The sequence below is a fragment of the Populus euphratica genome, unplaced genomic scaffold (assembly GCF_000495115.2).
Source record: "Populus euphratica unplaced genomic scaffold, PopEup_1.0 scaffold166.1, whole genome shotgun sequence".
NCBI lineage: Eukaryota > Viridiplantae > Streptophyta > Magnoliopsida > Malpighiales > Salicaceae > Populus > Populus euphratica.
In genome coordinates this window covers 30118-90947 of record NW_011500054.1, presented here as the reverse complement: position 1 = coordinate 90947, position 60830 = coordinate 30118, and the positions used below count along the sequence as shown (strand labels likewise).

Below are 60830 nucleotides of genomic sequence, written 5' to 3'. Positions count from 1 at the left end.
AAAAAAATTATCAATGGTTTTATATACAAAAAATGCATGCCAAAAAAGTTTTCCAGCTGGAAATAGACTGACGGATATATTCCATTAGTGATAGTGGCATATCCAAGGACGACCTTTCAATATAAATTTATTTCTATTTTTTTTTAATCATAACATAATTTATGAACAACTAATCAATATTTTATTAATTTAATTTATTATCAGGTTCACAAACATTAAGGCTACCAGAGTAATATCATTGACGTTTAAATCATTGATGAACTATTATTTCAATGGAGTCAGGTTTCCAGACATTCTGAATGAAGAACTTATATTGATGCATGGTTTGACAAATTTTAGGTTGATGTTAATTTCTAACTTCCAACTTATTTTCAATAAATTTTATTATTATAATAATTTTAAATAAATTTTTATTATTTTTTATTTTAAATAAATTATTTATACACAGGATAAATTTGACTAGGATAGTGCGTTTGACAATGTTGCGAAAAGGGTATGAGAAAATCACGAGGCAACTAAGTAACATAAAAAAAAATATATGATATATATTTTTTAAAAAATTATATTTTAAAATCTAATTTGTCATTATGAAAGAAGGTTGCGTGATTTTTAGTATGAAGCACAAAAAAGGTTAAAAAAACACGAGAGATAACAGTCTTCAAAGCTAGAACAATGTGGCAGGTTGGAGGGATTTCAAACCGCTATACATCCTGAGAGATATATGGTCATAATATATTGAGCATGTGATATCTGAGTGGTTCACACGATGCTCATAGTTCGGCAATGGCAACCAGAATCAGTAAATTTATGGTACGATGACAATGCACATTGATGGTTCTATTCTATTTGTTGTACATGCGAAATGAAAGATAAGATTAATTTAAATGAAATATATCATTAATTAATTTGTTGCTACTTAATTAATTTTTTTACTTACAGGCTACGTCTTTTGGACGTGAGCTGAGCCCAATGAAGTTTACGTCTCTTGGACGTGAGCTGAGCCCAATTAAGTTCTTTATAGAAATGCACAAACGAAGTGAAGACCACCAAAAAAGGGTGCAATAATTTGTTGACAAACTGCGCTCAACACTTTGTGATATGTTTGTTCATCCATTTTATTTTGTAAGTTATTAGTTTTATTAAATTGAATATGATGATTTTTTTTTTTTAGGAGACCTATAATAGCTGGTTGAGGGAGAGATATGAGGATGATTCTTCGACCCAATCCGGATTTGTAGATGGAGGTAGAATCGTCCGATGGACCCGATAAAAATCAAGTATACAATCTCTTCAACATTATGGCCGATAACTTACGGGCGGCCCATAGTATCTCCACCGTTAGGAGCTTTCAATTAGTATCGAGCATCCAATCTAAGGAGTTTGTGGTCTTGTAGCAACACACAGCTCATCTCACTAAAAAATACGAACAACTATTGGAGAATTATGAACAATACATGACTCATCTTACCAAAAAATACAAGCAACTCTTGAAGAATTATGAACAACTTCACCAAATGATCATGAACATCACAGAAGGATGATACATGTGTGCCTTTTTTTTTGCCGTACGATCCTAGGAACAATCAGCCTCCTCCTCCTCCTCCTCCATTATTCTTTTAGTTTAATATTTTTTTGAAAAACACATTAAAATTGTAATGAATATTATTTAACTTTATTTTTTTTATTTTTGATGTTTAATAAAATTTTATTTGTATAATTGGTTTTTTTGCTATTAATTTATATAATTTTATATTATATATTCTAAATAATTTTTACAAAAAATCTTAAAAAACCCCACAAACAGAGTTACAAATGAAATGTTTTTGTTGATATTTTACTAAGAATTAAAAAATATTTACTAAAAATATCATAATCACCGACACCTTCATAAATAAATAAAATCCATTTGCATTTTACTGAGTTGAGAAATATTCATTGACTGTTAGTGTTACTTTCCAATTCACATCCACTTCATCATTTCCTAGTTTATCTTATACTCAAAATTGAACTCACGATTTAACATCATTTTTCTAGTTTCTTGTTTTTTTTTTGGAAAGTAGTGTTCTATAGCAATGAATATCAACAAGAACTAATCTTTCTTGTGTTCTGTCGCTGTAAAGGTTCCAGTCAAGTCTGATTATTATTCCAGTTCATGTCCATCTTGCCATTTCCAGCTCCTCTCCCATTCTTGTAGATACCTGCCAAGTTAAGAACTGATCCACCACCCAGTAAGGTGCCAAGCCCTAACTGTCAGCATTTATGACTTCATAACCGTAACTGGGGTAGCTCTCACTTAGAAGTAGAGGAGACTTGAGTCAAAGCAGGTAATCATATCACGGCAAGACCATACTCCATTCAAGTTCTCTTATGTCAGATAAGTAAGTTAAAGAACATGCAGAGCTGGACCTGTTGGTTTTACAGGTAGAGCAAGAATTAGAGACCCTTACTGCAATGTTTATTGTTTAGTGGTTCTTCACGAAACGACCCTTCATTTTACAGGTAGAGCATGGAAGTATTGCAGATGGCAAACATATCCTTGGTAGAGGTGACTTGGATCTCCTCAACACAAAAAAATTAATCAAATATCAAGCTTTATCTATGTAAAAGGCAAGTAAGAAGCTACGACACTAATCCAGCAGAAAAGAAATCCAATCCAAGACCGACTCCGATCCGCCTAGAGTTGATGGCAGCTGATTTTTCTTCCTCTGGGTGCTCTCCCGGAGCAAATTTTGAATATGAGAGCAAGGAAAAATAATCAATTTCAGCACAACCGAAGAGATGAATTTACCAATACTTAACATATAAAATCAAATAAATTAGACTACCAGCTCAGTCTGAAGCCTACACAATGAGATTGGACATGGTTTGAAGAATGAAATCAAATATTGCTACACGTTGAAAAAGAGAACAAAAAAGTGAAAATCAAAATAAGGTGAGAGACCACTACTAACAACTTGGGCACAAGACCGCAAGATAAAATTGTTATTACCATCTTTGAAGGGGGGAAAGAACAAAGTATTCCCTAACAAAAAACACTTTACCACATGGTTTTCACCCGCAAAAGCAATAGACACTCGAGCTGTTCTGCTTAGGGCCTTAGGCATCATGACCAAGTTGAAAACTGTAGCACCTCAAGTATATTATCTCTCACTTGAAATGGTCTTGTCGGAGAATTGTGATGAAATCAGGAGGTGACCCATCTTCATCCTTCTGTTTCCAATGTTCTCCATTGCCTTGGATGTACCATGAAACTTTTGGAGACAATGGTGTATAAAGATCTGCATGTTCGGTTTTATAAATGCACTACTTTTTTTAAAAAAATAAGGCTCTGCTACCCTAGAAACTAAAATCTATGTAGCACTTGTTTTTAACATAATAGCATGATCAAAAGGTATCCATGCAGTTACTGATATTACAATGAGGTGAAAAAAAGGTACCATCCTAAAGGAACTTGAATCTCATCCCTAGTATGAAAAATTAAAAACACATAAAGGTAGAGCCTACTGTTCATAATCAGCTAGAGCTCACATGTTCCAGCAAAATAAAATTAGATCACATCAGCACTGTTAGAGGTGTGGAAACATGATTCTGTTAATGTGTAAAACATTACACCCTTATAGTTAATAATCTACCCAAATCACTATTTCTAACAATAAACTAGCCAAACCCTGCCTCATAAGGGCATTTCAGCAGAATACAATAGCAATTGCGACGATAAACATGACCAGTAGTGCTAGAGATCAACTCATATTTTTCAAAAACAAAGTAATCTACCTGAACGGTACCTTCTCTTTTCTACAATCTTTACATAGCACTTTGTTTTTATTTATTTCAATTTCCCTTTATTTTCAGATTCATGCCAGTCAAATCCTGTGATTGATTCATGATTTTCGAAGCATTCCCATCCATAAAAGAGGCTTATTCTCCCTAAAACACTTGATTGTCTCTTCCGCAATGAAGCTAACATCTCAGGCCAGTTGCAATAATCTAAAGAGTTTCTACAAAATCATTTCAAAATTGTTCAAGAACCTCAAACCAATATTCAAACCTTTTCTAGTTACCCTCTAATATACTGCACCTACCTACAAATGTTTTTGCATGTTCCTTTCTCCTTTCTTCAATGTCCTCATTACAAACTCTGGCAACTTATAAACACAGTGAGTGACTTTCTCCCCACACTCAGCCAACTAATTTTCTATCACCTCACTGGTTCTCTTTACCTAATTCATCATACTGAAAAACCTTACCAGTTACTCCTAATAACTTATTCCTTTCTATATGTTTGTCTCTAAAAAATGAACATTAATGATTTAGATTTTCAGAATTATGATTCTTACTACTTAAATATGATTTTTTTTTAATTAGAAAAGTAATGAGATGCATGTGCATTAAGGCTCGAACATTTTGCAAACATGAGACACTCAGCAATCAAACATTTAAGTCACAATTTCAATATATAGCAAGAGTCACCAACCTAAGTACAAAAGAAATCTACCTGGTAGGGTTGGTGGATCTGGCTCTCTCGTGCTATGCAATACAGCAGTACCAGATAACACGGTAAGAAACCCACAAAGTTCAGATGCAATGCTGCTTGCACTTTGACCAGAATAATCCTTCAGAGAAGACATGGGAAGAGTTAGAAATGTTCTTTACCCACCCCCCAAACACACGCACATGCAAAAAAACAAAAAAAACATAGCCACAGAGTGCGTGCACTCTCTCTATCTTCCCATGTGCATGTGCACATAACAATACCTTAAACATTATTGCACTGGCAAGAATTGTAAAGGAAGTAAACCCAGCATAGTAAATGGGAGAAACAACTGCTGTGTTGAATGTATCTAATGCCTGCAACCACACCACATTATTAGGAAACAGCTTGTATTGAACCTGAATCACATCAAGGCAATGCAACATCTTGACTCTAAATTTGGAGGAGACTTGGAATCTTCCAAAATGCACAAGAAGAATAGGGAGAGAGAATTGTCTTCTAATGGATCCATTGTCACAGATTTTCCAAGTTTATTCAGCACTTGTCATCAAATAACCACAAACTTTTAAGATGAGGGAATTAAAAGTAAAAAAGAAAAAAAACACCTCCATTCACAGTGCTAATGTGCATCTGCTGTTCTATGACCCTATCACCTACACATTCTCAACGAGACCTCACATTTATCTAGATTGAATTCTTGCAGGTGTATCATGGGAGATCTATGGTGGAGATAAATTGAGGTTCCAAGATCGTCATGGAAAGAAAATATCCGCCTAGAAGTGTACTAGTTGTAGTGCATAATAAATATTGGTTGAAATGTTGCACAAAGTGGTTGAATTTGTTAAAATTAAATGTTATGTGTATATTAAAAACACATTGTCCACGCCTAAGGGTCCAGTCAGCTTCATTCCATGCAAAAAAGCACTGCTACGTTAGTGCAAGTTAAGAAATAAAAACAATTCTTTTATGTATAAGATTGTAAGAAGACAGAATCTGCTATGCATTCCTAATTTTTGACAGATTTGTAAGCATATTCATCCTCAATTAAATGATGTTTTTAGGTCCCTTAAATAATATACACTAATAGTTCTGGTTATAGCTATGTAGGTCCTAGGTAAGACTACAAAGTCACAGGTACTAAATCATTTTAAATCTTTATGGATATCAGATCCCTCAAGATCAGCATGTCTGTGAACACCCCCACCTAGATCCTAAAAACATGCACAACTAATGGCTTAGAGGCAATGGTGATAGTCCTAGTCTCAGGAAGGCCATAGATGCATTCAATTATCAGTAAGAAGATAGGGAAGCAACTCCTTCTAGAGTAGTAAAGTAATTCAGTCTTCATTAGCATAAGTATGTTTGTCACAGGGAAAATGGTTAAATATCACCACCTTACCAGCATGTAGCACTACATGTCAAAAATATATAACCATTCAGATAAACTACATTGTGCTAGAGCTGCAAATTAAGATACTAACCATGTTTAGATAATTTAATTGAGTGATGATGCAAGTAATTGCAACCATTGCAAAAATCCACGTTTGGAAGTATTTGGCTTGGTTTGTGCCCTCTAGCGTTAATTTTATTGCAATGCCAATGGCTTTTATACTCATAACCTGCAAGACAAGACAACATGTAGTTATTATTATAGGAATACATGCAAAATGTTCAATTATGATTATAGTTTCAAAGCTCCTAGACCACATATGCATAAACCAAAGGTGTTAAATTTGTTTAATCTTGGTAAACATTTAGCAAGAGGCCTACAAGAAACTTACAGTCAATGATCCAATTACAGAGCAAATTCCTATATACACCAAAATGTTGGTTTGGCCATAGCGTGGAGAAAAATACAAAATCAGCACCAATGCTATAGCTACCACGGAGGCTGTATACAAGAGAAATGCTGGAAAAGAAAAAAAAATCACATCAAATTGATTGGGAGGAAAGGTAGAAACAAGAAATTAGCACTTATAAGGAAGACGGACTACCTGGCTGAATAGCTAATTCCCAGATTTCTTCTACTGAATTGATGGACCGTTCTTCAGGTGCATGTAAAACAATCACAGTAGAACCAACAATACATAGAAGACAACCCAACGCCCCCATTTTTTGCAGCTTCTCCTTCAACAAGAAATGGGCTAATACAGCACTGCCCATGTTTGCACAAACATAATCAGACACACTAATCATGCAACTGTTGCTTTATAGTAAAAACAACAACAGATCCTAATTGAACTACAAATAAACCTTACCTAACAATGATACTCAAGGCACCAAGTGGTGTCACAAGAACAGCAGGAGCATAAATGTATGCTACAAAATTGGAAATCTCTCCGACAATCACTGTCAATTTCCCCCAAAAAAACATCAATCAGATCAAGATACATCAAACCTAAGCATACAAGAACATTCATTCCTCAAACAAATTCCACCTAAATTCAGAAAGCCTAATTGGGTCAACTCCCACAAAAAATGCCCTAAATCCAATCCTTTCTAAATAAAGACTGTGAATTGAATAGCCACGACCACAACAATAACAACAGCAGCAAAAAGCAGTATAAAAAAATGTAACTTACTAGTAATCATGCCTATCCACCATAGTGGCTCCAACAAATAACCATAGCCTCCAGAACCTTAAACAACCAAAATCAAATTCAATCACATTACAAACTCAACACAAAACCAAAATCCATTTCACAAAAAAAAAAAAAAAAAAAAAAAAAAACTTGATTTACTTGCTCGAGGACCACTAACACCGGCTTTTCTAAGGCCCTTCTTCTTGATTATAAAACTAGAGCCTATAAAGGCACTGGAAACCATTGCCAGTATAAACCCCAATAGATTGCTTGAGTACATCTACACGTATACATACACATACATACATATATACATGGATGAGAAAACAAAATGAAAAAGGGATGATAATTCTATTAAAACAATGAGAAATCCAATCTGGGTTTCTCTAAATACAATAATGTAACGGTCTTGATGATGTTCTTGTTTTGATGATGATGATGTTTGTAGTTGACCAATCCAGCATCTGCAAAGACAGACGAATGTAAAAGTTACAAGTGTTCGTTGAATGTTTTTCTACTTCTGCTGATGTGTAGTTTGCTTTTTTGAGGTTAAATTATCATAAAATAGCCTTTTGTTCTTGTTTTGCTAGAAGGGAAAGATGTCAGCAAGAGTGAAAAAGGACCATAGAGAAGGGATCGTTAAGGGAACCTAGTTTTCCACCTGCCAGTCACTGGTTGTTCAACGATACGATTCTTTAGAAAAAGAACATATTTGTCCTCTAATTATAACATAATTTCCAACTTGATATCTAAACAATTATATTTTCAATTGGATACATTATCTATTAAAAACAAATTGCCCAGTTACTCAAATGTAGACAAATTGTGACGACTTTGTAGCTCGTAAAGTTGATGAATTGATGAAATGTGATGGATATGGAGGTAGTGAAGTTTATGAAGGCTTTTTTTTTTAATAAGAGTTTGTTTATTGAATTTACATAAATATAGGATAAATATAGGAGCTAAATTGGGAGATTGTTATTTATTTGATAAAACCCCTGTTAAGAATACATAATTATTTTAACTAAACAATGGCATTATCGTTAAGGAGTTATGCTATTTTCATGGAGAAATTATACAATTATAAATTTTACTATTTTCTTTTATTGTGACGAGCTAAAATTATAATTTTTTGGTTTTAAAAAAAATAATTTAGAAAAAAAGTTTTTTTATATTTTTTTTCTCTTTATACTTGATATTTTTATCATTTTATATTTTATTTATTTATCACTATTTTTCATACCTTTATTTTTTATAATATTTTTTTAGTTTTTCCTCTTTTTTTTACACTTTCTTTAAAAAAACATTATTTTTTATTTTTTATACTTTGAATATTTATTAATATATCTTTAACCTATTTATACCATTCTTTTTTTTATTATCTTTATTCTTTTGTATTTTTTTAAATTTTTTTCACTACACTTTTTTTAAAAAAACTTATTATACAAATACTAAGAAAATGATGTTTTATTATAGCAATTGCAACCTTGTTTTATTTTTTTGCTATATTAAAAATTAACTTGAGATCTTTTATGTTTTTATTATTGAATATGATCTTTGTTATATTTTATTATATATAAGTATATATTTATTTATTCACGGTTATATTTTTAATCAATGTTAAAAAATTTATTAATAACACTTATATATTAATTTTTTTGCGTTAAAAAAAATTATTTTACCTATAGTGAGAAGAGTTCAATAAACGTGTTAACATATTATTTTTTGTATTTATTGGCTCAAATGATTCCTGATATATTTAATTAAATGAATGCATATGTCTTTTTATTTATAATTAAAATTTAAAAAATATTTAAAAAGCTTACACGTTTTTTTTAGTTGCTAAAAAATATTATTTAACCCACAACAAAACATAGAATAAATAATTAGTTTTAACTAAACAATGGCATATTTGTTAAGAAGTTATGCTATCTTCCTAGACTTTTCAATGTAAAAAATCTTAGAGTATAATGTACAAAGAATTTATTAAATTTATGATGATGGGGAAGTTTTTTTGAAAAAATAAATATTTTATTTATTTATTTTTAGAATTGTTTTCTATTTTTTCTATTAAGCATCAATATAGTTTTCAGTTTATTATATACAAAGGACTATAAAATTCTTTTGGTAAATGCAACTTTGATGAATAAAAATTAAATATTTTAGATATTTACTGATAATTATAATGTTTTTGATTTTTAAGGAATTTAACTTGTGACAAACTTTATTATCCTTTAGAATATGTCAGTTAATATTAGAGATATATAAGTTGATATCAAAACTTAACAATTTCTAATAGTTAATGTTTTCCAATGGAATAACTATGTCTGGAATAAGACACAAAATATAATATGACCATGCAATATATGATTAAGAGTTTTTTCTTAAAAAAAGAAACTTTCAAGAACTAGTGATAGAAAATATAAAGAGACAAGTTATATAATTAACTTAAAAATTAGCACAAGTGAAAATCTTGAAAGATATTATGAATCTTTGGCCAACTTTGAGAACTGGTTTTGAAGGTGGGAGTAAAGAAAATAAACTTTTAATCAAGATGAGTATCATATATATTTATTTTGAAGGTGGGAGTAAAGAAAATAAACTCTTAATCAAGATGAGTGTGTTTCTTATAAGATTTTCTAAATTCGTAGAACCTTATAAACAAAGAAGTTTATAGATTAGTTACAAAAGTAGATAAAAATGTTTTTTTAGTATGAAAAGGTTTTAGAGAGGGTGAAGGTGAAGTTGGTAGCCATTAAATTCATGCTGGAGGAACTTTTTTGGAAAAATAAATATTTTTTTAATTATTTTTATTTTTTATTTTTTTGTTTATGATTTTTTTATTTTATATTATTATAGTTTTTCTATTTGAAGAGAATAGTTTTTTATTTAGTATTATTAGCATTTTAAATTTTTGAAGAGAATAGTTTTTTATTTAGTATTACTAGCATTTTAAATTTTTTTTCTATATAAAGGGTTGTAATAAAGTTTTGATAAGTAAGACTACAATTAATAAAAATTAAGTATTTTGGGTGTCTCTCCATAGTTAGAGTGTTGTATTTAAGGGTTTTGACTTGTAATAAACTCTATTATATCTTGCTCTCGATTGCTTTAGAAAAACTAAACTTAACCTAACTAGAAACAAAAATGAAAATAATTAAGAAAATAAAAAATAAGCATCTTATGAACTTAATTTAAACATGGAAATGACGTAAGCTAGTTACTCTAAACTGCTTTTTAAAAGGAAGAGGGCATGTAAAATGTTTCAATAAAATTTTATTTTGATTAAAAAACTGAATCGAAAGTTATGGTTATTTTTTATATAAAAAAAATTGATTAACACATTCGAACTTGTTCTTTGTGATCCATAAATCTATCTAATGTAGCATTTGTAGTTGTATTTTGAAAAAAATTGGTTTGAAAAGAACACTTTTAGTTGTTATAGTTTGATTAAAATATATGTTTATTTAAAATTGTTGTTAATAATAAAATAACCAAAATAAACATGTAATAATTCCATAACTTCAACTTATATAAGAAAATATGTAGTTATTAATACATAAGAAATATAGCAAAATAACATTAAAGTCTTAGTTTTTTTAAAGAAAATATTAATAATAAATGTACCAATTGCAAAGTTGGTCAAATTATAAATATAAGCATCATTATTATTTATACATGTCCTGAAATATAAACTAATTTTATTATTTTATTAAACTAGTTGTAATCTTATCAGGTACATCATCCATTCAAGATTATTAATGGTTTGCATGATTTTGTAAATGTGATATGACATTGGTTAAAATCTAATTAGAAAAAAAAATATGGATGTTGTCAAATTCTGCAAATGTATTATCATCTTAAGTCTTTATTTTAATGTAATTATGTAGAGCCATTAATATAATTATAACTTGAACTTGTGTTTTACAAAGATAAGTGAGCATATTTTGCAAAAAGTTTTATCTTTTTTTGCACACTTTAAAAGTATATTCAATTACATTATATATCACGATTAAATGCTTCTTCTCGACTTCTTTTGTTTTCTCCACATTCAAAATATGACATATAATATATTTTACCTTTATACTAATTTAAAAATCCATAATCATTTGGATATTAAACATCTACCAAATAATATTTTTCTATGAAAATAAATAATAAATTTATAAGTTATTAGACAAAAAAAAGGTTATTTAGAAAAATAGTAATAATAACATGACATTTTCTTATCAAATTACCTTCAAGTGGTTTTAAAAATTTTATCTATAGATTGTCAATGTCTCTAGAAAAATATATAATGTGCACTATCTTTCCATCATTCCTGAATAAAGTTAAATTGCATGTCAATACTATATGCAGTCATTATGTTTTAAGTTGATGTACTTTTTCTATTGATAAATGAAATTTAATTACTCTTATGTAGTTTTACATCAAATGTAAAAAAGACAAGTTTATAAATTATTGAACAAAATTATCCAAATAATTTATATTTAGTATTACTAATACAAAAGTATATTAATATAACCTAGAAAATAGGCATATATCTTGAAGTTATCTCAATTTTCTATGGAGTGTCTTTAAATTCAGTTCTTTTGGTTTTACAATATCAATTAAGAGTAAAGACATTATTTTAATCACTTCATTAAAATATTTACTAATATTTTTGCTCAATTGTTGAAATCTTTCTTGAACTTTTCTATTTAAAATATCTAATGCTAGTGTATAAAGAAACATGACTACCTTTTTAATAATACTCATTATTCTTGAAGTTTTTTACCCATATTTTAATTCTAAATCAAAGCACAAACTTTGAAATATTGCTACATCCATCTTAAATATATTGAGATATTGTTTCCAATATCTTTTTAAGATTTCATTCAACCATCTCGTACCTATTTCATATGAAATCATACAAGATTTTTTATGCACATAATTAAGATAAATACATAGAGATAGCTGTAATTAGCATAATGCTAGTGTATAATAATCAAGATCTCACTTTCAAAACAATTCATAATCCTCGTCACTATCATCGTCTCTATCATTATCATCACCATTATCTGTATCCCAATCACCACCACCAATGCTATAATTACCATCATTATAATTAATATAATGAACTATATGATTCATTACATCATCATAATCTTCCTCAAAATTATCTTTGAATAAAGCATTAAACCATTTAGTTTCCATACAATGAGAAATGAAAAAATCATTTATCAAAGGTATTGTTTCATTTTTAAAATAAAAGGCTTAACATTTAAATTAGGTAATAATTTTATTACGAAGGACTCATTTTTTACTAATATATTAGTCTAGATAGTGTATTTTATATTTTTATATTTATGAACTAATGAATTAAATATATATATATTTTAGTAGTACTCATCAAGTCCAATAAGTTAACAACTTTTAAAACTAAGCTAACCTATTTGATTTGTCTTGCTTGAACCTATATGCTAGTATTCATATACATGTAAAAGCTCTTAAGCCCTATTCTTAGCTAAGAACCACAAAAATTAGTAATAGTAAAGGAGGAAGTTCTCAAATTCCTATACATCTTTTAAAGTTAGAATATAAACAACATGAAAATAATACTAACATTTATTATTTAAATAATCCAATTACATTATCATAATACTATAAATATTCATCAATCATACTAAATTACGATACTATAATTAAAGTTTTAATTTAGTCATTGAATATTAACATCCATTACAAACATCCTAAATAACTTAATTATAACTAAAGAGTAAAAAATCTATCATCTCGATTCTAATGCCTTAAGCTTCACTCATATATATATGTAGTCATTTTAGCTTGAAATCATGATCTTTACTCTCTTACTCCTTAAACAAAAGAGCTCTAAAGAAAATGAATGAAAGTTATCACATATGGTAATTCCATATATAGAATGAAGGTCTTTTATTATTTCTTTAATGCCATACCCTTTCTTATCTCTACAATAATTCTTGCTCTTTATAACATCTATTAGTCAATTCAAAAGTGACAATAATATAGTTTCAATTCTAGAACCTTTTATACCTTTTTGTCCACTTTGTTATCTAGAACCTTCTTTATGTTTCCTTTTACCATATACTTTAGAATAACAATCAATCAACAATACTGTTTACCATAGGTAAGGTGTATTAAAGGTGATATGTCTTTTCCTTGCACAACTAGTCATTTTGCCTACATTATTATAAATCATTAGGTTTCCTTGTGATTATGATATTAGGTGACAACTCCTTTAAAAATCATAATTTTATGATTAAATCTCAAACCTTTCAATCCAAGAGGCAGTTCATCCATTCGATGTCATGTACACCATGATAAGATGACGACTTCACTGAGAACTTGTCTGGTTGAACTAAGCTTTGTTGATTATTTGTTTAATTATTTGTTGTCTTGTTTATTTTATTGGTTTGTGTAATTTAATTTTACCATAATTCTTTTTTACATATTGCTCATATATAAGTACATCGAATATGGATTCATGCTTTCATGTATTTAAAATTCTGAGAGTATAAACCCTATTATAGTTTAGGTGGGGGAGTATTGGTCTACTTTATGATTTTTAATTGGGGTTCAGATTCGTGAAACATCCAATTATGAGTTGACCATTTGCTTGATAATAGTGGTCAAACTATGCCCCAACTATTCCTTGTAAACCCATATATTATGTTCATAAGAGGTGGTCATTAGGAAGATCATAGACTTTTTTTTATAGTAGTAAGTCTACCTTTTATGTAACGACAAGAACCCACCCTTAGGAAAACTTGGTAAAAAAAAAAAACTGAAACACTACTAGATTTTTTTTGAGCTAATTCCATGACCTTTTCTTAATACAAGCAAAAATATGAGATGATGTAACTAGTTAGGGGGAATTGCCCAATAACCAAGGCTGAAAAATTATCGCATAAAAGAACCACTTGTTTTTTTTAAGAGGCTCAGACCCATCTTTTTATTGTACTTTCCAATGTGTATAAAATTTAATTAAAATGAGGACTTGAAAAAGATATCTTCATATTCATTAGATTACGGGTTCTGCTTGTATTCAATAGATTAAGTCATGGATTAGCTATTTAAACAAGTTAATCCATATTTGATGTATATGTACACACTTTTGCATCCATATAAGCATATGTGCATTTATGCTTTGGGGTTAAATGTCATGTGGTCATAGCCAGGTTGAAATATAGGTCACTACAAAGTTCAAATTCATAAAATCTACAACACTGAACTTCAACAAATAAATATGGAAGATGAGGAATATGCCCATCATGATGCTCACTTTTAAAAGGAGTCAGACTCCTTAAAAATCAATATGGCCCGTATCTCTAGCCTACTCGAGCAAACGCTCAAGAACATATCTAGTGAAGGTCCATTTAATTAGCATGTGACCTTTGCCTAATTTAATAAATCCTACAAGATAAAATACTTCAAAGATGTTAACTATGATAAGATAGTAATGTCAAAAGCAAGAGTAAAAGCTATTAAAGATGTTGACTTGTATGATCTTATCTAAGCCATCAAGATATGTCTAGTTTTGAATATCGTTATACCAAAAAATTTACTTGTATCTAAGTTCATAAAATAAACTGGAACTTAATGCCTTGCCACTCATCTCAAATCTTATTGTCATAAGATGACTGAAATTATGCATGATGAAAAGTTGTCAATGCACTTTTTTTCTAAATAGCTTGAGTGAGGTTGCATTATATTGATACACGAGGCCGGATAACATGTAAATTCAGAGCTAGAAGTATCTTGCATATGCTTTCATTAAGCAATACAAGTTTAACATGGACATTGATTCAGACAGATTTAATCTATTAGTGTTGGAGAAAAGAAGCCACGAATCAGTCTGAAAATATGCTCAACGGTTAAAAGAAAAGGCTGCTTAAGTTAATCCACCCCTACTTGAAAAAGAAATAATCAACTATTTTCTAATACTTTTAAAAACCCTTATTTTGATATTTGATAGGTGCCTCAGCCCAGTAGTTCATTTATATAGTGAAAGTGGATAAGAGAGTTATAGTTATAAGAGCTAGTAAAATTACTACAGAAAGAAAAAAAAAAGACAATAAGGTTTATCAGTTGTGATCTAACCAAAACTAACAAAGGAAATAGTGGAACAATATGTGGATGCTAAGGCAACAGAACCCTATATCTAGTTATCAACATTTATGTTTGCCTCATCCCATCAAAATTAGTTAACAATTGGTTAAAACAATATACAACCTCATTGAAATCCACAACTGAACAAAAAGGCCTTACCATCTTTCTTTTCCTAAAAAACAATGTTTGAGATATTTGTCATTATTGGACAAATCATTTTAATGTTGTAAAAACCATTTCGACCTCTATACTCGAAATGGTATGAGCCTAACCAAACATTCGAATATTATGATAAACTAATGAGGTATAATACTGAAAATTATCATTCTTTTAGGGACAAACTTTTTCAACTTATTTAGGCTAAGTGGATTGTATTTAAAGGTTAGAAAATCTTCAAGAACAATGTGAAGGGATAAAAGAATCGACTATAAAAGCTTTAAGTGTTGAAGAAAAGAAGAGAAGCCAAATTCTTATAGCCAACATGTCTTTTTCATTTTAGCTTTGTAAACAAAGTCTTCAAGACCATGTTTTATTTTCAGATGTTTTCAAAACTCAATCGTATCTTTTAATAAGATTATACCTTTTCATAGTCTAACTTTTGCATTGAAATCAAGAAATATTTTATTATGAAAAAAGTAATGATATCTTTATTCATTATAGAAATGATCAAACCCCCAAGTGTGCCATGCAAGATGCTAAAAGACAATCTTTACCCTTATAAAACTCATAAAATCGACTTTTATAATTGATCTTGTAGCTCTATTCAAAACATTTTGACCAAATAAGTTTTGTAAAAAATCATTTTACCAAAATAATTCTAAAAAATTGATTTTGATTTTTTGTTTTAGAAATAATTTGATGTTTTCTCAAAACAATGTTTAGACACCTTTTTGTAAGGTGAAAAAAGTATTATTCAAGCAATTCTTTTTTGAGGTGACCAAATAATTTTGAACTAAAACATAAAAAATGAAAAATGCATAAAAGGTTTTACCATGTCTTTTGGGTCATATTTTAGTTATATGCATAATCACATGTAGTTCAATTTACTAGTTATCGATTTATAAAAATGTAAGTCTTTATGCAAAATTTTAAAACAATTACACTAAATAATGACAAAACTCATCGATTTTAACCACTTGTACTTCAAATGATAAAAGGTTATCTTTGTTATCCCTTTACATTTTAAAAAGATATCACTTATGGTCCTTATTTGAGCCTAAATATGTTTTTTATTGTGAAAACTCTGACTAGGATCATAACCCATAATAGAAGAAAAATAAAAATTTTAAAGATTAAGAGTTGATCATAAGGATCACACCTCATATTAGAGGGAAGTAAAAAATCAAAAATTAAAAACCGAGAAGATGCTATGAAAAATCCAAAGAGCTCAAAAAATCTAAATGTGGGGAGAGCATGCCCAAATAAAAAGAAAAAAAATGATTAAGTCAAGGTCAAAACAAAAATGCCCTACTTAAGCAATCAAAATAGGTGAACCAAAGAAAAGAAAGACACAATGATAATGATTCTAAGTTTTTAAAATCTTGAAACACTCTTTAAAACTATAAATCCTTTTCTTTCATAACCAAAATTCATAACCTCATTATGTGCCTTTAAAAATCCTTTTTAATCAAGCAAGTAAACTGAAGTGATAAATAGTGCTCTCAAAATAGAGAAGTTTCATAAAAATCATGACATTGCAAACAAAACTATTCTTGATTATTCATATTGATAAAATAAATGCTAAAAAGCAAGAACATTTATTTTCTCATTGATAAAATAAATGCTAAAAAGCAAGAATATTTATTTTCTCAACAAAACCTTGAGTTTTACTTGAACCTCTTGCTTTAAAATCTATAAAAAAACAGGTCACCTCATCATATATATTTGTCAAATCAAATAATTTTTTTCCTAAAAAAATATTAAAACCTTTTTAGAATTGTAAGAGAATTTAAACAAAATTATTTTAAGCTTACATTACATAAATTTCTATTTTTAAAATGAAAAAAAAATTCTATTTAAGCCATGGATAGCCCAACTGTGAGCTAATATTTCTTTTTTAACCATTACCCTATCAATTCTTAGCCATAAACACATATAAGGCTTAGGTAATGAGTCATGTTAACTATTGACCTGGGTCGATATGAGGGTAAGAATAGTTATTATCATAATTTTAAAACCCAACTCGAGGGTTAACTCGGAGTTAGGCTCATATCACAAGTAGGGTTGATTGTTAACTCGAGTCAATATAAAAATAAAATGGTTGTTATTATAATTTTAAAATCTAAATCGAGAGTTAACCCTGGGTGAAGCTCGGGTCATGGGTTTGGAGGGTTGACTTGGGTCAATGTATGAATAAAAATAATTATTATTATTGTTTTAAAACATGACTCAAGAATTACCCAGGTAGCAAGGCCCGAATTATGAGTTGAGAGGGCGGATTAACCTTTTTTTTAAAAAAAAAAAAAGAATCAAAGTAATCTTGTTTTGACCCAAATAATTTCAAAAAATAAGCTAACAAGTTTTTGACCCGTGTTTTATTTTAGGTTGATCGAGTCAATCATCGATCAGATTTTGGACCAAGTCAATCATTCTTTTATTTTTTTCTTAAACTTGAACCAATCTAGATCCTAGATTATCTAAGTTTTAGGTTAATTCATCGGGCCAGTCTAAGTTTTATAATGATAATTATTATAATATTATTAATCTTATCGTTCAATAAAAACTTAAATAATATCTAATTATTTTATAAAATATCTAAGTTTGGCAACAATGCATAATGCATAATAAAGGTAATATATATATATTTTTTATATATATTTTTATTTTATCCACCATAATTAAATACCATACAAAAATAATTATTTGATTTTGTATACTATTACCACCGGATACAATTCTATTTTTATCTCTTTTATCTTTTTTCTTGTTTCATTTACCTTCAGTGTCCTCATCCTTTTTTTGAAAAAAACTAAATCTAAGAATGGTAGCCAAACATTATTTTGAAGATAGATCCACCACTTATTGCTAAAAACTATCTAACTCTTATTATCCACCCACATCATATTAACTTCAACTTTAATTTGATACTGTGGATGTGTGATACACACCCTCCTTGGTTAGATACCTAACTCTTATTTCTGCAACCAAAGCAACAAATATCACCATGATCCAATCCTACTGACATTTTTATTTTTTAGAAGATTTCTACTTCTAACTTCTCCTAGAAAAAGCATAAAGCCCTCGTAAATATAGTTCTATAACCCTGCTTAGCTCTCGGGGCATGAGAATCAATAATTTATATTATTTTTATTTAAAATAATATTATTTTAGAAGAAATAAATAATATTATTTTAAAATAAATTAAAAAAATGGGCCACAACAAGCAAGTAAACTGACAGGCCAGGCGAAGTTTCAAATCTTCCCCATAACTGGCCCGCCCCGACGCAACACAGCCAACTGCCGCCAAGAACGACACCCGCCGGATAAGTGCGAATCAGTGATCAGTTCATACTAGTCAAAGCCCATAGTTTGACTATATTAAAATAAGAAGCAGACGCCTGCTGCTGTCTTTCTATGACAGCATTACTTTTTTCTTTTTTTTATCTGTCTGACTATTGGACACCATTAAAAACAGCACACCAAACTTAATGTCTAAGAATCACCATATGGTCCCTTTAGTTTTCACGTTTATCAATTCAAATACTCAATCAACTACTCTATCTTAAATAAAAGTCAATTTGACATCTTTCATGTGACCTTCATTTAGCTTTTAATTTAAATTTTTTTTACCTTAACAATAAATAAATCCTTATACCCTTTTATTGTTCCATAAAATTATTTATTTCTCATTGAGTTTTAAGTAAATCATCTATTTTTGAAATTATATATTAATAAAAAATTATTTTTTTATGTTAATAATACGGAGTTGCTTGTCAACCATGCTAGATCTCCAATGGTTTTTGGCTACCATTTAACTAGTGATAAAGTTGGATAAAGAGGGTTAAATCACCTTTGATTGAAAAAAAGGATCAAAATGATTTAAATAAAAATATAGAATTTGATTTGATAAAGGTAAAAAGTGATTTTGTTGGAAAGTGAATTCCTGAAAAATAAATTATTTTTTTAATATTTGATAGTGTCATGGAAAATAAGTTGAAAAATATTTTCTAATATTTGGTTATATTATGAAAAATAGGTTAAAAAATAATTTATTAATATTTTTTTTCAAGCTTATTTAAATAATGAGTAACAAATTTTATAAATAAAAAAATTAAACGAGAATGAAATTGAATAAAAAATTAATTTTATAAATTTTATCAAATAAAAAAAATTAAAATTAAAATAATAGAGATCAAATCTAACAAATGAAAAAAATTGAAAGATAATGAAATTAAAATAATAGTAATTATAATTTCATAAATTATTTCAAGTAAAATAAATAATACTCAAAAGAATGAAACACAAATTTGATAGGTATAACATTTTAATTAAAAAATAATAAGAAAAAAAAATAAACAACAATCATAAAAATAAGGATCAAAATTAATATAAAAATCAAATTAAATCATATTTGAAGGAGTGAAATTAAAGAAAAAAAGGTTCAAAATAAAATATATAGCAATCAAAATTTTGAGGATCAAATTTATTATAATCAATAAATAATATAATATTTTTAAATTTTTAATAACTTCTAGAAAGTGTTTTTAGTTAAAAAAAAAAAAAAGCACTTTCCTAGACATCAAGTTATTTTTATAAATTAAAAAGTGTTTTTTATTAACTAATTTTTCTAATAATAAATAAATACAGTAAAATTTTAAAAATCAATTTCCGCCAAACAAATGAGGCCTCAATTAGCTTTGATTTAAAAAAAAGGATCAAAATGATTTAAATTAAAGTACAGAATTTGATTTGATAAAAGTGAAAAGAAGGAGGATCACATGTGATTGTTTAACAGCATTATAGAATTCTCATTAATGGTTTAGGCGGGATGGCTCTGTCGGGTGGACTTTTACACCGTCTAGCTCCCCCCCCCCCCCCCCCCCCCCGGGAAAATCCACTTATTTTATTTATCTGGTATAGCAGTTGTAAAGCTTCAATCTTTGATTTGGGTTTTTGCTATTTTTGGATTCACAATTTGTGTTAGTGTTGATTGATCACTAGACAATAGCCATGGGGGGGACTTGTTCAAAGAAATCCAGTGCCAGTAACAAAAAATCCAATCCATATGCAAAGTCTAAGGGGAATGGTGTTGATTCTTATTGCAACAAGCCACATATTTCAAGTACTCAACAATTGAAGGAAAGAATAGAGAAAAAGAAATTGCAAGAGGCAAATATAAAGCAGCGGACAAAGGAGTCATTTTTATATGCTAAAAATGATGTTGGAGACGAGTTTTATGATGGGATTCCTAGATATCCATCATCATCAATAAAATCAAGATCAATTCGCAGACAAGCAGCTGTTGCCAAGGTAAAGTTTACAATTTTTTTGGTTTGGTCAACTAAAGTTTTCATATTTTTTTTCTTGCAAGAGTAGCTAGTTTGGGCTATTTTTCAAGACTAGTTCTTTTATGTTTTGTTGGTAAATAAGGTAAGCTTGTTGATGATTTAAAAGTGTCGGATGGTGTAGATGGAAAGTTTGATGTGGTGAAACTTGGATTGGAGTCAAACATAGAAAAAAGTAGTTTAAATTGAGTAAACAAGTAGCATCAGTCCTTAATCCCAGCTATCGAATCCTTAACCACCAAAATTGTCCATCCTTAAATCAATTTATTTTTCATCTAATTGTGAAAATTTTGGCGAGGCGAATGGATATCAAGTATATGGCATGCTAGAGTAAGTAGGAATAGTCTCCTATATACGATGTTGGATTGGAGGAAAGTTCTTGTTTTCTGAACAAACCAGACCAGAAGCATGATGAGATTGCATTAGTGATTTTAACTGGAATATTTACGAAAGCTTATATGTGTAATCAGCATTGTTGGATGGCTGACGACCCAGATGAATAATCTAGGCTATAACCTACTACAATTCTGCAGTGGCCTGCTAATTTGATATGCATTGAAAATATTTAAATGAAATGCTACAATCTGCAGGTTTCGGAGGTTAGTTCCCGTATAAGTAGAGCTGGCACTCTTGGACTAGGGAAAGCAGTGGAGGTCCTGGACACACTAGGGAGTAGCATGACAAATTTAAACCCTAACATTTTTGCTTCTAGTGCAGCAACCAAGGGCAATGAACTTGGAATTTTAGCTTTTGAGGTAGCAAACACGGTTGTCAAGGGTTCCAACCTTATGCAATCTCTTTCTATACGAAGTGTAAATTATTTGAAAAAAGAGGTGCTTCCTTCCGAAGGCGTGCAAAATCTGATATCAAAAGATATGGATGAACTTTTGAGGATCGTTGCAGCTGACAAGAGGTGAGTGCCTTACAAATTAGCATCATAATGCATCTATGGCCAAGCTCTCCTCCTATTTGTCTTTTTTCTGTAACAGTATCTTGAAGTCTTCATTTACTTGTTTTGCAGAGAAGAGCTGAAAATATTTTCAGGAGAGGTGGTTCGTTTTGGAAATCGATGTAAAGATTCTCAATGGCACAACTTGGACCGTTATTTTGAGAAGTAATACATATAGCACGGTACCTTGTTTGTCCATTATATTTACAATATACTTCTATAGCATTGATTTCTGATTGAAATTCTTTATTTGATTTCTAGAATTAGCAGAGTACAAACTCCTCGTAAGGAATTGCGGGAGGAGGCAGAATCCATAATAGAATTTTTAACGATTCTGGTTCAGTATACAGCTGTGAGTACAATATTCTTTCTTGCTATGATTTTGCGAACTTTAATTGGTCGATGGATGGCCTCTCTAGCACTTTAATATGGTTGTGCCCAAAAAAATATTCTTGACATTTAAGATATACATCCATGGAGCCTGCAGCTTTACGTTAATTTTTTTATTTATTTGCCTTCCTGATGTGATGATTTATGCTTTGCATAACTGGAGTATTGTGATAAGTTGTGTAAACTTTTGCTGTTACATCATGTGCTTTGGTTTCAAAGAATGATAACATAACTTGGGTTTGCAGGAGCTATACCATGAATTGCAAATTTTGGATAAAATGGAACAAGAATGTCAACAGAGGGAGGATGCTGCAGCTTCTGATCAGAAAGGTCATTGTTTAACTTCTATACGGTTATCTGAGAGCTGCTCTTGAATAAAAAATGCTGCCATTCGTGCTTCATAAAAAGAGTGTGATGTGACTGTGAATTACACTCTATGTTGAACCTATTGAACTGTGTATATGGCATCCTTTTAGTTACCAAACAGTATGCCGCTCCTTTTTCCAGAAACTAATGAGAAATGATGTTATTGACTGAACATATAACCTGTGATGCTGAAATTGACTGGCTCTGATCACAAAGTGAAAGAAACTAAAAGACATATAATGTAAATACATCTAGATGAGATGAAGAATGGATTTTTATAAATGATAGGATATGGTGCTTTATCTATGCTTTCTTCATCACAATATTGATAGACACACACAAAAAAAAAAAAAAAAAAGACACCACTTTCTTTATTTGTTAATCTGGGTACTGATTTTGACATTGCTGCAATGTTGTGAGTTGTGCTTATATGATGGTAACATTTAATTTTGTTTGTTGTATTTTACATATGACTAATCCTAAAGGTATACAGAGGCCATTTGTTATGTTGCAGTTACTAGAAATTGAGATATCCGTGTTAAATAGTTTTAGAATTCTGAAAGTCGAGGTGATTGACATGATTATAGTTGAGAATTCTGATAATGTATCAATTGCTAATTAATGTAGTAACCCGCACTCAGTGTCCTGGGGCACTTGTTAGTGAGGTACTAATTTAAGTTTGTGTCTTTGCTCTCTGAAATGCAGGAGAAAGCCCTGCAATGCTAAGGACAGAAATAAGAAACCAAAGAAAACGAATACAAAATGTAAAGAAGAAATCACTGTGGTCTAGAAGTTTGGAAGAGGTAGCATTACTGATTGTTTTGCTTCTTTCTGTTGCTACATGATTTAAATTATGATTTTTTATTTATGGCAACAAATATCATTGATTATCTACCTAGGTTGTTGATAGAGTAAATAGAATCTCAATAATTGGAATACTTCTTGTAGTGACCTAATTATCTTATGCAGGTTATGGAGAAGTTTGTAGATATTGTCCATTTCTTAATCCTCGAGATAGGAAATGCATATGGAAGCGTCGGTATGTGTTTGGACATGGTCTTGAGCATGTCTTATTTATGCTCTCCAAGTGCATGTTTTACTTTCATTTTCTTCAAAATATGTAATTTTCATGTTCGAAAATTGCTAGTTCTGGTGTTATCAAGTCGCAAAGAAATTATTTGAAGTGTATGCTTCTGCAGTTTTCCATATCAATGTCAACTTTCTCTGTGATTTCATCACAGAAGTCAATCTAATTTTCCTTGTGATTTCTGTTTTGAATATGAATGATCAATTTATATTTTTTTTGAATCAAAATTAATCTTTTATCATTGAAAAATTTCTTATGGATGCATGTGTATATTCAGTGTAATAAGTTTTCACCATTAACCAATGAACATGTACTACCATTTGGTATCATTTCTTTTTTTCAATACTTGAAACCATTTTGAATAAGAAAAAAGAACATTATACGTGGAGTTCAAACTCGGCAATGGAAAGTAGAAAAGTTTTTCTTGCAACTACTGGCCCATAGATTTTCCTTGGGATTTATGCTTCTGCATATTTGACTTTCCATCCTTTATTCGAAGAAGTTCTTGCATAAATTGATTTCATTTATTATAATATTATACTGCAGATGATTCCATACAAGATAAAGAATCCTGGAGCAATCCTGCAAGATTGGGACCTGCTGGTCTTTCTTTACATTATGCAAATGTAGTTATGCAAATTGATAACCTTGTAAGTGCCATCTATGTTCTGTTAAATCTCATTTTGTCTATCCACTATTCTTCAAAGTTCGTAATTAGTAGTCTTACAATTTGTAATCAAGATTGGTTGCTATGTGACATTATTTCATATATCTGATGGACTGTTAATATAGCAAGAACAGTCTTACTCTTAAAGGAAAGCGAAAGAGAATCAGAAGGGTTGTGGGAAGAAAAATCTAGAATGAGTTGAACTATTTTTCCATAATTTCTGCACCCATAAGCATGGACAAGCTATCTTATTTTCCATATGTACTATACTACATGCATAAAATGACTCTGATGGAGTCCCTTACATACTGCGCTAGATTTCAAAGTTTTCATCGTGTAAAATTGTATGTTTCGCCCTCAATTCACCAAACTGCAACCAATATTACTTCTGGATGCGTGTACATGCACCACCTTGCATTCATGTATCATGTAGTTACCATGTGAATGAAAAGAGTTACTAACAACTTCACAACAGAACCTTAGAAATGAAAATGGATATGGTGTGTGTCTCTGTGTGTGCACCATTGCATGAGTGGTTGTTTATGTTAGAATTCTGACCTAGCCAGTGCATACTTGAAGAAAAGATGATTACCTGGTTTGTGGCCTTTTGAATAGGACCACGAACTGCTAAATTGGGGTCTTAAGAGGGCTAGTCTCGATTCAGTTACAATGCATTGACTTCAAACATTTGAACACTGAGCTGATCTATTTTGCACTGCAAATAAAACGAATAGCCCTCATGTTTCATAAATTTCTAGCTCATTTTCGATCCACAGACAGCTTCAAGGGCCACAACCCTGTTAAATGTAAGGCACACCCTCATGTTTTGCACTGAACCAGACTAAATTGACTGCTTACAGTGCCCCTGCTAAGCTGAATGACTTGGAACATGATTTGAAGATTTCACACCCTCATTTCCTACTGGTTATCATCTTTGCTTGTTGCTTAGTTTCCCTACCTTAAATGCACATTTTTAGTTCACCTGCGTTAAAAAAATTGAGCTCCCTGCTTTCTTACGATCTCTCCATTCATGCATGTACTTGTGTTCTTTGAATCTTGCTTCAAGGCCTTTCTAATTATAGATTCATAGGTGGCACGATCAAGCTCCATACCTTCAAATAGTAAGGATGCATTGTACCAGAACTTGCTGCCTGGTGTAAAATCTGCTCTGCGTTCTAAATTGCTATCTTTTCATGTCAAAGATGAGGTATTACTTTTCCCCTTGGTTTTTGTTTTCCTAGTCATGCAGATGCTCTAGTTGTGATTTGCCTCTCCAGCTTACCATTACGGAAATTAAAGATGAGATGGAGAAGACATTGCAGTGGCTGGTTCCAATGTCCATTAATACAGCCAAGTATGCAATGCCATTATTTTCCCTCCCTAAAAACAGAAAATTTCTCCTGCTTTATATCCTTAATCTTGCTTTGTGTCCCGCTGCCTAATCATTTTCATCGTTTCGCTTTGCATTTTAACTGATCTAAAACAGAGCCCATCACGGTTTTGGTTGGGTAGGAGAGTGGGCAAGTATCGGGTGAGTCCTTAGGTTTCTACCAAATGTTTCTCAGTTTTTCCAATTTATTTTGTTAATACGAGTAAGCAGAATGGCCAGAGTGAACTAAGATATGATCGTTTTGCATACAGGTCTGAGCCCAATAGAAAGTCTGCTGCTGCGGCAGCTGACATAATCCGGATTGAAACGCTCCACCACGCAGACAAGGAGAAAACAGAAGCTTATATTCTTGAACAGGTATTGTGGCTTCACCATCTTGTCAGCAAAACCAAGAGTGTTTCTGGTGGTGGTAGCACACTGGGTCAGAAGTCGAATCAGAAGCAAAAACAAGAGTTGCCCAATGCACCCGAGTTGCCAGACACAATTGTAATTTCAGATGCGCCATCGCTAATTACCAATGACGAAACAATTTTGCTGGAAGCTAGTGAAAAAGAACAGATACTAGAAAACAGGAAGAGCCAGGACTACCACGCGGTGGGTACCCAGTTGAGAGATGATGATAGGCCGAGTAAGAGCAACAGTCATTCCCCTCCAAGGGAAAATGAAGACTCAGCAACTGTAAAAAGTGTTCCTTCTTTTCTTCCCATCACTGATGTTGGTATTGACGAGGGGAACGAATCAGATACCATTGACAGTGTTAATGTGCTCAAAAACTAAGGAAAGCATGGACCTGTTACTGCGAAGTAGCTGTTCCGTGCAACCTCAGTTTCAGTGAAAAGCATCAAAACACCAGGAAACTAGTGCAACCTTCTTTCCAAACAGACCCTGAAAACTTAAAAATCATTCTGCAGTTCCGTCATCGGTGTTGGGGTTCACGAGAAACCATTGAATGTAAATAGTAAAGTTGATATGCTTAGATAACTGATAGAACGATATACATTATATGCAAGTGACAAGAAATTTAAGTAATATGCAGACAGAAAAGGCCTTCATGTATCAACTGCGTTAGTTGTAATTAAAGTTGGCATAGGTTTGGGGCCAGAAAGGAGAGTGTCTGTGCATCATCAATTTTTTCAACCACGATTTTGCTACAATATCAATCCCAAAATCTAGGATAAGCAACCATATGTTGTAAATTATAATATATAGTGCAAATTTATGACATAATACACCCATCCCTGACATTAAACAAAATTTTCTCCCAAGTAGTCTGGTAACAAAAAGGATGACCAAGTTGCTTAAAGCAGTTTCATTCTCAAAATCCATCTGAGATATGGCCAAGGTTGGGTATTTTCCAGTTTAAGTGCTGGGTGATTTCTACACCCCTACAGCAGCCCGCATCCCTGCATGATCCATCATATTGGTCTATATCGTTTCTGAAACATTTGTGGAGAAGTTTTGCACTCGACCATCTGTTGAATGACCTTTGGTGACTGTTGTAACAATCGTTCCTGCTCAGATGGTTTCTTAAGCAGTTCTAGTTCATCTAAATATTCATACAACGTTTGACACCAATAAAAGGTTAAGGTAACAATCATTCATTGATATAGTTCATAACTTGTGAAAAATGCCTAACGTTAAATGTACACTTGTGATGGTGAACGGATGACAATGATGACATATAAAAGAAAAATCAGTACCAAGTAAATTTAAGAAAGGTATAATTTAGCAAAAGCTAGACATATAGCATCCCCATCATACCAATATGACAGATTTGATTGCCAAGTATGGTGCCAAAAAAAAAGAAGAATATTGGGGGTGCATTGCAGAGCCAAGAATTTAGTTTTAGGCTTTAAAGAGGGTGAGTGTACTTCCAATATAAGGGAAGTTTAAGTAAGAGGTTTGAGAAAGAAAATTTGAAGATGATGGAATATGTTACCAAAGCCAACACTTTTATTAAATAGCATACACCATGAAAGGATATTCTCTTCTCCATCCCTTCTCATTCGCTAAATCAATGCGTTTTTGTAACCTTGCCAGCTCTTTCTCAATCCACTGCAGAAAAATGTTTCCCATTAATAACTTATGAAATGATAAATTTTTATAGCAAGCAATATGAAAGCTTGTTTAACTTTTTTCAGTAGGCAAAGGGTAAGAAAAACCTTATTAAGAGGTATAGCATCAAGTCTGAATACATACATGTTTTGTTATATCCACATGCAGCTCTGTTGCCTTCTGTTCAAGCTCGACCTGTCAAGAAAGATATCCCCATCAATTATTGCCGTAACCTATTGCTTTACCCATATTAAGGGGAAAAAAAAGGACAATTAAGTTGGAAAATTGTTTGACCTATTGTAAATATTCCGTTACCATACAACCAGAAATATAACAGAAAACAGCTTCCATTTCCTAGTTAAACAGTTCCTCAAAGGATATAACCCTACATTTTCAAAAACAGGTATAAAGTTGAATTCCCCTTCTTTAATTATAGGTTTCAAGTGATTTTTCTTATCTACGAAAGCAGTAACTTGAACTCTGATAATGATGATTACTCTGACGTCCTTAATATTCAAGTCTTACAATTTCTTGAGATAATCAAAATATATTTGAAATAGTAGAAAGCTAAGGAAAAAGCAACATGATTGAGCGTTCAGAAATGTTGCACCTCAAGAGAAAAAGAAAAGCTAATCTTTGAAAATCTTACAACAGTAGGTTTTGGATGTAACCCTTCCTCCACATTTTGTCTCAAATCCTCAATTTCATCCTGCGAATGACACATTGGACAAGAATGTGCCTAATACATCAATAAACAGTTCAACCACTATGTGAAGATAATTCATGCAAAAACCTATTATGCTATAAGTAATGGGAAATGGTAACTTAATTGAGAGATACTGTCATCAGAACTGGCATTTCTCAGAATTGCTTAGCAAGAGAAAAGAACAACAATGTTGCAAAGGGATAGGTAAATAGAATACAAATAAAAATGATAAGAAAAAAATGGTAGACTAGTGAATTATCCATTTCCCATGATAAGCACGGAAGACTTGGATAATTATTGACAATACTGTTTCATTTAGATGAAACCTTCAAAACCTATATTTACTCGCAGAATAAAACATATCATTATTTCTATATGAAAGCTTCGATAGCAGTTACCTCAGATAAGTCCAAATCTGAAAGCATTGAAAAGCAAACATCTATTGGCATGCTGGAAACTCTAAAAAGAATTTCACTCTTATTCTCTCCAATTACTGAGGATTGCTTTATACCTGAGATAAAAACAAAAAATAAAATAAGGAAATGTGACTAACCTCTGAATAAAACATATGTTTAGGCGCTGGTAAAATAAGGAAATACCTGTTACTTGTGAGAGCTGGTAAGAATTTCTAGCACTGGGGTCTCTGGAGTCATTTTTTACTTTCACAAAGCTTCCCACTATCTTACCTTCAAAACTTTCAGGCTCCTTCGACAGTTCCTCCACTAAGCTTTTCCTCAAGTAGACAAGTTTGATATTCTCAGTAACTATAGCTGCAAAACCACTGTCATGGAGTCTAGGAACTGCTTCTATTTCTTCAGACTTCGTTCGAGAACCCATTGAGTTCCGTTTCTTGAATTTTACAGTGGATTTTTCACTTTTTTCTTGCAAACTTATTTCGACTCTATCTATATTTTCATCATCCTCTGACTGTGAATCAATTAAGTTTGCAGTAAAATGGTATTCCAGAAGATTAAGTATGGCATTTTTATACATAGATTTCCTTCTAAAAATTGAATAGAGCTTTTCATCACAAATAACTTTCTTTTTCTTTACGGGATCAAGAAGTTCCTTTTCTTGAATGTATGCACAGATGATTGTATTAACTTCATATTGTGATAGCTCTTTTGTTGTATCTTTTCCAAGAAATGTGAGGAACTCAATAAGCTGTTTTGATCCCCATCCATCAAATTCAATTGGCTTTGACCCCTTCCTTTTTCCTCTTGTTTTGTAGGCTTCAGTAATTTCCAGATCACTATCATATATCACCAAGTCACCATCAGTTTTGCTCTTCCCAATTTTAGTTGACTTGAAGCTGCGTTTGGAATGCTTTCTCAGCCCAAGCTCTGCCAAAATGACATCATCCCATGTCAAGCCTTCTGCTTCCTTTATGATTTCCCAATATTCCAGGAACAGGCATTCATACGTATCTCGATCTGTCAAGTCTATTTCACCCTGCAAATTGATATACATACAAAACACAGCCACAGTGGAATAATCATCACCATAACTTTGTTTTCGCTTCCAAAAAAGAGTAGAGTTTATCAATAAATTGAATGAAAGCATAGATGCCCAACCGTTGAGAGTTCATAGATGAATCTAAGTTTCTATTTCAATCTGATTCATTGTTTAAATGGATAAAATCCTCTTCATTTGTTGAAAAACTTCAAGTCCTTTCCATTGGTATCCCTACTTTTCAACAATGACCTAGGAATCAGATTCTTGCTTATCTGCTAAAATGCAGATCCATGGTGCTTTAAAATCAGGAAAATTCAAGAAACATATCCCTGCAAGATACATAAGTCAACTTTCTTCCCTTCTTCATTCTTTAATTAAAATATATTATGTTTACCAAACGATTACCTAAAAGTGTTGGCAGACAAAATGACCTGTCTATGTATTCAATGTGATACGCTTATTGCATTTTCTTTCCAAGTGTTTGCAGAATTTGATAAAAAACCAAACTCTCCAGTCTGTCACAAGTCAACCCAAAACCTGCTATAATGTATTTACTGGGTTCTTCTGAAATGCTGTATGCAGACAAGAAATAGAACAGAATGCACATTTGCATGTTGCTATTAAAAAATGACATACAAGGTGATATGCTTACCCCATCAGCATCCACATCATCTTTATCTTCTACACAATGTGCATACTCTAAACATTCTTCACACAATCCTTTATTCCCTCTAACAGCTAAAAACTTAGCAGCACTGATGCAGCGACTGCATACAGCTTTAGGACAGCAGTAGCAATATAATTTGGTGGCTTTATGACATTTCGTACAAGAATGCTGAGCTGAAACATCAAAAAAATTTATATATGCTACATAAGTTTTCCTGTCATATTCTTTACAAAGAAAGTTGAGAAAAAGGAAACCTAATACATTAAGATATTTCAAAGTAGCATGGCATACTGTAACTACACTTGCTTAGAAATATTTGAATAGAAGACATAATTTCAAGTTAGATTATCATCACATATAACTTTTAGTGACTTACCACAAGTCCATTGCTGACCAGTTCCTGGAAAGGAACCACCCTTTTTCACACACTCTGTATGGTAAACCTTTAGACAGTCACTAGAAAGAGGACAAAAGTTAGAAAGGCAAAAATGACATAGACAATTTTAATTTAAGAGGTGCATGGAAGTAGCTGTCACACATACTGCAGAGGAAAGTCAAGAAATAAGTGCAGTTTCAATGCAAGATTACCACAATCAGATTATAGCCATCCCCATAAATTATTCACGGACACGGATTAGATCATGATTTATGGACAAGTGTACATAACAGCAAAGCATTCTGCAGTATGTACTCATTATAATAATATGTGGCAGGTTTTCTCAAGGATGACATCGTTAATTGAAAACCGCTCAACTATCTCAATGTATTAAACACCACCATGCTTCATAACAGTACATCATCCAAGTGACTAACTTTCCATTTAGGAACACCAGTATTTTCTTTCTTGTGCAGAGAGGCTCAACTTTCATAACTATTACTCCTACCAATGCTAGCAACACTCATGCTGTAAATAGATTGAGCCAAACAGAGAAATTCAACATGATAATAAGCATAAGGCAATGCAACATGATCACAACTTTCTTAGTCATCCATACCTTCAAATTTTAGGCATTCTCCATAGCTGAATCTATCTGACATTGAGTTCAGAAAAAACAAATTGTGCACAAATAAAAATTACAGGTACAACATTGCTTGTGACTGCATTTTCAGCGAGTTATAGATTTAAAAATGATCAATGATGATGATCATAATTGAATGCTAAACATAAACTATCAAAGAAAAAGATCACAAGATATTGTTTCTTAAACAATTAAATCCTAGTACTTTCTATTATTTTAATTTTTTACAAGTACAAGATTTTCATCCACTAACCCTATCTAAGCTTTAATTCAAAGGAAGTGCTCAAGAAAACACTTATGACATACAAAATGTCAACTTTTATTGAGCACAAAAATGAAACAAGATCATCAAATTCAATCAACAAGGACCTCTTTTTCCTAGTTTCCATCAACTTACCAATTAATACCAAAATCACGATTTCACAAGCTCCTAGGCCTATCAATACTGAAATCAAGAACTTCCATATTCAAAAGAAAAAATAGACTTTGGTTGGTAAGAAATTTTATTTCCCAAAGGCAAAGATACTGCCGATCTTGGCCTTTCCACGGACATTCAGTGGATGTGAAATTCAAAAATGAAAATCGCAGAAAACTCTAAATTCTTAAAAAAGGAATTGAAGAATCTGCCATGTTCAAGGTGACAATCTAACAATGTACATAATATAGTGCCTTGAAAATCATTAAAAATCAAGATATAACAAGGAAATGGATTGTTTCAACTTGGGAAAGCAAAAGCAAATATTACTACAATCCTTGTATGTTATATATGTTGTAGCAGCATACATGAGGCAAGCTCAGTCCACAGGACAGAAACTCACCAAGACAGAACTACCCTTTGACCCCCAAAAGACAGAAACTAGCACTCCAGTCTCCAGGCATGCAAAATATCTCAGTCATCAATAGCAAAACAAGAAAAAAGAAGAACCCAACAAGACAGTGACTTTGAACAGTAAAGATTGAACTTGAAAGTCAGAAAATAGAAGGAAAAAAAAAATCTTACTCAAAGTCACAGAGAATTAACTCTCCACCATCTTTGCAAACAAAACACCAGTCTTCACAGTCTCTTTCTTTAACTATCTCTTGCTTTTTGTCCTTCGTTACCTTCTTCATTGTACAGTTTTCACACAATGGTTGAAGAGCACTTACCCCTGCCTATATTTTCGCTCTCGAAGAACCCGAAAGGACACCTCCAAAAAAACATAAAAAAAGAAAGCAGAAACACTTGCACGATATTCGAGAAGCAAAAAGGCACCACAGTTCTTGAAACCACAATGGTAGTTGGTGGTTGTTTTTTAAGTTTTTTCTTATTTTGTAGCAATTATGACATAACAGGGATGATTCGAATTTATGTTTTTTTATATATATTTTTATTTTCAAAATATATAAATTTATTCTAAGATTATATTAAATATGGATTTATTTTATATCCCTTTTTTATTTATTTTGAAATACTAAAACAAAAAACAACTTAAACATACTTACTATACAGGCATTCTTGGCATACCCTTGTTTTTTTATATAGTTATTAATATTTGAACTTGTTCAATTGAAAGAATTTAATGAGCATAAAACGATTACGCCAAGATAGCCATCGCTTTTTATCAAGCAATTTTTTTATATACATTAATTAATAAACCACAATTTAGTGTCATGAGTTTTAGGTTATAAAATAATAAAAAATTACTTATTTGATATATAATAATTAAATACATTAAAACTATTAATATTAAAATTTGTTTTATTAAAAAACATTACCGAGCATAAAATATATAATATTTATAACTTTTCATCATGTAATTTTTTATATCTATATTAATTAGCAAATCACATAATACTATTAGAAATAAAATTAAAGAGAGATAAGAAGCGTTAGACCGCTACAAGACATTTTATTATTATTATTATTATTATTATTATTATTATTATTATTATTATTATTATTATTAATGATTAAGTTTAAGAAGGTATAATATTTTTTATTTTAAATAGATAGCTCCTTCTTATATTAAATATATTTTTTATTTTTTTTTTATTTTAAAACTCTTTATTTATACTATAAAAAATATAAAAATATAAAAAATTATTTCAATTGAATGAATTTTATTGTCTTCTCTAGCTCCGATCCTAATATAAAATGTAAAAATATAAATTCAAATTACAAGTGAAAAGGTTAAAGTAGTTCTATTAATTAATTTATTTTTTATTAAATAAAACAAGGTAATTGGTCATTGGTAACTCGAACTTAATTTTTTTTAAGATATTTGTTAAGAATTTGATGAGATTGTTTCATAAATCTATCATTTTTACTATTTTTGTTTTTTGGCTAGAATCTACTAGTTTTACGCTCTCTTTTTTTTTTAATTATTTTTATAGTGAGTTTTTTTTAATTAACTAGATATATTTTATTAGTTTGTTTTGATTATGTTTAAATTTTTTATGTTTTGTTTTTAGTAGAGCCACCAAAATTATTAATTTTTTTCTCACAATATATGTTTTGATTTTAGGTTGAACAATAAAAAAATAAAAAGAATTAATTTAAAAAAATATATATTAATAACTCACAGCCTAGTAAACCAACTCCAATATATAATGTTGAAGGTATGGTTAACCAGCTCCAATATGCTTTAGTTTACAAAGTACCTGCATTAATTAGTGAGCAGCCTCTTATTAGAATCAACATTACTCATTTAATTAGAGTTCTAAACAATCATCTTCAAATTTAGGAATATCATTTTAATCAACAAAATAAAATTTGAAAGGCATACATTAATTTGAGACCATAACAATTTTTGATGTCTGAATATGCACTGACTAGTGAAAAACATTCTTGTTGATTTAAGTCTTATTGGTTCAAAAGTTATCAATGGCTTGAATATTTTGAAAAAAATATTGTATTTTATTTTTCATGCTATTTATTTCCAAGTAAACCATCTGGAAAGTTAGGATAAAACATATTTATTGTTAAAAGATTTAATTGTTGGAAGAAAATTAATGATAGAGAATGTTGTGCTTTTTTTACTTATAAAAAAAATTTATCCAAATACACCTCACATCAGATTCAAAAAAAAAAATTTACATGTATTTGCTAGATCTGTTTACTCTTAATTCATCATAAGATTGGTAGTGCAAGATTTTGTTTAATTGTTGATGAAGCACGAGATGAATCCAGAAGAGAACAAATGACTCTTGTTATTAGGTTTGTTGATAGAAATGGATTTATATGAGAATGATTTTTGGATATAGTTCATGTTAAAAATACAACTGCTTCAACTCTTAAAGAAGAGATTTCTTTTGTTTTATCTTATTACAATCTTAATGTTCAAATATTAAGGGTCAGGGGTATTATAGTGTTAGTAATATGCATAGAGAGTGGAATGGTTCGCAACCTTTATTCATTAATGATTACCCTTATACATATTATATACATTGCTTAGCTCATCTATTACAATTGGCTCTTATTATTATAACTAGAGAAATATATGATGTTCACACTTTCTTTCAGAATTTGATTTTTAGTATTAATATTTTTAGTGCTTTTTATAAGCATAATGATGAATTACGGACTTTTCAAGTAGCTACAATTGAACATTTAGTTGATATTAGTGAAATTGAAAAGGATAAAGGAGTTTATCAAGTTGGTGGTTTACAATTATCTGAAGATAGCAAATAGAGTTTACATTTCAAATCATTTACAATTTGATTAAAATGAATAGGGCAACTTATTTGGTTCTTGAAAACATTGCTTTTAAATTGATCAACTTATTCTCAATGTGGTGGCGCATTTTTTTCATTTAAGTTGTTAACGTCATTTAATTTTGTATTCATGTTACATATAATGAAGAATGTTATGAGAATTATCGATGTGCTTTGTTAAGCCCTACAACAAAAATCTCAAGACATTTTAAATGCTATGCATTTGGTGACTACCAAAATACTTTAATTTATAAATTAAGAGATGATGGTTAGGAAACTTTATTAGAAGAAGTAATATCATTTTATAAGCATCAGGACATTAAAGTTCTCGATAAGGATGCTTATTGTTATGACTCAATTCTAGGTTATTCCTCGAAATGTTTTTTTTCAAAATAAAAATAAACAATTATAATAAAGGCTATCAACGTAGAGAAAGCAAGTCGGGGAATTAAGTTGCAATTTTGGAGAAAATTTAAGGCCTAATTATACCTTATTATTCCTAAAAATAAAAAAAATACAAATTTAAGGTCAAATTAAATGATAATTGGATAAATTTGCATAAAAATTAAATTCAAGGACATAATCAAATTTTTAATATGCCAATTTGATTTAATCACGGGCCAAATTAAATTTTAATTATATTTAAGAATTAATTTGAGTCCAATTGAAGGATTTAATTAAGTGCAAGAACTTAATTATATTTTAAATGGGTCAAAGTAAATTTATTTTTGGCTTAATTGGTGAAAAAAATAAGTTTCAGAGCCTAATTTGAGCTTAATTGAGAAGATTAAAATTTTAAGAGATCAAATTTAATTTTTTCCAAGTTAATGATTGAAATTAGGGGCTTACTTGCATTAAATAAAAAAGTTTAGGGTCAATTAGGGTTCAATTGAAAGCAATTGAAAGTGGGAGGACTGAAATGAACTTTGACAAAAAACAGAACTCATCATTGTTCATTATCTTCTTTTTTTTTTTTGAAAAAACTAGTTTGGTTACCTAATTAGTACTTAAAAGTGTATTCTCATTAAGGATTTATGTCATCATATTGCACCTAAAATATCATTAAATTCCCTAACAAAAGCATGTTTTATATTAGCAAGTCTAAAAATATAATATACCTTTAATTCATGGTAAATGTTCACCCTAAACGCAGGTCTATCACATAAATAAAAGGACTGATTGATGATTTTAAGGATTGAAATTGAAAGGATAAAAAGAAGGCCAAACTTAGCAAAGTGTTGCTGGTGCATTCCAAACTCGAATACCGTTCGGTAATTTGATCATATCTAGAGCTGTGGATATCAGATTTAGGTTTATTTTATATGGATGAAAAGGTAAGACATAGACCTACAACTTTTATGTGGACTCAAAGACTTCGTTCTGCCATTTTCAAGCTTAAATTTTAGCAACAACGAAGACGTCGGAAGCTGTCTTGCAGCTCAAACACTATTCGGTTTTTGGCTCATATCTTGAGTTCTAGAAGTCCAAATGAGCTCTGGTTTTTTTTGTTGGAAAGCTGAGACAATTGCCCACAACTTCTACAATTCAGTTGGCTATAATTATGATGTGAGCAATGATGTTTTGGCCAGCCCATAATATCAAAAAACCAGTAGTCATTAATGTAAAAAATCAGGCACCAAATCAATGGATGCCCACCAATTCTTCAATCAATCAATAGTTCTGAAACTTAGCCTATAAAAGGAGGCATTGTCCATGTATTTAGTCATATTAATTTTCAGATCAAAGTTATCTTTTTGCTTTCTCTCTACATCTTTATAATGTTCAAGTTTTCTTTCATGTTATAGTAATCTCTTGTTTATGCTCTTTCATTTCCTTTCCTATACTTAGTTAGCTTATATTATGTTTATGTTCTTATATTATTTATTTATGTTTTTCTCCTTCTTAATGTTTAGCTAAATTAATTATGTCAAGGTAAAAAGGTTTCTCTAATGGTGTTAGAATATGTATAATATAAACTCAACATGGGCTTTAAATGTTTATATCCAAGAAAGATTGTTATTAACATGTTTTATTTTTTTATCTTACTAATTCTTAATACCTTGCTTATTAAATGGTTAATTTAGATTTGTGTTGTATAATATTTGGTACATCAAATGCTTGATCCTTCACAGTCTTCGGCCGACATCGTTATTATGATAGGAACTTGATTTGTTGTTAACATAAACTAGCAACATGAATGCTTGATGATATTTATAAGTATGGTATTACTTAGATAAGATAATTAATATGATCATGTTAGTAATTTATAATGAGCTAATAACGAGAAATCATCCGATTAGAACCTTCTTTGTGTGTGGTTTCTAGTTGAGTAATAAAAAGAGTTTATATTATATTTATTTGAAATACCATTAGTGAATCCTATAACCTTGACATATGTTTTGTTATTGTTTAATCCTTACATCAATATCACATCCCAAAACTTTCTTCAACTCTTTTTCTATTATTATTCTCTTTAAATCTTTTTTTATTTGTAATTTATATAACTCACCTCCCCGTGGTTCGACCCCGGTCTTGCCGGGTTATTTTACTTTGACACTACTACACTTAGGATAAGACATTAACTTTTTGATCGTGTCATTACCTACTTTGTAATTATATTTAATGTATCTAATATCCACTAAATTTGATAAATCTTACACGAAAATGATCCTCTACACTTTCTCTACAACCCCATGTGACCTGTTTAGGCTAAATGACAATACATTAACATTGGTGACAGCCTAAAAAGGCTTACTCAGTCAGCCTTTGTCTGCAGATTTGACAATTCAGGATGCCTACTTTGAGCCAATGATTGGGATTATTCCCAACTGAATAAAGGGTTAAATTTTTTTCCTGGTATAGATAAGATTACCCTTTTCTATTGCCTATAAATAGAGGTGGATTTCACGGCCTAAGAGAGGAAAAAATTAGGCCCAAAATCAACTAAAAAACTAATTTTTTTTCCTATTTTTGCACATTTATTCTCTCTTTCTCTCTTTATCGTGTCTTTAGCCATTGAAGACCTCACAAAAGCCTTTCTCCTCCACCAACATATGGCTACTCAACCTCTTCATGAACCCAAAGCCTCACCAGTGATAGGGGCAACCATTGCGAGGTTCTCCTACAATTTTTCTTCTTTTGCTTCTTGTTATTTCTTTCTTTGCCATAGGAAACGACATCATCAATTTCTTTTCCTCCAGCTCCGCCTTGAGCAACCAACACCACCACATGTTTCTAAGACCATCGACCAACCACCACTGCGTCTGTAATAAATCACTATGAACGTCTCTCCCTCTTGCCTTTACAAAACATTTCTTCTTCCTGCTGTGATCAACACCAGCCATTATTCATTGCAACGACACCTCCTTAACCACTGTCCAGACTTCTTCATCGTCGTTGTAACCTTCTGCTCAAGGTAAGCTTCCACTATATCTGCCTTCTTTCCCCTTCCTTTGCTTCATCTTCATCTCCCTATAGTTCCACTGTTCATGCGTAAATAGTGGATCTGAATTATAATTCACATCCATAGTTTCCAGTGGACAAAATAATAATAAATAAATAAATCAAATTAAGTAAAAAATAAAAAAATCCTTTAAAAAATTTGTCATTTTCAAAAATATTTTTCTAACAATTTTTCATAATATTGGATTGTATATTTACATTATAAAATATAAATTCGGTATTAAAATACCTGATTTTTTCCAAAATATTCAAAAATAAAATTCAAAATAATTTCAAAAAAAATCTCAAAAACTTTTAAATCAATTTTCCTTTATATATATATATATTGTTTTGATGCATACAATTAAATCCTAAAATTTTTCTAAGCATATTTTTCATAAAAAAAAATTGCATTTTTTATTTTTTTAAAATCCAAAAATGGATATCATAACTAATTTATAATTATCCATTAGGATTTGCCTAATATGTCAAAAACCTTTTTTCATTTTTTTAGGGTCCACATGTAGACTTTAGTATTTATAGAGTGTAAAATTGCATGATAAAGTACACCCTCAAGTATTAAAGATACTAGGTGTAAATAAATACGATGTTAAAATTCAAACTTTAGAATAGTTAGTATTGAACCAAATAAAATAGAGACTTTCTCATGAAGAGAGATTTGCCTTGAACGTTAGAAAAAAACCAATGAATAGAAACTCGACTTAGAAAAAAAAGCCAATCAAACAACAATGCATCTTACATTAGGTTAGGTGTACTGAGGGTGATGCGTCTTCTCCTTGCACAACCAATCCCTTACTCAGACTCTTGCAGACTATAGGTTCTTAGTGGCCATAATACTTTATGACGACTTCTAAACATTAATAATAATTCTATGATTAAATCCAAAAAACCTTCTCAACACACCATACCTCATATAGAATACAAGACAAAAGCCTCCATCGTAGCCAGATGACATCGCGTCGTCACAGCGCTCACACTCAGTGACAGGATAGCTACTCCATTGGGAACACCTTGTCTAGTTGGACTAAGCTTTATTTGTTTGATTATTTGTCATTTGTTTTGGTCTGTTTAATTTTAGCCTGTATTTTTATTATTACTTCTTCTTTTTAAATATATACATCAAGTTTAATACATTTATACATTTTTAATTTTGTAAAAATACCCAATTCTAGGATAGATGGGGAGTAGCGGTCTTCCTTATGACTTTTAGTCGGGGTTTATATTTGTGAAATATTCAATTATGAATTGAGTGTTTACTTGGTGATGACGATCATATAGTACTCAAACCATCCCTTATAAATTCTTATATTATCTTTACAAAAGTTAGTCACTAAGCAGTTTATAAACCTTTTAAGACTAGTTAGAAAACATATCTCTCATATAATAACCTAGAATTTATCTGAACTATACAAGATTTTTAAGCTAAGACTGTGACTTCCTTTACGTTTTTAGAATACGGGGACAGATCTGAGATGTTGCAATTAGTTAAAGGGGATTGCTCAAGAACCAAGATTGAAGAATTACTATATATAACCAAAATGCACTGCTCCATAAACAACATGAAGAAGTTGCCGCCAATTTTGGATATATAGATGGGAATCTATTCAAGAATAAGTATGGAAGAAAAGCTCATCTAATAAGAATTCTTGTTTAGATTTCAGTAGTTAAAACCTTGATGTATTTTTAGGATCCAAGCTACAGATGTTTCACCTTTAGGGATATTGATATGATCCCTACTCTTGAAGAGTATGCCCAGATCTTGAGTTTCTAAATGAACCTTATAAAGTGTACTTTAGGTAAAGAATGGAGAGTACAACTACAATAGTTGCAAAACTTCTACATTTGGACCGAATTGATCAATACATAACATCCAATGAAGGGTTCAAATGGAAAATGATTGAGAATAAATTGAAGATGAATAAAGAAAAAAAAAGTTAGGTGAAGAAAGATATAAGATAATTGCTTTCACCATCATTAGGTTGGTTCTATTTCCTTCGAAAGCTGCTGGAATTAGTAGCATTGAAATTGCTAACACTTTTCTTGAATTTGAATATAAAAATATTAACCCTACTTCAGTTATTAGCATCGAAATTGCTAACGCTTTCCTTGAATTTGAATAGAAAAAGATTAACCCTACTTTAGTTATCTTAATTGAAACCTTCCTATCTTTAAATCATTGCAAACTGCACGTGAAAGGGGTCATGTGATGCTACGTTCCTTTATTATTCATATGGATAGTTAGTCATTTAGAAACGTCAAAAAAAGTCTTTAATAATTTTTAGTGGTTTAACATGAGGCTTTTTGAGTTGGTTCTAACTAAAGAATGGAGTGATTTGGATGAAAAGGTATAAGTAAAGAAATACCAAGCACTTCCCTAAAGTAATTTCAAATGGAAAGTTCTTTGGTTAACCAATTCATGTTATCTCATGAGTTATGGTGATAAAGCATAGGTTCTATTGATTGGCTTAAATGGTTAAATCAGTTACTTACCCTTATTGGTGGCTAGACAATTTAGAGGAGTATAATACATGCTAAGAACTTAGGGGTTAGCGAAATATACCAATCTATTTAAAGAAGCTAGTTCTTTAGATAAGTTAAATGTCATCAGAAATGACTGAAAATAACATGTTTTAGTTTATAAGGAAGAACATCAAAAGGAGTTCTCCCTTAGCCCTACATACTCAATATAGAGGAGTGGTGGCTTATCTAAGATACTTCAAGAGGAAAAAGAGTAAAGAAGAGCCCAAGATAAGCCATCTGTGACATTAGAGCTCAAAAGAAAAAGGGTCAACAATGAGAAAAATCTCCAAGAAGAGTTGGATAAGTAGAGGATTGAGCTCAACAATAGCAAAAATCATCAGAAATTTCTGGAAAACTAACTTTTAAAAGAATGAGAGATGAAGGCCTCTCTAGCTCAGTAAAAACCAACTTTTAAAAGAATAAGAGATGAAGGATTCTCTAACTCAACACTTGAATGAAAAAGATGGGCAAATTGTTAAGTTAAGGAAGAACCAACATGAATTAAAAGAGCAACTAGAAAAAGAGAAGGTCAAATATGATGAGTTGGTAAACAAGCATGTAATGGTGGAGCAAGAGTTGATGACTCTAAAAAGGGCCTCAAAACATAGAAAGTCAGCTGACAAAAAGACAATAACTTCTCTAAAGAAAGAAAGGGACCAATAATGAAATGGAAAGCTGAAAAAGAGAATAACAGATTAGCTTGTCTCACCATTGAAGAAAAAAAAAGCTTGAGAACTCGATATCAGGTACAGGCTGACGATGAAAGAGAAGTGAGAAGGATAATTGAGTCAAATATGAAGGAATACCTAGAGAAAATAAATGATATAAGAAACCAACTTTCTATGATACAAGCCAAGCTTGAGGCCTGAGAGGAAGAAGCAAAGAAGATGAAAGAACAGTTTAAGGAATGGCAAGATTGAATCAGCAGCCTCAATATACAACTAAACACTAAGGTAGCTAAGCTTGATATAAAGAAAGAGGAATTACAAAGGGCTAGAAAACAAATTCAGTAGTTGGAAAAGAATGGTTTAAATCTTGGAGACAAATAATAAATCATTAGCTACTAGTAATAAAACACTGTTTTAAAATAACACCTTGTTCTATTACAAGATCGAACAAATTGACAGGCTAATTGACATGGTGGCTCGAAAGGTAAACGAGCTACGAGTGAACACTTCTAGTATTGGCAACAGTTGTCATAGATGTGAGGAATATTTGAATGAAGTTTCCTCTTTTATTAGGAATGTAGCCAATAGAGGAATAATATTTGAATAGGCCTAAGCCTACTTTTAAACTTTTATAATGTGAATGGAATTCAATCAAACAAAGGACTTGGGTAAAACCTCATTGAGTATATCATACTTCAAATTATACCTATATTTGACAAATAAAGTCATAGATTAGCTCTTTAATCCACATACATTCATTTTTCATTTGCATCTATATTCATACATTTATTATAACACATGCATATGCTAGGCCAAAATATAGGTCCCCAAAGAGTCAACAACACCCGATTTTGAGCAAGGAACATGGAAGATGGAGAGCATGCTTATTGTGAAGCTCACTTCCAATAAGAATTGGATTCTCTAAAGGTTAGTATGGCTTACCTCACCAGCTTACTCGAGCAAGCACTAAAGAATACATTTGGTGAAGGCCCTTCCACTAGACTTGCCACTTTCCTAGCAAATCAAAAAATAATAAGAGAACAAGCATAGGAGCCCCAACATAATCCAGCATATGTACAGTCAACAATACTAGCACCAACACCTACAGTTGCAAATGCATTCGCCAATAAGTCCCATAAAACCAAGCCATTTGATGACATTGAACAAGACAAGTTGGTAATACTAAAAGCTAGGATCAGGGCTATTGAGGGAGTAGATTTATATAACGCAGTATATTGTAACCCAATTTTAACCTTTTTTTTTTAATTTAATTTTATAAGGTTTAAAATGTAAAATTAATATCAGATATTTATTTTGATGAAAATATGATTTGTCAACTTGCATAAAAATTAAGGACTATAATGTATTTTTGTCATTTTATCCTTATCTTTAAGATAATCCTTGTCTTCAAGATAATGATAGTTATCTATTTTCAAATTTAATTCTTAATCAAATTCAAACTTAAAAAAAAAAAGAATGAGTTTGATTGAAACTTTATTTCTCGCATGTGAAGGGACCTTTGCACTATAAATATAGATTTCAGTGTATGGACAGAAGGAGGTAGAAAAAAACCGCAGGAGAAGGCCATTACCGAAAACCCTAAAAAAAAGACATTTTTTTTTAAAAAGGGTGCAGCCAAATCCTAGACTAGCTGCCACCACCGCCCAGCTTTTTCTTCTCTTTTTCCCCCAGCAACCCCTAGTTAATATTCATTCCAGTAGCACTGTTACCATGACATTTAGTCTTCTTGTCTATGAACTACGAAGAAAATAAAATTAATTCCCTGGCAACTACAACAAACTTCCTCATTTTACACAAACAAAGACCGCACTAGTAAACCAGAGATGCAACCTCTTCTTCTCCAACACATCATTTTCCTTTATACCATATTATGAGCCATCTAGTATGCATTCCTACAACAACAACAAGTTTTTAAAGCATGAACAATAGTTTTGTCTTCAACCTTAGAAGTTTTTCAATTCAAACCTAGCACCTGGAGTTTTTTTTCTCTTCTCTATTAAAGCAGTAATAGTGGGTGCTCATTAGCCACCATTTCCTCCTTCTGCAGTAGCTTAGTCCAGCAATAACAGCGACTACTGTCTTTCTTTATAGCAAATACAGCTTGCCTCAGGTAGGATACTTAAGAGGTGATAGTATCTTTCTTTTCGTGTAACCAGTTCCGTACTATAGAATCTCTATTGACTAGTTGGGGTTCTAGTAACCATAATACTAGGTGGCGACTCCTTGAACAAGATATTTTCTTTTAAAAAAATGATGTCAAATATCTGTTCTTTTTCCATATCAAGATGAATTTTTAATCGGTCACCATAATGTCCGAGCGTGACATAGTATAAGCTGCAGAAATGTGCTTAATCCTTAATATGATGGTACCAAAGAAATTTTAAGTGCATGAATTTATCAAATATATCGGAACTCAATGCCCTGTTACCCATCTCAAATCTTATTGCAATAAAATGGCAGAAGTAGTGCACGATGAAAAGCTACTGATGCATTTCTTATAAGACAGCTTGAGTGAAGCAGCATTGAGCTGGTATATGAGGTTAGATGATACTAGGATTCATACATGGAAGGATCTCATAAATGCTTTCATCAAGCAATACAAATATAACATGGATATTGCTCTAGATAGAACCAGTTTATCTAATCTGCAAAAAGAGGACAAAGAAAGTATAAATGAGTATACCTAGAGATGAAGATATTTGGTTGCACATGTACATCCCCCTCTCCTATAAAAGGAAATGGTTGCTCTGTTTGCTAACACGTTAAAAACATCATACTATAAATATGTGATAGGTAGTTCAGCTTAACAATTCACTGATGTTATTGCAGCACTAGAATGAATAGAGCAAGGAATAAAGAGTGATAGAATTACTGTACTCATGAAAAAAAAAGATTTTGGAGTAAAAAAAGAAAGATTGATAATGTCAAAAGTATAAGAAAGGCCAATTTCAAAGATTTAACACTCCATCCCTTTCATCCTAAATTGCCAACACCAATTTAAACTTCTTTATCCCAGCTAAAAAACCTGAACCCCAAAAACCACCAAGTAAAAAACCAAGCTGAAAGTTTCCCCAAAATGAACTACTAAAGAACCCAAGAACATTTGCCTCAATTACTGCTACCCCTGAATGAAATGTATCATAAGCTACTAAGTATCGAATAAGTAGCCCCCATGCCTTTGGTACCCCTATAATTGCCTTACCCTAGCTAGTATAAGCTAGATTTTACTTATGAATACCATGTTGGCATAGTTGGAAATAACATCTATACTTAAAATGCTTTCAAAAGAAAGCTTCTGCAATTAATCAAAGTAGGATAAATAACATTTAAAGATGCCCTTAATGTGAATACAAACCCTGTACCCAATCATGCTTCATATAGTGGGTCTGTAACTATGTTAGAAATAGAACATTAAATTTTTTTTGAAGGTGTTAATGGATAGGATCTACTAAATGATGGTAGATGTAGGGTACAAAAAGGGTAACAAGAAGTGTTGTGAACATCATAGTGTAGAAGGCCATGTGATTAGCTAGTATGCGTGCTTTCACAAAAAAAATGATGTAAATGATGAGTCGTCGATTACTACGAATTGAGAAAGCAATAGGTGAGGAGGTGTCTATGATGGAAACACCAAATAAAGAGGTATGTCGAGTATAATTCGTTATAGGAAAGCCACCTGAACTGGTCCTATCCAAACCAGTAATGGCACACAAAGGGAATTCAATGCCTTACCTCATGACTATGGGTCTTTCTTTAAAAGCACTTAGCAGTCGCTTATTTTTCAAGTAAAAATTAAAGGATTAATTCGTAACGACAAATGTTACAATAAGGAATGCCTATTGATGAGTCACATATGGAACCTAGAATATTGATGGCGAGAATATATGATGGTTCAATAAGACAAATAATTGGGACCTTAGAAGTAGAGATATATATAGGGCCACAGATGTTTCTGATAATATTACAAGTAATGGATATTCACCCATCTTACAACATATTATTAAGGAGGTCGTTGATTCATGTAGTTGGAGTAATGACTTCTTCACTACACTAGTGTTTAAAATATATCATGAATGGAATGCTAATAACTGTTAAAGCTGAAGCCATAATTTTCATATAAGAAATGTAGCCATACCCTTTATTGAAACAAAGACTGTAGAGATGAGAATATGCATTTAGTTAAAATTATGAATACAAAATGGGTTCCTAAAGGTGCAGTGTTGAGAAAGCCTAGAATCCCTGGAGCGGTATAAATAGCTGCCAGATATTTTATGAAGTATAGGGCTCTTTTCCAATATAATCCTAAAACTGGACCGATCAAGAGTGTGGATCAAAGATTCAGGCTTGGATATAAGCCTAAGAAAGACGATTAGAAATGGGTTAACCAAATTAGAAAGACGATAAAAATGGCAAAGATTAAAGGAAAAAAACTAGAAGAAGAGGAATTTATCATCACACCGCTCCAAGTATCTTTCCTAAAGGCTGTAAAAGTGATTAGATCTGGCATAATAGATCTCTATATTAGTACCCTGGAGAGCCAAAAAGAAAAATAGATAGAGGATATGGAAGTGAAGGATGAAGTTCTACCACAACTTTCCATTCATACCATTGATGAACCCCTAGCAAGTTTTTTTGTGCAAAGAATGGTTGAGAGAAGTGTACTAAAATTGGAAGATGGAGATTGCTTATATTGTGTTTAAAAAGTAATTGCTCTTGTTTAATCATGTTTGGATTTGTTTTGCTTTGTTTTTTACTTGTGTTGATCTTGTTAGTAGTTTAGCTCATGATACCATAAGACTTTCTATGTGATTAGTACTTAAAATTGTATTTTTATCAAGGTTTTAGTACTTAAAAGTGCATTTTTATCAAGGTTTTATATCATCATTTTGCACTTGAAGTATCAATAACTCCTTAACTAAAACATGTTTTATAATAATATAAGATACCTTTAATTTATGGTAAATATTTATTTTAAATGCAGACCTATCACATAAAAGAAAGGATTGATTGATGAATTTAAAAAATGAAATTGAAAGGACAAAGAGATGGCCAAACTTAGAAAAGAGATATCGGTACAATCCAAATTGTAACACTATTCGGTAATTGGGTCATATCTAGTGCTGAAAATCTTAAATTTAGATCTACTTTATATGGATGGAAAGGTAATATATAGGCCTACAACTTTCATATGAAGCTCAAGACTTAAAAAGGCTATTTCAAGTCCAAATTGTAGCAACAACAAAGAAGTCCGAATTTGTCTTCCAGCCCGAGCATTTTTCAGTGTTTGGCCCATATTTAGAGTTCTAGAAGTCCAAATGACCTGAATTTTTTATACAAGAAATTTGAGATAATTTTCTACAACTTTCATGTTTTCACGTGGCTCCAATTTTGACGTTATCAATGACGTTTTGGGTAGACAAGAGAAGATAAAGATTGTCACCAAGTTAAGAGTTGGTCACCCACTTATCAATTAGTAATCAAATCAATAGTTCCCGATTTTAGCCTATAAAAGGAGGTATTTGACATGCATTTAGGCATCTTGGTTTCCAGATCAAGATCATGCTCTTGCTTTCTTTCTTTGTATTTTTTGTAATGTTTATGCTTTACTTTCATTAATATCAAGTTTGTGCCTTTCATTTACTTAGTTAACTTTTACCTTATTTATGTTCTTATTTTGTTTATTTTGTTCTTTCATTATGTCTAGCTAAATTTATTATGTCAAGGTGAAAAGGTTACATTAATGGTGTAAGAATAAGTATAATGTAAACTTAATATGAACTTTAATGTTTGATTTTATTTATGTGATATGCCTGCATTTAATCATTTCTTAAACTTAATTTGTCCTTTCAATTTTAGTTCTTAAACTCATTAATCATTTCTTTTATTTATGTGATATGCCTGCATTTAAAATAAATATTTAATACAAATTAAAGGTATCTTGTATTATTAGATATGTTATTATAAAACATGTTTTAGTTAAGGAGTTATTGATACTTCAAGTGCAAAATGATGATATAAAACCTTGATAAAAATGCACTTTTATGTACTAATTAAAAGACAACCTGAACATCATAAGATAACTTCAAAGCTGAGTTTTAGCTTTATAAATAATAAGAAACCATTTTTACATGTGTGCATGAAAGAAAGCAAAGCTTGCCGATTTTGAATGCATGCAATTGAATGAAGAAAAGCCATCTTTGATCATCCTTTTACAAATTTGAAAAATCCCTAGTAGTCCTTTTTTGAGCCTAATATATTTTTCTTGAAAAATAACCTTGACTAAAATCACACCTTACACTAGGAGGTAAGTGCAAAAATAATCTTTAATGACTAAACATGCCCAAACAACTCTAAAAGGCATGAAAAAGTCTTTAACAATAAAAGTACAACAATACTAGGGAGGTAGGTATGAGAAATATAAAGTTTTCAATAATTAAGGGGGCCTAAATAAAGCTTGGGGGCATAAAAAATCTAAAGAAATCAAAATATTTGAGCTTTCAATAAAAATAACAGATACAATGATGCTCAAAAGCAAAAGAAACAAAAGCCCAACATTAAGGGGCACCGTAAACCATTTTGCAAATCAATTTCAATGTCAAAACAAAAAAGAAGAGGTTTAGGATATAAACATTAGTGATCAGTAGTCTTGAAATCCCTTAAACATCTTTTGAGCCCATAAATATCATTTTTTTCATAGTCAAGAACCAAATTAAGCCCTTTTTGATCAAAGGTAGACAATCTGGATTGGTGGGCAATGCTTTTCTATGTGAAATAAGTCATTATTCATGCAATCAAAATGAATATTTTGAAAACCGGTTCTTTAAAACCCTTATATTGGATCTTGAAACCTTTTTAACCAATAAAATATTACTTCATATTTTTACCAAAAACAACACTTATATAAACTTATCCACGAAAATTGTTTGAATTTTTCAAAACAAGTTTGTTTTAAACAAACATCAAAATGATTTTTATTTGAAATTGCTTTGAAATTCCAAAAGTTCTTTGTGAAAACAACTCCTTGTAAATAACTAAATCTTCTTTCACATAACCTTGTCCCTAAAGAAAACCCCAAGCAAATACTTGCAAGCATGATCAAATTGAAGGGTAATTTAGCAAAACATATAAGGTTGGATCCATGATTCCTAGAGATATGGTGATCCTTCAGATAAAGGTTTATGGGCAAAGAGGTGCGCTTATATCATACCCTTTCTAGAGGTTAAGATCATATGATATGACTTAAGTAAACCAGAGTAGAAAAGCCACTAAAGCTTACTATAAAGACTCAAATTTTCAAGATGGAAAATTAGTGAAGAAAGGGGACCTATATTTTATAAGTAAATATATATGCATCTTGATCGTCATGCATTATTGTCAACTTTAGCAAATTAGTGTCCCGTTATCATTATGCATTACCTCTTGTGTAGTATGTTTTTAACCTTATCTCTTTTTAAATGGGCCCTTAATCCCTCAGCTTTTAATATTGTGCTTTATAGTCTTATCTCCCTTTCATATGTGCCTTTGAGCCATAATCTCTCAGATGATGTGTTTTCTAACCTTATCTTTTTTCAAGAGAGCCTTCAAGTCCTCAACAATCTTGATTAATGTGGTTTATAGCCCTACCTTCTTCCATTTAAGTGCGTCTTTGAACCCTTAACCATCTTAGCTAATACACTTTATAGCCCTATCTTCCTTTCTTTTTTAGTGCGCCTAGGAGCTCTCAACTATCTTAGTAGTGTGTTTTCTAACCTTGTCTCATTTTGAGTGTGTCATCGAGCTTTTTTCTTAAAACCTTTTAGTCTTTATTTTGAGTGCGCTTTCTAGCCCTCACTTCAAATACTTCTATAAGGATTCATCACCTCTTGATAGGGTGAGTCCGTTATCTCAATTTTTTCTTTATAAAACTTACTATCTAAAGTCTCTTACGAGACTTTTTATCATAAGCATTGTAAAAAAGGAGCAATTGTCATAACCCAATTATGGGTTATTCCTCAAAAATTATTTTTTTCAAAATAAAAATAAAAGTAATAATAAAGGTTGGCAACGTGGAGAAAGCAAATCAGGGAATCAAACTGCAATTTTAGAGGAAATTCAAGGCCTAATTGTACTTTATTATGCCCAAAAATAAAAAAATACAAATTCAAGGTTAAATTAAATGATTATTAAACAAATTTACATAAAAATTAAGTCCAAGGACATAATTAAATTTTTAATATGCCAATTTGCTTTAATCATGGGTCAAATTAAATCTTAATTATGGTTAAGAATTAATTTGGGCCTAATTGAAGAATTTAATTAAGTGCAAGGACTTAATTATTATTTAAATGGGTCAAATTAATTTTATTTTTGGCTTAATTGATGAAAAAAAATTAAGTTGAGGAACCTAATTTGGGCTTAATTGAGAATATTAAAATCTTAAAAAATCAAATTTAATTTTTGTCAAGTTAATTGATTGAAATTAGGGGTTTAATTGCATTGAATAAAAAAGTTTAGGGTTAATTAAGGTTAAATTAAAAGCAATTGAAAGAGAAAGGACTGAAATGAACTTTAATAAAAAATAAAATTCATTACTGTTTACTATCTTTTGTTTTTCCTGAAAAAACTGGTTCAGTTACCTACTTTGTAGTTTTTTCCTGAAAAAATTAGTCTGGTTATCTGCTTTGTAGTTGTATTTAATATACTTAATGTCTACTAAATTTGGTAAATTTTATATAAAAATAATTCTTTATATTTTCAGTATAATTCCATATGATTCGTTCAAGCTAAATTACAATCAATGCGGTAAAACCCTAGCAAAACCTACTCAATGTTTTTATTTACATATTTGACAATTCAGGATACTACTTTCAGCCGAGCATTTGGATGTTTTAAAAGATTAATGAGGCCAAGAAAAATTTACTAAGGAATAATTGACTTTGTCTCCGCAGAACATGGTTTATTTCATTTTGGAAGCCTCTCTTAAGACAGATGCTAAGAGTCTTCTGATAGATATGTATCAGAAGCATCTCACCGGGTTAATTTGGATATTTTAAAAGCAACAACACCAAAAGAAGTGTTAATCATTATCTTAATCCACTCCAATTGCAAGAAAAAGCATAGCAAAGTTTAACTAGTGGGATTCTCATTCTCGTCCTCCACCAATACACCACTAGTCCCTCCCATATTCTCTGTTATTGGCCTTTCAAGAATTCCATATTTTTTCATATCAAAATGCTTTGTGGGTCCATTGCATTAATCATCATTTATTCCTTATGATCATCATGATAGTGGCTGTGTTCAGCTTCTTCGTTTTCTTCTTCTTGTGCCACCATCTTTTTTCAGTCTTCTGCATTTTCCATGACTGAAGTTAATAGTGGTATGTTTCCTTTCATTCCTCCTTGATGTATCTGTCTGCCTGTCTGTTATGTACATTTGTCGAGTGAGTTTCTTGCAACTGTTGCATTCCAGCCAAGAGATTAATTTTTTGTGTATTCTTTCTTGGTTGTTGTCAATTTCATAGCTTCTCTCTTTTGTTCTTCAGGCTAGTATATATTTTATTTTTTGTATGTCCGTGTGGGGGATCACTAGCTGGTTGAGTTTATTACTGATGCTTAGGGATGGTAGCTAGGTTCTGTAGTTGACCATCATTGTGTTGAAAGATTATGAATTTGAAGTCCAAATCTGCTGTTTTTCACTACTAAGAGAAAACATAAAGAAAAATTGCTTGTTCTATGATCAAGCCAAGTAACTTTGTACAAAGAAATTGGGACAGAAAAGTTGAACGAACCTTGACCATTAACAATTTATGGTCCTGCAAAGTTTGTGGTGGGAAAATATTACTTGTCTCGTTGTTGTGAAATTAACAGATCGTGTGTTCTTATACGGAAACTTCCTTAAAAGGCAAGAAAGAAAGAATAAAATGAAAAAAGAAGAAAAAACAAAATCTATCTTGTTTCATTAGGGTGTGTGGTGGGTATAAGTAGATCTTTAGCTTCCATTTTCCCATCAGTTGCTTTTCTTGTGGAAGATGAGGATCACGGGAATATTTTTCTGCCAGAATTATGTATGAAATTTCTTTATGGGATGTGGAGAAGCTTAGATTGAACTTGTTCTGACTACCTGATAGAAAGTTTTTCTATTTTTGGCGTGCTCTCCTTTTCCTTCTCTCACCATCTTAGGCCATATTAGGGTAGCATAATTGAGTCTCCTAGATTCTAGATGCAAGCATAAAGGAAACCTGCATACAAAAAAGTTAAACCTAAAGTGCATGATCTTAAGAAAGAAGGATATATTTTGTTAGTGAAATCAATAGTGAATGCTTTGGTCTATTACTTTAAATGAGGAGTAATGGTAAAATTAGAGCATGCGCTTAATTTTGCTTTAAACTGATAAAACTTTTGCTTTATTAGAGCATCCAAGTGGTGGCAAGAGGTTCGCAGCTGAATCTCTCGGCTACACCAAATTCGGATACATGTTTGGAGTGTTCTCCATCAGGAATCCTCTGAAACAAGTTATCAACTGTCTTGTTCTGCTCAATTTTTTACAAATCATTAATTCATCCAAGGAACCTGACACTGAAGGTATGGTGTTATCTACAATTGGCTTTACTACAATGTCATTTGTTGGCTCCAAATACTAATACTGGTTGAAAGATATAAGGCTTGGAGATAGTTTGAAACTTCAGGCCTGAAAATGTATCCTGGCCTCAAAAAGTGGATCATTGGCATTTAAAAAATTATCGGAGTCTCTAAAAGTTTTCATTTATTTTCTTTAAGCTCTGTTCTCCCTCTGTAGTATCATTCTTTTGAAATAGTTTTACTGATTTCAGGCTCAATGTAAATCCATGAATTAATTTCTTCGTGGAAGTTTGGTAGTCTTGAAAGAAAGCATCACATTTAAACTCTGTTCAGACATTTCTCAGAATGTTTTGATTTTGAAAATTATCAGGACCCAATTATTATTATTTGATCTTGAGGGAAAGAAGAAAACAATTTCTGTCATCATTTAGCATGTTTCTATTGTTGCTCGAGAGCAGAAAGGCAAGCTATTAAACTCAATTGCATTATGTCTTGGAAAACTGCTATTAATTCACTATAATTTCTTCAAATCTGGATATATTTATACAACATTACCTTGGGAAAAAATCTTATTGGTTGGATAATTCACTTACAGAAATCTAACTTGTATAGCCAATTATGCTTATGAATGAGAAAGGTACAATATATAGTTGTCTCTTCCTGTTTTCATTTTGAAAATATTATCTATTTAACTGCTGCCAGTCATTACCTTCTACCGAGCACCGGATATTTACTGACACGTTTCAACTTTCTCTAATGTTCAGGTGGTGCTTTAAGAGATCTTCTACTGGCACTAAATGATTCCAATGGACAAATAGATTGGGATCCTAATTTAGTGAGCCCTTGCTATAGTTGGACTCATGTCTATTGCAAAAACGGACAAGTTGTATTCCTGTAAGTGTCTGTATTTGGAATACACTTCTGTTTTGCCTATTTTTGCAACACACTACTGTTATCCAGTGGAACTGCTGCATTTTTATTCGAGTCTTCCTTGATTGACAGTGCTTTCTTCAGTAAAATTTGCATTGCATTTACTCTGTGAACGTACTACTCTGCAGGAGCTTGAATTCACTTGGACTTTCAGGAACTCTTTCACCTGCAATCACTAAACTGAAGTTTTTGGTTTCCCTGTGAGTTTTTGGTTAGCTTGTAATTCACATGGATTTTCAGTTATATGTTTGCAGAAGCATTCATCTAACTATCAACTAAGACAGTTTGCCCAACCCGAATGTGAACCAATCTATTTCTAATACGAATTGATGTCCCTATTGAATCTGATTTTTCATGTGAAAATACTGATGGCAATAATTTACTCAGTTTTCCGGGATGTAAGACCTACTGTCAACAAAACCTAGCACTTCCACTGCTTAACATGAATATAAAGTTTCAGGACTAAGATTGATGCAATTGAATGGTAGAGGATGAAGTTAAAATTGATACTAATCTAGGAGAACTATCACTTTAATGTCATATTGTTTTCTTTTTATGATCTTATTTACATACCATTATAGAATTAAAACAAAAGAAAGAAAAAAGATTACCTTTTGTGTTTCCAGATGAGGTATGAGTGCTGGTGGTGAATTATGGCCATTTTTTTAGAACCTACCCTTCTCCATGCAGGGAATTAAGGAACAACAATCTATCAGGGTCCTTGCCTGAATATCTGGGCAACATGGTCCAACTAAAAAATCTGAATCTTGCCGGCAATAAATTCAGTGGTTCGATACCTGACACTTGGGGTCAGCTATCCAATTTAAAATTTTTGTAAGGATTCTTTAATGCCTCTTGAAGAGTCATATTTCCTTGCTTTGTTATTCTTATATGCGTGAAGCAGCACATCATCTTTGTTTTAACAGTTTCTTAGAATATGGCTTTGTTTTAAATTTCAGTCATTTTACTGTTTTTTCCATCAAGGAATCAACATTATGAGGTTCTACAGTGCTTTTCGGTAGTCTTGCTCTTGCGAATATCATCATTCTTAAAACATTTATTGGTTGCTTTACATGGCTGGTTAGCCTTTTACATATTGTTTGTAGTTATATTTCTCTACCTATGGTCGTACTATGTTCAATTGCTCATGATTCTTTTTCTCTGACAGGGATGTCTCATCTAACAATTTAACAGGAAGAATACCAGAGAAACTCTTTTCAGTTGCAACATTCAAGTAAATCCCACTCGAATCTTCATCTCATTGATCATCTTTTGTTTGGATTCGTTTGTCTAACCATAGCTGGTCGCTTTCTTTCTCATCAACTTGGTTAAAAGAAATCTCCTAACTGTGAAAACATGGTGGAAGGAGAGCTTAAAAGAGAACCCACCATTTAATGATAGAAATCAAGATTAACGTGTATAGTGATTCTTTGTAATTTAAGTTCTAAGACTTTAATCATCTTTTACTGGTAGGCACATAGTTATCAAGCTTGGTTTGCTTGACATTAATTGTTATGTATCTTCAGTTTTACAGCGACTAATATTGCTTGTGGCCTGAGCTTTGAAGAACCTTGCCGGTCAAGGTCTCCTCTTCGAGGTTAATTTCTGAAGACACTGCATTTTGTTTGTATTATTCTTCATGACATGATCTCCCGATGGAACCTAATCATGAAACATTTGCAGTTTCAACCAGGAAGTCAAGACTTAAAGTAATTGCAGCTTCTGCAAGCTGTGGTGCTTTCGGTCTACTGATACTTTTAGTTGTCTTGGCATACCAATATCATCAATTTCACAAAGAGAAAAATGATATCTTTGTTGATGTTTCTGGTAAATTTTGTTTTCGGTTGTGTAGTTGAATTGGTTTCAACATAATTGTTGTTAATGTTAACTAAACTCATGGCTGTTTTTTTTTCTGTGATTTTAGGTGAAGATGACCGCAAAATTTCATTTGGGCAGCTTAGAAGATTTTCATGGCGTGAGCTTCAACTTGCAACAGACAACTTCAGTGAAAGCAGCATAATAGGACAAGGAGGGTTTGGAAAAGTTTACAAAGGTATCCTCTCAGACAACATGAAAGTTGCTGTGAAACGCCTCGAAGATTATTACAGTCCTGGAGGAAAGGCTGCATTCCTGAGAGAAGTTCAACTTATTAGTGTTGCTGCTCATAAAAATCTTCTAAGGTTGATTGGATTTTGTACAACTTCATCTGAGAGAATCCTGGTGTATCCATATATGCAAAATCTTAGTGTTGCATACCACTTGAGGGGTATTTTTTGAATGAGCACTGTGCTTTCCATCTTTGAGACTTCAATGTTATAAATAGCACTCCTAAATTGATTCATAACAGTGACTTATGTTATCAATTTTCTTTTGATTCATTTTATAGATTTAAAGCCTGGCGAGAAAGGCTTGGACTGGCCAGCGAGGAAACGCATTGCCTTTGGTGCAGCGCACGGCTTGGAATATCTACATGAACATTGCAATCCTAAGATTATACACCGTGATTTAAAGGCTGCGAACATCCTTTTAGACGACAATTTTGAACCTGTTCTTGGAGATTTTGGGCTAGCAAAGCTCGTTGATACAAAATTCACTCATATTACAACTCAGGTGCGTGGTACCATGGGTCACATTGCCCCAGAATATTTATCCACCGGAAAATCATCAGAAAAGACAGATGTGTTCGGATATGGCATTACACTTCTTGAACTGGTAACTGGTCAGCGTGCAATAGACCTTTCTCGACTCGAGGAGGAAGAGGATGTTCTTCTGCTTGACCATGTGAGACTGCATGCCATGCGTCTATTATCTATCTTTCTTTCCACTTATACAAATTCTTCTTAAATAATGCTTAAAATGACGGAAATATGATGTACAGATCAAGAAGTTGCTGAGGGAAAACAGGCTTGATGACGTAGTGGATGGAAACTTGGAAACTTACGACCGCAAAGAAGTCGAGACGATTGTCCAGGTTGCATTGCTGTGCACGCAGAGCTCACCTGAAGGCCGCCCCACAATGGCAGGAGTGGTGAAAATGCTGCGAGGAATAGGTCTGGCCGAGAGATGGGCAAAGCGGGAGCAGCATGAGGATGTTAGGAACCAAGAATTCTCACGCATGTCTCAGCAATATATTTGGTCCGAGGATTCGAGCATTTGCCAAGAAGCCATACAATTGTCCAAGGCAAGATAAAGCTTCTCCAACATGAAACGGATTTTGAGACAAACTTATCAAACTAATGCATGCTTACTATATGTTACCTGTAGATTGATGTACATAAGCTAGAAAATCACTGGAAAAAAACATAATATACCATGAGGGTGGGCATATAGAACATGCCAGTTTCATCTTCTATGTCTTGTGTCTGTTACAATTGCAGTAAGGATATGGTATTGTTTGGTAATGGTCTGCCTCTGAGACGACTCTTTAGTTAATTCCCTACTGTTCGGTCCTTTTCCCTTGTCCCCTGTCTGAAGAAGAAAGGGCTGGATGGAGGAGTCACAAGTTGTCAATTTTTTATTTATTATTTCTAATGCTTGGACATTGCCAGTTAAATTTCATCTGAACAGTCTTATAGATTGAAAGTTAAAACATGCACAAGCTGACATGAGAAGTCATGGTAGCGTGTTACCTTAACCCAATGCTAGGAGGACTTGAAGCTTAAATGACGAATTTAAAATTGTATTTAGTCAGTGTTATGAGATAGAAAAAACATACAAGAAAATAGAAATATATTTAATTAATAAAATATAGATAGAAATGTAAAATAAATCTTATATTTTCGAAATAAAAAGTAGACATATTCTTTTATTTATATTATATCTGTTTTTTCTGTTTTGAAACTCCAAGCATTACCAAAAATATCAAGAATCAAGATTTATCAAAGTTGTTGGGATGAAGGACAAGTATTTCAAGTTAGGGATTCAAGTTGAGTAACTAAATATATCTAACAACTCCCGGATGATTTTGTGTAGTGATGTAACATGATTAGTATGTGTTTGATATTATAATGTATAATATTTTTTAAAAATATTTTTAATGTAGTAAAATGATTTTTGAAATTTTTTTTATAAGAGCATATTAAAATTATAAAAAAATAATTTTTTTAAAAAATCAATTTGAAATTTTTTAATAAAAAATAATTTAAAAAATAAGTTATAATATAAAAAAAAACACTTGAAAATTTTATTTGAAAGTCAAGAGAGTGAATGATAAAAAAAAGAAAAAGAAAGGGAAGAATGAAACTAGAGAAATGACAAAAACAAGATATTGCAGTTTTTCCCTATTGTCTGCGAGAAATGAAAAAAAAAATTAAAATAAGAGGAAGATATGTAAATATTAATATAAATTATCTTTATTTCACTTTTTTAACTATAAAAATGATATGCATAACTAGAAATCAACTTGAATAAGAGTTGAGCTACAAATTGATTTATAATTTTAAAAAATCAACCAATTTCTGATTAGATTTTGATTAATATAATATGAGTTGGTTGAATTACAAGTTAATTTAGAGTTTTTATCACATCAATTTTTATTTTATTTCTTATAAAACATAGATCAGATTAAATATGAATTAATTAAATTTCGAGATAATTTACTAAATTAATTCAACTATAATAATTAGAATTATAATTATAGATAAACAAAGCAACCATATTAAAATTAAGAATTCATGAGAATTCATTTATCATGACTTGACTTGAAATCAAAATCATTTTTAGTGAGAATTGATAATGTGGTACCTCATGAGTCATTAAAATTATAATGTAAACTATTTAGATGGTGGTCAAGTGATAAGGATTTCGAATCAAGGGGTTTGCTCCCTCTGTGATCTCAGATTCGAGTTCTTGGTTGCTCATATGATGGCCACTGGAGGCTTACATGGTCGTTAACTTCAGGACCTGTAGGATTAGTTGTGGTGCGCGTAAGCTGGTCCGGACAACCACTTTAATCTAAAAAAAAAATTACAATGCAAGTTTCCTCCAAATTGCAGCAAATCATTTTTTTTTTATTTTAGTAGAAAAAATAAAAAGCATCAGGAATAAATGAACTAGAACTCATTTCCGAAACAGTTGATTGGGCCTTGGCCCGTCTAAAAAAAATAATCCAGCACAGTTCATACAAAATTTAAGTTATGGCTAATAAAATTAAATGAAGAGCGATGGCTAGAAGCATCTCTCGGTCGCCGTCGTACCGGCGTAGGCGCTCACCGTCGCCACCCGAACACCACCGTAGTAGAAGAAGCAGAAGGGCTGACCGCAGCCGATCTCCTTATTCTAATTCTCAACCCAGGTCACTTGCACTTTGTATCAAAAGCTAATGACACTATTTATTTCCTTGTTTTTTTGTTCTTAAAAATTCAATCTAGTAAATTATGGAAGTAATTTGATAATCCGATTTGTGGGTCTTTTGCCACTCTTAAAAGGGTGTATGCAATGTGGTAAAGTTGTGATTTTGAAGTCATCTTTATTCAATCTTGTAAGGGCATTTTTTTTGGTACTTAAATTCGAACTCACAGTGAAATTTGGTACAATATGGAGGCGAAATGATGTTCCTATTAGTGGCTCTTTGATTATTCTTAAAAGGGTGTGTTGTGATGATGTAAAGTTGTGAGTTTTTTAGTGCAGGAGAAGAAGTGATTCTGATTCTCCACCTCCTCGTCGCCATCGGAGCAGTCGTTCGCCCAGTTATAGGAGGCGTAAAAGCCGGTCTCCAACAGCTCCTAGGCGGCGTAGAAGACAACGAAGTAGAAGTAGGAGTGAATCATTATCTCCATTGCCTAGGTCAAGAAGTCTAAGTATTGCTTCTACCAAAAATGCTGTTGAGAAACTAAAGAAAGAGGAGGAAGAGAAGAAAAGGTAAATATCTTATGCATGTTCTTGCTGACATCTTATTAATATTGCTAAAAGCTTAGTGATGTGAGTTTAAATTTCTTCAATTTTTATCCCTATTTTATCATCCAATTGGGTTTTTGCCACTTTTCAGTGAGCAGGTTGATATTTAGTTCTGACATGTGACAGGTTAGCTTCTATGGGTTTTTGAATTAGTAAGCCACTGCTTATTCTAACATGCGTTGCTTAATGAATAATTATTTTCTTGTTTATGTGTACTTCCTCGAAGTGGAAATCTGCAATTTACTTACGATAGCTTTTGCTAGCTTATTGAATGACTCTTAACTGTTTTGTTTTTTGTACACGCTATCAGGCGTCAACAAGAGGCTTTACTAAAACTATTAGAGGAAGAGACTGCAAGGAGACTGGAAGAATCCATTCGAAAAAATGTGGAAGAGAAGTTAAACTCTAAGGAAGTTCAGTTAGAAATAGAGAGGCGGATAGAAGAAGGTCGAAAGAAATTGTTTGATGATGTTGAAGCTCAACTTCATAAGGAAAAGGAAGCAGCGCTTGCTGAGGAAAGAAGGAAAGAAGTAAGAATTTTGAACTCGTGCTAGTTACTTGTCCCTTTGTTGCAGGTTGGTTATGAACTTCCACCTGCCACCTGCCTATTGGTATTTTATTTGCAGTCATAAAAAATCAGGACCTTAACATGTAAAATGTTTAAAGGAAGTGGCCTATGTTATATAGTAATCATATGTTTTAACTTCTATTTTATATTGCAAAGAGTTTTTGAAGAGAAAAAAAAATAATCGAGGCATTGACAATCTTGTAATTGAAGCCATCTTGTTAATGCTTCAACTTCTATTCTTCTTTTAGGTGTGAGGATAGATTGTTGAGTCTTGTGAATCCATTGCGTTTTCTATCACTGTGTTTAAATATCATACTGAGTTTTGAGGCATAGGTTGGGATTTCCACTTGTAAGATATCTTGAGAAGTGATGTCAATTACCACTGCCATTGCATCAGTCATTGTCAATATTGACACCATCAGGAATGTTCTAATTGTATCTGTTTGCACTTGCTGTCATTGCCAATGCCAATGTTGTTGTCCCTTATGTGGCATAAATAATCTTGAGTTCCCTTTGGGTTAAGTCCCTGAATAATGGAGAACTGACCAAATCCCCGGCATTCAACTGTTGTTTCTAACATGTATCATCATAAGATGAAAACACTAAATACGTAGGTTTGCTGTCATATAAATATTGGCAATGTGGAATCACTTGTGGCAAGTCTCCGCAGGGTACCATTAAGGTTTTGGGATAGAACTGAGGCAGCGATTGATAGGAGGTTATTACAGTGGGCAAGACCAATGATGATGAGGAGGTGCTCCTGCATGTAGAGTTTGTAGTTCTCTCCAATAATTCCTAAACTTACGGCTTAACTTCTTTCTAAAGGAGATAAATGCCAAAGACTGTTTCAGCTAAATCATGGTTGAGTTAAATCTTAACATTAAAGAGCCTTAAAGTACTGTCCAAGCATTGTAGTTTTCAAACATGAAATCAAAGAGGGGAGCTCGAAGAGCAAAGAATGTTCGGATCAGTCATCTATCTGTTGGGTAAAGAACATATCTGTATTTACTAAAATCACAGTAGGTGCAAAGCCAGAATCTAAAGATTTTTATCTGCTGAAC

At 31.6% G+C, this 60830-nt stretch overlaps 5 protein-coding genes across 6 annotated transcripts; 3 read left to right on the top strand and 2 right to left on the bottom strand.

Moving 5' to 3' along the window:
• Positions 1-2759: 2759 nt before the first annotated feature.
• On the bottom strand, positions 2760-7728 carry LOC105107771 (probable magnesium transporter NIPA6). Its single transcript, XM_011001810.1, has 9 exons — positions 7234-7728; positions 7075-7131; positions 6751-6841; positions 6487-6647; positions 6274-6401; positions 5974-6111; positions 4756-4848; positions 4496-4613; positions 2760-3278 (listed from the first exon to the last, which is right to left on the bottom strand). Exons 1-9 carry the CDS (start codon positions 7352-7354, stop codon positions 3148-3150), a joined length of 1038 nt encoding a protein of 345 aa, XP_011000112.1. The 5' UTR covers positions 7355-7728; the 3' UTR covers positions 2760-3147.
• Positions 7729-20235: 12507 nt separating this feature from the next.
• Positions 20236-26610, top strand: LOC105107769 (uncharacterized). The gene is made up of 12 exons (XM_011001808.1): positions 20236-20670; positions 21296-21618; positions 21727-21819; positions 21916-22006; positions 22290-22374; positions 23116-23213; positions 23380-23449; positions 24044-24147; positions 25255-25371; positions 25442-25518; positions 25651-25695; positions 25806-26610. The coding sequence occupies exons 1-12, from the start codon at positions 20371-20373 to the stop codon at positions 26329-26331; spliced, it is 1929 nt and encodes a 642-aa protein (XP_011000110.1). The 5' UTR covers positions 20236-20370; the 3' UTR covers positions 26332-26610.
• Positions 26611-26697: 87 nt separating this feature from the next.
• Positions 26698-32761, bottom strand: LOC105107770 (zinc ion binding / DNA binding protein). Its single transcript, XM_011001809.1, has 9 exons — positions 32457-32761; positions 30814-30893; positions 30423-30610; positions 28915-29767; positions 28714-28826; positions 28259-28318; positions 27754-27804; positions 27539-27609; positions 26698-27117 (listed from the first exon to the last, which is right to left on the bottom strand). Exons 1-9 carry the CDS (start codon positions 32564-32566, stop codon positions 26970-26972), a joined length of 1674 nt encoding a protein of 557 aa, XP_011000111.1. The 5' UTR covers positions 32567-32761; the 3' UTR covers positions 26698-26969.
• An 18233-nt stretch (positions 32762-50994) lies between these two features.
• Positions 50995-56707, top strand: LOC105107767 (probable LRR receptor-like serine/threonine-protein kinase At5g63710). 2 transcript variants are annotated; one of them, XM_011001806.1, is made up of 11 exons: positions 50995-51175; positions 52209-52379; positions 53141-53270; positions 53435-53506; positions 53997-54140; positions 54475-54540; positions 54833-54903; positions 54990-55133; positions 55231-55572; positions 55693-56087; positions 56185-56707. In XM_011001806.1, the coding sequence occupies exons 1-11, from the start codon at positions 51157-51159 to the stop codon at positions 56494-56496; spliced, it is 1866 nt and encodes a 621-aa protein (XP_011000108.1). In that variant the 5' UTR covers positions 50995-51156; the 3' UTR covers positions 56497-56707. The 2 variants fall into 2 exon arrangements, with proteins under 2 accessions (XP_011000108.1, XP_011000109.1); XM_011001807.1 differs by lacking the exon at positions 50995-51175 and adding an exon at positions 51219-51238.
• Positions 56708-58450: 1743 nt separating this feature from the next.
• On the top strand, positions 58451-60077 carry LOC105107766 (uncharacterized protein At1g10890-like). The gene is made up of 3 exons (XM_011001805.1): positions 58451-58599; positions 58935-59165; positions 59512-60077. Exons 1-3 carry the CDS (start codon positions 58469-58471, stop codon positions 59753-59755), a joined length of 606 nt encoding a protein of 201 aa, XP_011000107.1. The 5' UTR covers positions 58451-58468; the 3' UTR covers positions 59756-60077.
• The last annotated feature ends 753 nt before the right edge of the window (positions 60078-60830 follow it).

Coding starts and splice junctions, on each gene's coding strand:
- LOC105107771 (XM_011001810.1), bottom strand. CDS start 7,354: ATGTACTCAAGCAATCTATTGGGGTTTATACTGGCAATGGTTTCCAGT. Junction 7,132..7,233: donor TGTTAGTGGTCCTCGAGCAA/GTAAATCAAGTT, acceptor TGGTTGTTTAAG/GTTCTGGAGGCTATGGTTAT. Junction 4,849..5,973: donor AATTAAATTATCTAAACATG/GTTAGTATCTTA, acceptor GTGTGGTTGCAG/GCATTAGATACATTCAACAC.
- LOC105107769 (XM_011001808.1), top strand. CDS start 20,371: ATGGGGGGGACTTGTTCAAAGAAATCCAGTGCCAGTAACAAAAAATCC. Junction 24,148..25,254: donor TTATGCAAATTGATAACCTT/GTAAGTGCCATC, acceptor ATAGATTCATAG/GTGGCACGATCAAGCTCCAT. Junction 25,696..25,805: donor GGAGAGTGGGCAAGTATCGG/GTGAGTCCTTAG, acceptor TTTTGCATACAG/GTCTGAGCCCAATAGAAAGT.
- LOC105107770 (XM_011001809.1), bottom strand. CDS start 32,566: ATGAAGAAGGTAACGAAGGACAAAAAGCAAGAGATAGTTAAAGAAAGA. Junction 30,611..30,813: donor TGGTCAGCAATGGACTTGTG/GTAAGTCACTAA, acceptor TTGATGTTTCAG/CTCAGCATTCTTGTACGAAA. Junction 27,118..27,538: donor GAGAAGGGATGGAGAAGAGA/ATATCCTTTCAT, acceptor TTGGTGTCAAAC/GTTGTATGAATATTTAGATG.
- LOC105107767 (XM_011001806.1), top strand. Junction 54,141..54,474: donor CTATCCAATTTAAAATTTTT/GTAAGGATTCTT, acceptor TTTCTCTGACAG/GGATGTCTCATCTAACAATT. Junction 55,573..55,692: donor TGTTGCATACCACTTGAGGG/GTATTTTTTGAA, acceptor TTCATTTTATAG/ATTTAAAGCCTGGCGAGAAA.
- LOC105107766 (XM_011001805.1), top strand. CDS start 58,469: ATGGCTAGAAGCATCTCTCGGTCGCCGTCGTACCGGCGTAGGCGCTCA. Junction 58,600..58,934: donor TATTCTAATTCTCAACCCAG/GTCACTTGCACT, acceptor TTTTTAGTGCAG/GAGAAGAAGTGATTCTGATT. Junction 59,166..59,511: donor GAGGAGGAAGAGAAGAAAAG/GTAAATATCTTA, acceptor ACACGCTATCAG/GCGTCAACAAGAGGCTTTAC.